This window comes from Chenopodium quinoa, unplaced genomic scaffold (assembly GCF_001683475.1).
Source record: "Chenopodium quinoa cultivar QQ74 unplaced genomic scaffold, ASM168347v1, whole genome shotgun sequence".
Taxonomy (NCBI): Eukaryota; Viridiplantae; Streptophyta; class Magnoliopsida; order Caryophyllales; family Amaranthaceae; genus Chenopodium; species Chenopodium quinoa.
Window position 1 is genome coordinate 4593840 of NW_018742651.1, and position 72089 is coordinate 4665928.

Consider the following 72089-nt stretch of genomic DNA (forward strand, 5'->3'; position numbering starts at 1 on the left):
GGCTAAAATACCTTGCAAGAAAGGTTCAAGAGTTACTAGCTCCTTAACATTAGGGAGACAATATCTAGTTACAAGGTGAGCTACAGTATTGCCCACTCTTTTAACATGCTGCAAGTAAAGAACTAAACGACAAAGAAATATCTAAAATGCGATTAAGGAAAAGACAAACATAGCTAGCCCCTTAATCTTGCCTCTGACTTTCTACATAGCCCCAGAGCATCTCTCTCTAACAGCACCTTCTCATAGCCCAATCTTCTAGCATCTTCAACCCAAAAGCACATAACTACAGTTTTAACAACCTAGGATCCCACTGCCTCAATTTCCTTCTTACATCAATAGCAAGTAGTTTCCTAGAGGAGTCCCTAATCATGACCTACAAGCCCATCAGTATTAATTTTCATAGTGCCCATACGAGGTTTTATCCACCTTGTTGCTGACTGTACAACACTACTACTCCCACCAAAAACACTCATGTCATACACTTTGTAATCAGACACATACTTAGCAAAGCCAACAACAAGTAATCTTGTATCATGTGAGTTAGGCTCGTGGATAGCCTTATTCCTGCTAGTCCAGAAAGCCCAAAGTTGCAAAATGAGAAAAATCCTCTTTAGAAAGCTTCCTTGACATCCACTTTATGTGGTACTTAAAGGAAGTAAAAGAAGCCTCCATGAGAATTCCAACAAAAGGGCTTGCATTCCAAACATGAGAAGAGAGTGTGCAATCAAAAGGAGCATGAATAATAGTTTCTTGGTCACAATCGCAAAGCATACAAACACCATCCTCCCTAATGTGTCTTGCACGCAGCACCTCATTAACGACAAGAGAGTTGTGACAAGTTCTCCAAAAGAAATTCTATAACTTCGGAGGTCTAGCCACATTCCACACAACTTTCCAAGTTTATTCATTAACAACAACATGAAACTCTCTTACCCCAAGCACCCCTAACCAGTAAGGAGACTTCACTGTGAAGAGTCCATTTGAACAAGGCCACCAAAATCTTTTGTCAGCAACTATGGGCAGCAATAACGGAATCTCTAAAATGTGGTTCACATCTTCATTTATGAAGTGTAAAGCAATAGCATTCGGGCCTCATTGAGAAACACTCTCTACCATTAAATAAGAAACCAAGAGATAAGGTTCATGTAGGCCATTAGGTGGAGGCACTATTCTCCCATTCGAGGCATCTTCCAGCAACCATATATCATCCCAGACCGAAATCTTACTACCATCCCCCACCCTCCATTTCAAACTTTCCATCAGCAACGCTTTAGCCCCCTAAATACTACACCAACTTAAGATCGGGTTAAAACCGCATCTTGCATCATTGAACTTGAATTATTAAAGTATTTCACCTTAAGAACCCGATGAAGCAAGGTGTCGCCTTCATGCAAAAGTCTCCAACATTGGTTAGCCAGTAATGCTTGGTTGAAGACTTTCATGTTTCGAAAGCCCATTCCACCTTTTAACTTTGGAACGCAGAGAGAATCCCAACTTTTCTAATGCATCTTATTCTCCCCACCAATTCCCCACCAAGATCGAGCTAAAATAGAATGAATCTCATCAAGAAGCCCGTTGGGAATTTTCAAAACACTCATATCATAAGATAAGTCAAGATAGCTTGTGCAACCATCTTGGTCAAAACTTCTTTCTCCGTTTTAGAAAGGAGTTTTTCCTTCCAACCTTGAAGCTTATTCCAAATTCTTTCATTGAGACCCTCAAAAGTAGCTTTCTTAGACTTACCGATGATTGTTGGAATCCCGAGATATTTTTCATTCTTGTCCACCTCCCTAATCCCAAGAGTGTCACAATGGACCACCCTTCTCTCAACCGAAACTATCTTGCTAAAAGTTGCCTCACCCTTGTTGAAATTAATTTTTTTCCCCGAAGCACACTCATAAATACCATACGCAGTTTTCACACATTCTTAGGCGGTGGTTTTGACAAGCAAAATGCTACTGTTCGCAAAGAAGAGATGGGAAATACGAGGGGCACCATTACAAACTCTAGCACCATGGATGTTTTTCGATCTCCCTAACCGCCTTTGATATAAGCCTTGAGAAAGTCTCAGCCACCAAAGGAAAAAGATATGAAGATATTGGGTCCCCTTACCGCAAGCCACATTGAGAAATAACATTACCAATAATATCACCATTCACCTACACCAAGAAAGACACACTAGAAATGCAAGACATGATTGTTTGAGTCCAATCATTAAAAAAACCCAAGCTTATGCATAATCTGCTCTAAAAAATTCCATTTGATATGGTCATAAGCTTTCATCATATCGAGCTTTAAGGTTATCGTACCATTCCTCCCCCCTCCTCTTCTCAGTGGCGGACCCAGGAATTTCCGACTGGTGAGTCACAATCGATAATCAAATATGTAAAATAAAATTTCACAATGACATGTAAGGAGACATTTACTTCCTAAACTTGAAAATAAACAACACGATTGGAGACCAAATTAACTACAACGGATGTAGCCTAAATACATATCAGTCTGCAACATGTTTTACAGGATGATCAATAATTTTGAAGCAATGCCTCAAGGCGTAAAAGCAATCCTTTTTTGGCACTTCAATATGATTCAAGCATATGATCAGGAATAAACACGAATAACAATTGATTCACAATACAAGTATACAATATTCCCAGCATGAAATAGACTCAAGAATTACAGAAATTGCCCAAATTAAAACCAAAATTACAGAGACTCACCCATATCCAGGCAAATTAACAATATACCAACTCTTGTTGATTAGAAAATGATTGATAAGCTGAGTCTTCCCTGCATATAAATTAAACAACCTAATCAAACACAAAGTTAACAAAACAAATGAAATCACAAGTATGAATCATATGCAAATAACCCCAACAGCGAATTACCCCTATTCATAATTGGTTGGACGGTTCATATTCAACTAAATCAAGCAATATTCAACTAAATCAAGCAATATTCCCCAGAAACAAAAGCACAATTCCAGATAGCTAAGCGACATCATGAACTCATAAAGCCCGGTAAGAAGTATATACAAAAAAAAGTACATGCCAGAAACAAAAGAGATACCTTCACAGATCTCCTAACCCCAACAGAACAAGCAACTTTGCAACAGCAGACCCACAAGCAATGCAATCAGCAAGCCTGTAACCCGGAAAAAACACAAATTTAAACCGGGGACAAATAAACTCCAAAAACAGTGGAAATAGAAGCTGTTCTCTTAAAATACAATTAGGCAAAGCATACAGCTAATATGTAACAGATCAATTTAGAACAAATAATCAATAAGCTCTTGGAATCTATACGCCATAATCAAAGCAGAGGCAAAACAGCTATCACCCACACAAACAATCTAGATCAAATTACGGGTAAACTGTCTAAATTTATTAATAATAATTTCATAAATTCAAAGTCCTATTTGTCAGGGATTCAAAATTTGTAGTCCAAATTACATCTGCGAGATCATAAAGAAACCAAAATGTAATGAAACCACCTCTCAAAAGAATACCTATGCACAGGCAACTCAGATAGCTCAAATATCCGGTCACAACTTCAGTTTCTAGAGGAAAAATTCCCAAATCGGCTAATTAAAACCAATCTTCAGTTTCTAATCGGCTAATCATATTAAAATAAATCATTTGGGACTTAAAAATTATAATGAAGACAATTAGACAAAACTATAACTAAACACAGTCAAAAGACTCAAAACCAATCTTCAATTTCTACTTTTTTAGACGAAATTGTTTAGTTTAAGCAAACAAAATGATTATACAGATAGCTCATAGCAAGTACTTTATTTGAGCACAAATTCCACATAAATTAAGCTAATTAAACTTCAAAACAATCCTTATTCACACAAAAATCAGCTAATCCTGACTACCCATTAGTAGATAACAAAACCCCTTCAACTTTCCGAGCAAAAACTGGCATAAAACACAAATTTAAACAAAAATGACATAATTAAATCAAATACAGAAAACCTACATAAAAAATCCCCAAATCGTAAATTAAATTAGGCAATTAGCAAATGAAAAACACACATGAAGCCAAACACATTCAAAATTCTAGCTACTTTGCATATCTATATGCACAAATCGAACCTCACCATCGCTGCTCTCCACCACCACCAACAGTTACAAATCGAAACCCTAGAAATCGAAAAAAAATCAAAGATTTGAACTAGTAATTATGCAAAGAAACCTTAAATTTGAAATTTAAAGGGGAAAGTTTAAAGAAGCTCATACCATGAACACCAAAAAAAATCCTAGAAATCAAACCACACAGTCGTTATCTCTCACGACCACCATGACCATTAGTGAATGAGGAGGGAGAATGAAAGGGGAACGCGAAATGTTGTTGCAGCTGCGGCGAGGAGAAGGTGAAAGGGGAACAGGCTGAAGTTAGAATTTTTTATTTTTTTTTTATTTTTTTTTAAAAAAAAAAAAGAAAACTTAGAATTTTTTTTGGGCCCTGGTGGGTCACTTGACCCACCAGGCACAAGCCCAGGTCCGCCACTGCCTCTTCTTTTCATTGCATGAAACACCTCAAAAGCAACAAGAGCATTTTCGATAATTAACCGACCCGGAACAAAAGCACTATAATAAGGTGAGATAATTTGCTTCAACATTGGTTTCATTCGATTAGCAAGAGTTTTAGATATGATCTTATACATCACATTGCATAGGCTTATGGGACGAAACACAGTAATCTTCCGAAAGGGAATCACATTTTGGAATTAATACAATGCAAGTATTACTTATCTCTAGAATGTCAATATCCCCCTTCCACCGGTTCAAGACAAAAGCAGAAAAATCACCACAAATAATATGCCAAAAGAAAAGAGCGTTTATACCATCAACTCGATGTTCATATTCTCTAAAACAAGGTGCTTAACTCCACATAACGCTTCATCAAAACCTGTAGGACCCTCTAATGTGAACCACTTTTTGAAATAGTTAACCACAATCTTTTCAATTCCCTTAGGCTCATCAATCCATTCACCAGCCGCATCCTCCAAACCATCAATAGTGTTGCGCTTTTTACGATGGCTCGCCTTATGGTGAAAGTAAGATGTATTTTGATCCCCATCTCGCAATTTATTTGTTCTAGCCCAAGCATACCAATAAGACTCATCTCTTCAAGCATATGCAATTCATCAAGTTTATTCCCGATCGTCCTACATTGTTCCTCAACATTATAATCCATCACACATTGGTGTACCTTCTTAAACCTTTCTTCATCAGACTTTATTTTCTTTTTTATTGCACCAAAAGTGGTGGCTGCCTGCTTACTCAACTCATTGGCACAAACAACTACTTTGACATGAGCAAGTTCCACTACTAAAAATTAAGCTTTTTGCGACCGCCACAAACGGTCGCTAACATAATTGCGACTGTTAACGATCGTATAGCGGTGGTCGCTATTTGCATGGTCGCAAAAAAACAATATTACGACCGGTTGACTGTCGCAAAATAATTGCGACCGTTTTTTTTTAAGGACTAGTAGTAAGACGGTCGCAAATATAAATAATTGCGACCGGTAGAGCAGCGGTCACAAAAACTGACATTTGCGACGGCTATAGGCGGTCGCTAAAATATTATAAAAAAATAAATAACATAAACAAACTACCAAAACCCTGCATCACATCGTACCCACCACAACCTCCCACCCAAAACCACCTCTACCCACGCACCACCACTGCCAACCTCCCACCCAAAACCACCTCTACCCACGCACCACCACCGTCAATCTTAACCCAAAAAACTAGAATTCAAAACTTAAATCAAAATTAACAGTAAAACCCCATAAAATTACCCACCAAAAACAAACCACAAAATCAAAACGAAAATAAAACTCAAATTAAACAAAAATAAAACTCAAAAACTAACAAAAAAATTAAAACGAAATTAAACCCAAAATAAACATAAATAAAAAAAATATTATCAACATTCGAACATGAAAACTCATAAAATAGATCTAAAAAACCTAAAAAAAAAACCCACAAAATACAGATCTAAAAAAAACCCACAACCCTACAAAATTCTAACAAAGTTAATGAGAACTCAAAACCAAACCCAAAAACAAAGAAATTTGAACAAAATATGTATAAATTTCATGAAAACTCGAACAAAATCAATGAAAACTTAATATCAAACCCAAAATTAACAAATTTGAACCAAAACTCAAACAAAATAGAAAAAAAATCGTACAAAACCAAACTAACATGATACCTCTTCCTCTTTAGATTTACATGGTTAAATTCGACCACAAAAACTTCAGATCTAGAATTTTATTGGTCGAGTTTGACCATGAACACCAAACTTCGTTTGTTGACGAAAGTCTCTAGACCACTATTCGTTTAATGACGAAAATTTAAGAAAAAGAAATAATGAAGAAGTGGAGAACATAAAGAAAGACAAAGGAAATAGAAGGAGAACGAAAAGAGAAGGAGATGGGGGCATGAGAAAAGAAAGAGAAGGAGTTGAAATGAGGAAAGAGAAAGAGATGAGAAAAGAAGTGGAGAAACATGAGAAGAAAGAGAAAGGAAAGAGGAGAAAGGAGTGGCGCTTCAAGAAACTAGGTTAGGGTGCACCCGTTTTATTCTTTTCGCCGTCGCAAAATACTACCGTCATTGAAACGGTCACAGTTTTCAAAATTTGCGACCTTATAAGCTGTCATAAAAGAATTAATTTAATTTTGAATTATTTTTCACATGTATTTAATTTTTAAAAAAAATTAAATATATTTGCGACCGTTTAATACCCAAAAACGATCGCAAATCTGTGCTGTTCTAAAAACAGTCGCAATTTTGCGATCGCATTAAAACCGGTCGCAGATTTCAAATTTTGCGACTGTTTTAGTGATGGTAGTAGAAAAACGGTCGCAATTTGACCGAATTTTAGTAGTGTTCATGCCCATAACCCCTCCATGCATCCTTAATAACCTTCTCACATTCCGACTTTCATAGCCAAAGAGCCTTAAACTTAAGTATGCACTTATTCTTCCTATTCTCACTTTTGGGATTAAAGTATAATAGGCACGTGGTCCAGCCTATTAACGTTGATCGAGAAATGTCTAACCTCGTGCCAAGGAAACAAATTACACCATTTACCACAAGCAATAAATCAATCAAGCCTTTCACGAATCACAATATCTTCCGAAAGACCATGTTGCCAAGTGTAAATGCTTCCTCTATATCCCAAGTCACTAACCAATATACCATCCATAGCCTCATGGAAGTCATCCATACATCTCTCCCTTCTTGGAACCCCACCATCATTTTCACCATCACTAGTAATTTTATTGAAAAAAAATTGGACACATAATATCCCCTTTTATCGATTTCAAAAGGCTCTAAGTTTTATACTGGTATTTATTTTCTTTCTTTGGTCCACTGTACACCCTAACAACCCTCTATGACACCACATTATGCCTACTTAAGCAAGTGCTTGTAAAAATAATAATTATAAAAAAATCAGGTTGGTACTCGCTAGACCACCGCTATTACGATTACGTGAATAGATGAATCTACTTCTCATATTGGTCGGAGGTTGTTGACAAAAACGATTTGTCTAAGTCACTTCGGTTCTTTTTGACCAAGCTGCTTTTCTTTTTGTCCAAGTTGTTTCTTTTTTTGTCTAATTTCGTGAATATCTCTATTTAGTCCAAGATCTGCATTTATGAATTGAAAGGCCCAAATGATCAACTCTACAATCCGTTTGTAGAATCAATAGGTCTTCAAACTATTCATTTGAAAAAAAAAATGAAGCCTTTTTATTGGATGATCATGATACTTTTCGAAAATCAAAATTCTTGATCAATGGAAGAATAATAACATCATTTTTCTACAAAGTCTTTTTTTTTTAATATCATTGTTACCATAATTTTTTGAAAAAAAAAAAACACTTCTTAATCCCAACTATTGCCGATTTACTTCTAATAATCTCAACTAAGGTTTATTTTTATAATTATTTAACTATGCCCTGAGTTTGCCTCTAATAGTCCCTTTCGGTCAACACCAAGTCAATGACTTGCTATAACAGGTAACCGATACACATTTTAGCACATGAATGATCTAAATTAAAAAAGTAAAGAAAAAAAGAATAAATCACAGCCACCACCCCCTCCTCTTACGCCACCGCAAACACTAGGGCCAACCCCTAGCTCGTCGGGGAATGGATGGTCGTCTCCCTTAACCCTAGAAGTGGTCGGCCGACCCTTCCTAACCACAAAAACCACTTTAGCCAGCCCATTCCCCCCCCTAAAACCATCGAATTCAACCGTTGAAAACTCCCACTCCCAAATCACCGAATTTGATCGTCGAAGACTATCTTCCCACCATCGAAAACGACCCTCCTCTCTTCCCTAATCCAATTCAGCCTCCAGGGCGATTTCAAGGGTGTAGGAAGGGATGAGGAGCGGCATTGATCGATTTTTTTTTCGGCGAAGGGGGAGCGATGGGAGGAGAGTGGTTTAGGGGTCGGTGTTGATCGAGGTGGATCGACTGTGTGTTTTTTGGGGGTTGAGGTGGATTGGATGTGTGCTTTTTGGGGGTTGGGAGGGTCGACCGGCCATTTTCGGGGGATTAGGGAGGTGGCGGCCGGTAGCTGGTGGTTTTGGGGGTTGGCGTAGGGTTTCATAGTGGGTGAAGAGAGGAAGAGGTAGCTGGGTTGGTTTTTGTTTTTTTTTTTTTAATTATTTTTTCTTTCGTTTTTTAAATTGTAAATCGCAACATGGATAGATCATTGTAAATTGCAAATTGCAGCCCAAAAGTTGTTATTTACTGTAAATTGCAGTCTAATTCAAATTTTTCATCGATTTGCGTGTCAAAAATGTCGTTCAAAGTTCTAGGGGTCATTTTAGGTTTTAAGGGACTGAAATGAGCTCAGAATTGGCAAAATAATAACGTAAGTGTCTCATTTTGCGTAACAAAAATGTATCGATTTGTGGGCAACTATTTTATCCTTGTAAAAAAAGGCAATTATGTTAATTTTTTGCCAATTTCAAGCTCAATTTGAGCTCTTAAGGTCTAAAATGGCTGCTAAAACCTTAATCAAACATTTTTCGACACGCAAATTGATGAAAAAATTGAGTTGAGTTGTAATTTACAATTTTTAATAATTTTTGGGCTGCAATTTGTAATTTTTTTTAAATGAGTGCAATTTGCAAAATTTCCCTGAGATTATGAGTTCAGATTATCTCCTCTCATTATTTTATAGATCGTACATTTATTTATGTACCACTTTATTAACTCACTTTTACTATTTAAAAAGTTAAAATAATGGTTTATCTTAGAGATGAACTTAAAATTTCCCTTTCTTATGTTACAATTAGTTTTGCGCCCGTGCGATGCCCGGGTTGTTTGTTGAATTTTAAGATAAACCCTTCTATCTAAAATATGTGTGAAGTAGTTTGTTTGAATTTTCTACTCATAGATAAAAAATTACTTGACAGACATACTTGTAAATAAAAAAATAGTAATACCACTCATAAAGATATGTGGGTGGTTTTAAGAAAGAGTTTAGGTTGGTAGTTGTTGAAAGTGGCACAAGTATCATGGTAAGAGCAATTAGAAGAAATCAATTTGGACTTGTACCTATTTTCATATTGTTGGATGAAATTTCTAAAATAAGTTGTGATTTAAATGTCTTTAATTTTAGCTAGAAGAGAGATCAATATGAATTTAGTCTTCAAATTTTGGCGGATCTTAATTTAATTTTTCAAATTCAATCTTCAAAATAAATGGATTTATTTTGAAGTAACGAATATTATGATAATAGAATTATAAATTTATAAGACAATTATGGAACCACTTGTCTTATGTGTGTCATTGATCCTTATAACACTAATCGAGTAATCCCTATAACATTGACGAAATAACCGACCAAGTAATCCCTATAACACTAAATAATCCTTGTAACATTGACCGAGTAACCCCTATAACACTGACGAAATAACCCCTATAATGCTAACCAAGTAAACCAATAACATTGACCGATTAAGATTATTCCCTCCGTGTTTTTTGTAGTGTTACAATTTGACCGATACATAGTTTTAGACAATTTAATTGACTTAAATAGAATAAGAGATAAGTGGGGAAGTTGGAACATTAAAAAATTGTAAAAGAAAGATGGTGGGGTTAATAGTTTATTGAAAAGTAATGAATATGAGGGGAGAGAAATAATATAAAAAGTAGTAGTGGGTTTGGGTGGGGACCATGAGAGGAGAGAGATATAATATTTTAATGTAGCTTTTTGCCAAAAAAAAGAAAGTGTAATACTTTTTAAAACACGACCAGATTTGGTAAGTGTCACACTTAAAAAAACACGGACGGAGTATTACTTTTTTAATAAAATTATAAGCACTTAGTAATTTAAAGAAAGCAAATATTGAAGATTTAGTGGAATGTTAATACTTAAGAGAACGGTTATATGTACTAATAGATCTCTTTGACTTTGTTTACCTTTTAATTTGTATAAAAATTGAGCTCTTTCCCACAATAATGTTGGGAAAACTCCAATTCCCTAAATACAGTCCCTTTTTTTGTTATTCCCACATTACCGTCCACGCAAGCAAGTTCAAGCAGACCGATTTTTTTTTTTACCGGTTCAGTGACAAACCGCTACTTGAAGTAGCGGTTTTTAATAAAGAAAACCGCCACTTGAAGTAGCGGTTTTTAATTAAGTAAACCGCCACTTGAACTAGCGGTTTTTAATAAAGTAAACCGCTACTTGAAGTAGCGGTTTTGGAAGTAAAACCGCTACTTCAAGTGGCGGTTTTCTTTATTAAAAACCGCCACTTCAAGTGGCGGTTTCTACTGAATACATTTTAAAAATGAAGTCTGTAATTGCATAATACACTATAATAAATTATCAACAAGCATTGTTTGATCTAAAATCCAATCATAATTCAAGTAACTTTACAAGCAAAGTCCATTAACCAAATTCCAATCAATCAACATTTGCAAAATATGTATAATAATGTTAGCAAAACAATCTCAATATTTACACCTAACTTGTACGTTGCTTCTTCCCAAGAGGTGATGATGAAGATGGCAAAGTAGACCCGTCCTCTGGAATGTCATGTAGAGAAACTCCACCCCGAGAGTAAGTATTACCTCGGCGTCGAACTCTGTCATAATGGCGATGCACTAGTGGAGGAGATGTGACAATAGTATGTTGTGGTGTAGAATGAAGTGGTTGATGTAGGTGTTATAAGGGGTGGCGGAGGGGAAGGGGGATGAATAGAAGGAGGAGGAGTACGTGAGGGAGGACGCATAAGAGGAGAAGGAGTACGAAGTGTAGGTCTCACAGTAGGAACTGGAGTACGTAAGGGAGGCCGCACAATAGGAGGGGTGCACGAAAGGCACGTGAAGTTTGACCACTTGATGAGGTGGTGGTCTGATCGGTTGAGTGTGCATAGAAGAAGATGACACTTGAGGTTGCTCAATAAGGCGTGAATGTCCAACCCTAGATAAGCTCTGGCCATAAAATGTAGTAAGACTTTGTATGGTCTCTATGGCAAAAGGTAAAGCCTTGTCTGCTGGCAAATCAGAAATGGTCTTTGTAGCTCTACATAGCCTCGCGTGCATTTCAGCAACAGCATGAGCCTACATTAAACATCCAATGTCAGTACAATGAATTAAACAACTAAACAATTACATTGGAATAAAAATGAAATGAAGTTCATACGAGTAAGAGGTCGGAGGTGGATGGCTGGTAATGATTCGGTGGACGAGACTGTGAAGGCGGAGTAATAATAAGCCTGGTGATACGACGATACCAAGCTAGGTACTCTGTCATAACTGGTGACGAAGATTAGGTAAACGGATTACCCTGAACAACCAATGCCTCTCGTCGGCTCCATTCCTGCACATGTGTGGAATGTCGAGACTCCCAGTTACTCTGTCCCCTCCGATCCTTCTTGTGTAGAGTATCACCTGTGTCAACTCCCTATGGGATAAATTTCTCTAACTTGAACTGACACATGACTCTGTCTGGTACATGTAACTCAACGACATCAAAGCAAATTAATGGGGATCGTGTACGCCAAATATGAGTGTCAGAGCGACAAATATCTGGTAGTCGCTCCATCACAGCCTCGGTGCATGGCTGCCAAACCATCTGTTTCACAACACATGATTGTTATTAGTAATAAATTGGCATATCTATAATACGTGAATTTTAACAAATAAGGAGATATTGAACAACTTATTGTACCTGGTCCTCACGCTGATGGTCAAAAGCATCTCGATAATATGAAATTCTAGATGATGTATGTGCACACGAAAGGTGTACATGAAGCCAACTTTAAATTACATAATTAAATTACTTATTTATTAAATTCCATCTTTTAAGAAAAAGTCAAACAATACACTACCTGCACGCAAGGGAGTCAACACCTCGCACATGTTGTGTCCCTAAAATGTCTCCCTCCTCCTGAAGGTCCTCATGAGGTGGGTCACGAGCCCCCCGTACGTAGGGTCGACCAATGCAAATGTGCTCCCATGACCACAACTGCACGAGGATGAGTGCACCTCCAATCTGACATGCTCCTCTATGACATGCTCGACACAACTGACGATACAAAAAAGCAAGAGTTGCACTCCCCCAACTGTAGGTCGAAGTTGTCTCCCAATCTCTGAGTAATGGGAGATAGTAGAGTGACACAGCGTCGCCACTCTTATCGGAGAAGAGGATGGAACCCATGAGAGCTAAAATGTAAGCTCGACTATATTGCTGAATCACCATGTCATCCGCTCCTTGTGGTACCACCGAGAAATGTCGTCTCAGTCACATTAACTTCAAAGTAGATCCTTCTAAATAAGGCTTCCCCTTCTCATCAAGACCGGGTCGAACTCCAAGTAACTCCTCAAAGATATCATGCCAACTCTCACGTGGAGGTGGACCAGTGACCGGTGGACCATGGACTCTCAAGCCTAGCAAAACTGCAACATCCTGTAAAGTAATAGTGGCCTCTCCTACCACAAGATGAAAAGTATGTGTCTCATGTCTACATCTCTCAACCAACGCCGTAATTAGAGAACGGTCCAATAAAATCCCACCACCAGCTAGCCTGTGCACACCATAGAATCCAACACGCTTCACATAATCTAATACCTCACCATCTACCTTCCAATCACGTGCTAAGCCGAATACATGCTCTCTAACCGACAAAACTTTATCTTCTATGCTACTCCAAACATCGTGACTCCTATGGGAAGTTTGCAACCTTAACACTGATGGATCAATTGGTCCTTGTCGAATCACCAGCTCCATGAGAACTGCAAATAAATACAACATTTAATTATGTTAGCATGTGTGAGGAAAAAAAAAATAATATGACATGAATAAATAATAAAATCATAAAAGTAATAAGCATGTATAACACAATTCAACAATAACTAGGCAACATTACCCAGATGATCCAACACTACTAGTAATTGTGGGACATGTCTTTTTGTTATGTCCTTGTCTTCGACAAATACTACATGCCTTCTTGACAATATAGGGACGCTCATCCATTTCATTACGAATTCTAGTTGAACGTCGACCTAGGCCTCTTTTTAGATCCGGATTAGCTAAAACTATTGGTCCATTATATGGGGTCCAATGACAAGGATCAGGAACAGGAAAGAAACATTTCAAGTATGAAAGTCTTTATTTGGTCGTCTTGAAAGAAGAGTTAACAAACTCAAAATGTGAAAGGCTTCGTTGTCGACAAGCTGCTAGTACATGAGAGCATGGCAACTTGTATATTTTCAACTTTTCACAAGTACAAGTTTTCCGAAACAAATTCACAATATGAGTTTTCCCTCCTTTACCCGCCTTTCTACTCCCACGACCAGTAGTAACTTGATACAACCCTACGTCAAAATCATAACCTTCAACCCGATGATGCATAACTTTCTCCATGTTGGCCTCTATTGTCTTTGTTGCCTTCTAAGAAAACTCATGGCCTTCATCAAGCCTCTTTTTACCCCTACTACGTCTAGTTGCGAAGTAGGAGTTAACTCGATGGAAGGTCATTTGTACTAAGGCGGTTATCGGTAGACATCGAGCCCCTTTTAAGACCCCGTTAAAACTTCTGACATGTTAGTAGTTTTCACGCCAAATCTAAAACTACCATCATGGTGGATGGACCACTTATGGTATGGAATCTCCATCAAGTAACGACAAGCCTCAACATTCAAGCACCGATTCTACCCATAAAGTAATCAAACTTATGTTTCTGTCTTGCATCGGCCGCTTTCCCAAAAAGGTTCTTCACAACAACACTTTTAAATTTGTTGTTCACATTGGAAGCTAAGTGTCGGGTGCAATATTTGTGGTACGCATAAGGCTGCTCCTAACCGCTACCAACCTCTTCCATTGCTGCTAAGATCCCAGCATGCCAATCAGATATGACACAAAGCCCTTCCCTATCAGTACCCTAGCTCTAATACAAGCCATGAACCAAGACCAACTATCATTGTTTTCTCCTTCGACAACAGAAAAATGCAACGGGGAATAGTTGAAAATTGGCATTAGTTCCCATAGAAATTAGTAGAGATCCTTTAAATTTTCCATATAAACGAGTCCCATCGATGTTGATGAGGGGCCTACAATGACGAAATCCTTCAATCGATGGCCTGAGCGCCCAAAAAACTCGTTGGAAAAAATACATCGATTGATTTGTAGTCGGTATTAGCTTCCACTCTACCACGGTCCCAGGCTTTGATTCCCTCAATGCTTGCATGAACTTAGGCAACTCTTGATATGAACTCTCCCAATCCCCATAAATGACTTTTATTGCCTTTTCCTTTGCAAGCCATGCTATCTTGTATGTTATCGAAAACTAAAACTTCTCTTTCAAAAGTTGCACTATTGTCTTGATTTTCAATGAAGGGTCAACACGAATGACATCTAAAAGAGAATTGCAAACAAAGTCAAAAGTGAGTAGTTTATGATCCACCGAGTAAATGTCACCAACACAATTACTTGCATGAGGGTTGTTGTATCGAACAATTTTGAAAGTGGGAAGTGTTGGATCTTTTACTCCTCGAAGCCTCCACGAGCAACTACATTGTGCTTTCATCTTACACTCAACAACATATTTCTCTGGCTCTGACTCAACAACTCGAATTGTTTGATTTCTAGCTATTGAGTACGACTTCACATCATCCTTCAATTGTTGCAATGAGTCAAACTGTTGTTCAACCTCAAATTCTCCCTCGGTATTGTATGTCTCATTTCTCACCCAAATCATCAAAGAGTTATTCAAAAGTGTATCAACTTGTGACACTTCATTGAAATCTTGCATGGGAGCACTTTCTTTGATCGCTTTATCACGAGATTCTATTATATCTTCATCATCATCTTCGTCACTATCATTCATCTCAACGTCCCCAAAAACATCAACATTGTTTGGGTCAAGAGAATCAAGAATGCATTGTTGTTGTGTGCTTGTTGAGGCTCCAACGGTTGGTGATGATGTTGGAGACCTAATCTCCGAAAGATGTTCAGTGACATATTGATCGTCAACAAGCATTCTTGTGAATGACCCCATCCCCCCACTTTGATAAGTAAGGGGAATAAGTTGCTCCATGCTACAAGAGGAATCCATTTCAAGAAAGGAACCAATATCAGTTTGCACAACTGATTGCTTTGGAACTTGTTCAATGTACAATTGCATTGCAACAGAAGATGTCTGAGTCATAGCAATCCACATAGCTTTAATAGCATTATCGTCATTCAAAGGAATTGCGACATATGCCCCACTCATAGGATACCTCATAACCACCTTCAACTCCACAAATCTAGGATCAATACTCAACTCCTCATATACCTTGGTCAAAACTTGTGAATATGTCATCTCCGGATTAACAAAAATAAAATTTTGATTTCCTCCCCTATAAGCTACATCACCTTCTTTCTGAATAATTTCCCCACCCTAATAGCAATAAAGAGGATAGTTTTTTGGTACCTCCATATTTTGTTCTAGATAACAACGGAATTATTCAAAGGCATTAGTTTTGCAATGTAATATTTGATAACAACATAATTAGTACAATTATTCTAAATAGAAATAATAAACACTTTAAGGAATTATATCTACTAGAGCATTATGTATCCCTTTCATGAATTAGTTCATAAAACATTGCTTTAAGCCTTTAACCTTCTTTGCTCCATGTCTATTTTGTTCTGACATAAACTCCATCCAGACTATAAGCTTAGCATACACTTTAGAATTAACAAGCCACAAAACTAACTCTGCTCAAATCAACAACTATTTTTTTTTTAGAGAAAAGGAGACTTATATTAATACTAAATCATCCACCACAAGTTTGATAGTGCTGCTATAGCAGCTACAACAAAACCAAATAACTAGTTCACCAAGGAAAAACACATAGTCCAAATCAACAACTACAAGTTACAGATTTGTTTTCTTTTTCCATAAAGTGACTCAAATCAAGAATAGAATATGATACAATTAAAAGTCAATGGTCCCAACAAATTAAAAGAATATGATATTATATAGGTACAAAAGTATGTATTTAAGTAGTATGCATATGGTCCCATGTTGTAATTGATAGAGGTTGCTAGTATACATACTCTAACAATGATTAATTTTAAATTAACAACACTAATCTACAAATAAGAACACCCAACCCAAGACTAATTCAAACTATTATTCCCCATTATTCAGAATACCCATTGCGTTTTTCTAACATCAACAATACTTCAATTGAAAAAGAAAACAATAGCAGCAAAAAAGTTCAATAATTTCTAACTTCAACACTAAAACTACCCAAAGTAATCACAAATTGTCAAACAGTATGAATATAGCATAGATTAACAATAAAACAACAAATAAATTTGATAATTGAATTAAAATAAAATTAGGGCATTCAAAGTAATTCAACTGCTTAAATACATACCAAAATTCAAAAACAATTGAGCGTCGTACACTTGAAGACAATTCTCTGAAACTCGGCGTCGGCGATTTGTGGTGGTGGGTACGGAGACAGCGGTGAGCGGCTGGGGGTCCCTCGCAACTTCGCAGATGGTTGTTCAAACTTTTTTTTTTTTAATTTTTCGTGACTTGTTTACTAGAGGAAGTAAAAAGTAATTTTGTTTAACAAAACTTACTTTATACAAAACCGCTACTTCAAGTAGCGGTTTATTGATAAAATAACTGCTACTTCAAGTAGCGGTTTTAAATTAGAAACCGCTACTTGAAGTAGCGGTTTTCTAATAAACCTGTAAAAAAATTAATTTCTCTGAACCGGTGACGTGGACGGTACGGTGGGAATATAATATAAAGGGACTGTATTTAGGGAATTGGAGTTTTCCCCAACATTATTTTGGGAAAGAGCTCATAAAAATTCTACACCAAAAGTTTTTTTTGGAAATAAAACTCTAAAATAACTTTTTTTAATCTTATTAAATCTATTTAAATTTTATTGAAAATAAAACTTTAAATTACTTTCTTATCCTAGGTAATAAATCTATCCAATTTTTTTTTTAAATTTTTTTTATCTTGTTAAAAAATATTCAAATAAATCATACCTGTCATATTTTTAATTAATTGTCGCCTATATGACGCGACACTTGGCGGTTGACAGTTGGCGAAAAGTTGAAACCGCCAAGTGTTGTTGTCTTGTGATCTGACTAAAATTATAGTTGTATATTCCGTGTGAGTTACTCCCTACGTTTTTAAATACTTGCTCCACTTTTTTTTTTTTTACCCTTTAAAATACTTGTTCCATTTCAAGTTTTTTTTATTAATTCCCCTATCCCACTGCCTATTAAATTATTACTCTGTAATTATTTTTTTTAAAAAAACCACACCCTCTCTCTGCCATGATCAGCCCTGCTTTACCCTGCCGGCAGCCCCGCCGGCGACCATACTCCATCCCTCCCCTTTCCCTGAAACGACCCCTTTCCCTTCCCTTCCCCACCCGAAACCTGAAAACCCTCACCGAATGTCCGAAACCACCCAAACCCTAACGGAATTACTTTCTCGTGGGGATTTGGGTTTGTGGGGGCGCGGCTCGAGATGGGAGAAGGGAGGGGCTCGTTTTGGGGTGGGGGAAGGGGAGAAGGGCCGATTCAAGGATGTCCGGCGCCGGCGGAAAAGGTGTGCTTAACGCCGGCGGGGAGGGGGGACTGCCGAACTGGCAGTGGAGTTTGATTTGATTTAATTTGTAGTGAATGTTGAAATCTCTCTGCAGGTCCTTTGAGTTTTAATACTTCGGCTTGCAATTGGCACTCAAAAGCACCAATTTTTCAGTTGAATCCGTCCTCTTGGACAAAGGTACAACAATTTATCTGTTTATTTCTTGTTAATTTTCATAATGAATAAAATAGCACTCACAAATTTATCTATGTTAATTTTGATAATGAAATCAAATATCTGTAGCTCCATTTGTCAAATATATGAATTGTGACTAATACATTGTGTTTGATCTGCAGATAGCTAATATAATATTTTTGGATTCACCTGTTGGCACGGGATTTTCTCATGCAACAAATCCAGAAGGTTATTACAGCGATGATATTACATCATCAAGGCACATTTATCAGTTCTTGAGAAAGGTAAGGAGCTTGCCTTTTTTGTTTTCTTTTCAGAAAACTCTTTTGTTTTGCTGTTTATGGAATTAAGTTCGGTATGAATAATCACTAAGTTTATAAACCTATTTGTATATAACATCTATCTGACAACTATTTTTTTATGTTCCATTTGCTCTAAAATTCCAACAGCCTCACACTAATGCCAACTTCAGAAATTCAGACATAAAAATTCACTTCCTTTTTTTTAACAAGAGAAAGATTAATTATACAGACAAACAGAAAATTTTCCGCAAGTAAAATGCTGGAAATAGTTAGGGCCTGTTCTCATTGACTGGACTCACCTGGACCTGAGCTGAGTTGATCTGAACTGAACTGAAATGAATATTTTATAAGAGAAGGAAATTAGGAGCTGAACTGAGATGACCTGGACCTGGCACATTTATCCGGCGCTTCCCCTACTGTTACCCCTAAACCACCATAGCAAACACCCCTGCTTAAAACTCAAATAGCCATTGATTTTGGTGAAGTTTTAGAAGATACTTTTCAAGGGTTTGGTTCTGATTTAGAGGAGGAAGATTGTTAATGGTTAATGGGCTTCTTAATGTTGATGGTTATGGTGATGATTTTGAGTATAATTTCGAGTTCGTTGATGATGATTTCGTGGGAGGAAAAGGGGATTTCGTGGTGGGGTTGCGGTGGTTAAGTGGCGAAGCAGGCGGTAAGGGAGGGGAAGCTCCGACGAGGGTAATCGGTGGGTCTGGGCTAGACGGGGGTGGGGGTGGGGGTGGGGGCGGAGGGCTCGGTTTGCTGGTGGTGGTGGTTTTTTTTCATTATTTTTAAATAATTTGTTAAATTTACTTAGTTAAGTGATGTTTAGTAACTAATAATAGTTAATTAGTATTATTGACCAATCACGTGGTGACATGTGTAAGTTAATTTTTTGTTAAAAAAAATTTACCCATTCAACCGGTTATAGGTCACCTGGGACCATTAGAAGAAAATTCACATTAAAGTTCGGATTATTTAAAAATAATCTAAAGTTGGGATTATTTTGGGCGAATCGAGCATAGTTGGGATTATTTTTGTCAATTTTTCCTAAATAAAACTACCTGATAGACTTGTATTTTTTATTTTAATACAACTCCTTTTAAACCCAAATCCTCAAAATCTACAAACTTTATTTTTAATTTTTTTTTTCTTTTTCACAGAAATCCTACCCATGCCACTAACTTCCTAACAACTATTTAAAGTCTGGAGATAACGGGCAACTCATCTTGTAGAGTCAATTCATTATCTGTTTGTACTCGGGAATGGGGATTCCATTAGCTTTCCCCCCTACTCTCAAGTGTTACCTATCGAATTAAGTTGACTTATCTATAAGAGGAAGAGTTGTCGATACAGTACAGTTGTGCACTCTGCTTCTGCTGAACAAAAAAATCTAATCTTTGTATCCTGTGGTATTGCATGGGTACATTCTCGTTCATGAATAAATCATTTTCATTTCCCCATCTTTTAAACATGGATCATTGTTGCTTCAAAATTTTAATTCGTATGTTATTTGTTTCTCTTAGTTTTGTTGATAGAATTAGCTATACAAAGCCCATTTTATCTCTTTCCCATTTCTTTTTTCTTGCTACAGTGGCTTAAGGACCATGATGGATTCCAAAATAATCCTCTTTTCATTTCTGGGGATTCCTATAGTGGCAAGATTGTTCCTATCGTTGTCCAAGAGATTTCTAATGGTAATTTACATCAATCATGGCATGATTTTCATATGCTGTTTCTTTTCTGTAAAATCTGCCTTATTATTGAGGTCACAACTTCACTGCATATTAATGTAGGAAAATAGGTTCTTAACAACAAAAGTTGAAATAAAAAATGAAGAAAATAAATTCTAAGCTAAGATAATATTATTCTTAAATGATTATGAGATAATTATTCATTGAATTAACGTTTTTTTTAAAAAAACTGATTACAATACATATTACTCTATTTACATAACAATTAATGGCATTCATTGTGTTCATATTCTTCATTTAATTTGCATTCATTTGCTAATTGCTTTCCTTGTTTGTCTCTCTTTCTTTTGTATTTCTAAAAATTCATTTTATTTTACTAATTTTAAGGTAGAGAAATTATATGACTTTACTATAATATTCTCCCATATTAAGTCATATTTTCTTATTCCCATGTTGCATACATACTTACTAAATCAGTAGAGGATCCATAGCATATGAGGATAGATCGGTTTGGTCAAAGCATCTGCTAGGTTATCTTTCGTGTGTATGTTTATTATTAACACATCTTTCTTCCATCAGTTCATGAGCAAAGTGATATATATTGAACTAATATGTGTTTTGTCTTCAAGTGAAATGCTGGATTCTTTTGCTTAGTGCAAACCACTCTGACTATCATAAAACAAATCAGTATTCTCTTGTTTGTGTTCAAGCTCCATCAATAACATGGTTTCTTTGCTAGCTTGTTTAGTTGCAATGTATTCAGCGTCGTTGTTAAAGTAGCCACAATGGATTGTAGTTTTGACTTTTCTAGCAAGAGTAAACACATAGCATGCGATACATTTAATTTTGTGAATCAACATATCCGTTAACTCTAAACTTTGATCCTCCATAGCATAATGCAGCATTTTAGGATCAATACAACTCTCCAATGTTTTTACCAAGTTTCAACATGTATCGACTTATACTTTAAGCTACCAAATCTTGATACATACAATGCTTAAGACATTTCCATCCTCTCCGCACACAAGATTTTATTAAAGTAGTTTTTAAGAGAAAGCCAAATCTTCCTCTTATTAGTGTCTCAGTGAATTTGCATCCCTAAAATCTTGTTTTTGGCCCAAAATCCTTCATGTAGCCCAAATTGAGCCTTTAGTTTGATAATATGATCATTGTTGGGCCCTGCTATCAAGAGTATCAATTTGCCGTCAGCATCTTATAGTAGAGTAATGAAAATTCAACATACTAGGTCTATTTTATATAAGGCTCTTGATAAAGAAATCAAATCCCTTCTATTAACATCTAGGTTCCTGACATTGTACAGAGATTTTTGTAAATTGCTAACCAACTTCTAGTTTTTTATCTTCCTTTTTTCTTTTAATTTCGAATATAGGAAATGAAATCTTTTTACCTTTTCAAAGTGTGAAGGATTTGCTGATTTCAAACTGAAAAGCATTGGACCATATAGATTTCTTTTTAAAGGTTTTCATGAAAAGATGCAGTTTTCGTATCATCTAATTAATCGAGTACAAATAAAATGTAGCACAAATTGAGATCTGAGAATACAACTTAAACTATTGTAAGTCTTATAAGAAAATTTCTCGTTTAAGTCAATGCCTTCTTATGGAGTAAATCCTTTCACCATTAACCTAGCAAAATATCTCTCCACTTGGTCGTTGCTATCTAATTACTTCTATTTTTAAGGAAAGCTTACATCTCTTCTTGTGTTGCTATCATCCACAAAGAAGCTTCATGTCTTTTTGTAGCCTTATGGAAACTTATATGGCTCTCTACCTCTATTAATAGATAACCTTTCCCTCCATATCATAGCATTTACACGTTGTTCTTGTGCTACCAATTGGTATGTTTTATCAAGGCTTGGAAGGGGATATTGTGATAGAATATTGATAAGGGAAGCATGAAAATCGGGATTTAGTCCCATAAAAAAAATCATGTAGTTTTGCTTGTGCTCGCCATTCTTCATGTAATTTCCAAGCCAAACAAGAAGCACAATGTTGTACACAGAGAAAAAGATATCAAAGGCTTGCGATTGTCCAATGTAGTACATAGAAAAAAAATCTTAATCGGTGAATTTGAGGTCCGTTGGTTTAAGCTAATCACGGCTTTAGATGATCCCAAAAAGGATTAGCTTCTCTTAATTTTGATAGAGAAGACCTTAATTCAGGATCTATAGTTCTCGAAATCCACGATATGAGCATTGCTTTATCGTCGTCCAATCGGACTTCGTAAAAGGAGGTGATGGTGTCGTCCAAGAAATCGAACTTTCGTCGGGCACGCTGTTGAATATTAGCCGCCTAATCTTTACGGAGAATTGGGTTCTATCTTCGGCGGCGGCGGTGGTAGTGTGTATCACAACAACTAAGGGTGAGCAAAAATTTAGGGTACTCTGATGTGGAATCGGAACCTGCTCGGAACCGGAACCCGTAGACCCGGAACCTTTAGGGTATCTTGTTAGTACAGGTTCCTTGTAGGGTACACGAAACCGGAACCTATCATTTAAGCCTAAATATATAAAAGCCCTATATCAAAATCGAAACCGGAACCTATCATTTAAGCCTAAATATATAAAAGCCCTATATCAAAATTGTATAAAAGCCATCACCTACCTCTCTCCCTACTCATTCATTTTTCATATTACTCTTAAAGGTTTGATTAACGGTATTAATATAAGTATTAATTTTGTATGAAATATTTTGGACATTCAGTGTTGGTTTGCTATATTTGTTGTGCTGTATTTAAGTTGTAAGCTTTTATTGTGAACATCCATTTTTAATTTTTTTTTTGGTAACAATTTATCAAGTGATTATTAAGCCTACTTTAAAAGATAGGATACCCTATTTTAGAACCGGAACCTGCCGGTTTCCAATTTTTAGGAACCTGTAGAACAAGTTCCGGTTTCGGTTCCTATTTTTTTAAAACTAGTTGTAGGGATTCCTTGCTACGCTAACCCCTAACCACAACCATTGTAATTTCCCTTTAAAAAAGGCAAATTTGGCTAAAATAGCACAATCTATTTCTTGGGTGCGCTCAATAGCACAAATTTTAAGTCGAGCAATAAATAGCATAAATGGTGCAGTAAATGACAAACTATTTATAGTAATAAAATTATAAATTTAACACCCTACACCCTCTTACGTGACTTCTATGCGAGACATAACTCTCGACCATTGTTTGATTTAGAATATTAATTATATAGGATACAAACACGGAAAAAGACATATTAGGGTTTTGTAAGATTAATTTTGATTGAGTTATGGGTAAATTTTGCATTTGGTGTGATTAATTTTGGCTAATTTTAAATTGGAATTTTTTTAATTAATTTTTTTTAATAATTTTTAAGGGTAAATTTTGGGTTTTTGTGTAATTAATATTGATTGATTTAGGGGTAAAATTGAGATTTGCTGAATTATTATTGATATAGCAAGAATTTAATTAGGAATTTTTGGGGCTACATGCATGTATGCAGAAAACATGTGAAATTTTATTAGCAAAAAACAAGTGACATTTGTGTGCTTTAAGGCCTATCACTGTGGCTACTCTCTATAATTAATGTTACTATTTATTATCACATTATTTTTACATAACATGTTATAATGTTTATAAATGATATACTCATATGCATGTTATAATGTTTATAAATGATATACTCATATGCATAATAAATTGCATAAGTTACATAATGTAACATATTATATAATAGTAAGGAAAAAATTGATTGCACAAATCCCTATTACAAATATTATAGTAGTCACGTGAGACGGGGATAATTTGATTAAAAAAAAAAAACTGGAATCCGATAGAATCTTTGGAACCGAAAATAGTTTATGTCATTTTCCGCACCCAACCTCCAAAGTTTGTGCTATTTATTGCTCCACTTAATTTTCGTGCTATTGCTGTTCTAGCCAATTTTTCCTTTAAAAAAATCGGTCTTTTGCTGTAATATCATTTCAACTCAACCAAAAACTTAAGTTGGTAGTTGAAGTCCAAGATTGATTCATGTACTTTATCAGTTTCCTCTCAAACTTGTAGAGCTGCAGACATAGGTTTACTTTGTCTTTTGTGGTGCTGATCTTTAGTTTGAATTTACACCTTTGTTTTCTCTTTTAAATTGCCTTGTTCTTTTTCTTGTTTTTATCTTCTAGAATCCTCACTATATATATTTATTTTTGCCGACACAGGTGAAGGAAATTGTGTTATTTTTCCCCCTTCTATTCTCTCTCTTCGTCTTCTGCTCTTTTCCATTCATTCATTTTCTACTTTTCTTAATAACATAAAGATTTATATTTTATTTATTATATTTTCAGTTTTTTTTTCATTAATAAAATAACAAAAGCCTGCTCTCCTTCCGAGAGTCAATCACGTGACCAGTCTTTTTTTTTTTTTTAAGGAAAACGTGACTAGTCTCTCTGACCACCTTTCCTCTTTTTATTTCCCTATTGCAACATTTCCCTCTTTACACATGTTATCTAACCTTCTCTCTCCTCATCACATGGGCCCATGTTTTTTTTCCCTCTATCTTTTTCATCTTCTTAAAATCTATGTCCCCCACCCTTTTGCAATATTAAGGGAATAGAGGAAGTATAAAACATAACATATTCGTGTTAGGTTTTGTTTTGATATGTAATTAAAGATATTCATGGTCAAAGTATCACGTTAGCAAACATGTACAGTCAAAGTAAGATCATTATGAAATGTAGGGAGTACCTTGTATCCATCTATTCTCTTAATCATTTACAATTAATTTCTAAAGTAAGGTATAAGAAATTAATGACTTTTTATCCACCTTGTTAAAATGTGTTTCTCATTTGCCCTCCCTTTTGGCATTTGTGGGCCCTTGTACCTCAACAATTAATGTTCTTATCTTCATAGTTTTAGTTTTTTCACTAACTTAATGTGAAATTTATGATATGTAGGGAATAAAGTTGGATTCCAGCCTATTATGAATCTTCAGGTGTGTTTTACTATTCTGTTTAAGTTTAATATATGAAAGTGTTAGTATACTTTAGATGTACATTAAACCTAAGGTATAAGACTAAATAAAAACTTTTAAATTCTTATCTTTCTAAATGAGGCTGGATACATAAATTAAATATAAATAATTGTTAAAAATTTCTATAAATGAATTTTTATCTTAACATCTCTCATATATACATAATGTTCATATTATTAATTATAAGAGAAATTACTATTTTGAGCTAGGGAAAATGTAAGAAATGGTTAAGTTGGTGGGGAACTCACCTTGTGAATTTGAGGTCACGAGTTCGAGCCCTACTAACTATAAAATGCTTGGGAGTAGGGAGATTCTCTTACCTTCCCTCTTTACTCTCAAGCGATGATCATCGCAAGCTGCTGGCTATGGCTAAACCTGTGAGAGGTGATAGTTCAGTAGAGTCCTTAATCTTATCTTTTAAAAAACCTCTACTGGTTGTAGTTAGGGATTTCCTTGCAATTTTCAACTATTGGAGCTTAAAAATACAATTTGCTTGAGAAAAAAGTTTCCAAATTAAAGCTAATTGAAAAAGTCAAACTTATTAATTAATAAGCTAGTAACTAACCATTGGGGCTCAAAATAACTACAAAGAAAGTTAACTTGAAATCATATGTGGCATCACAAGTTAATTGAACAATTAGCTTAGCATTGGAGATGCTCTAACAATGTGCTTTCTTTGTTTTAAAATGGTATACCTACTTTCTATTGTGAGGGTTTTAAAATGATCAACCTACTTTATATTTTAATCCCTCAAATGTCCTCTTTATTTTCCCATATTGCCCTCATTTTAAAGGTCTCAATAAAATAAAGGAGGATTCTAATATTCCAAAAAAGAAGAGTCTTGATGTATATTAATGGCCTTAATGTACTTTATTCCAAAAATCACTTTTTTTTTTCTTAATTATATAAAAAGATTCCAAATGGATAGAACACATAAAACGGAGGGAGTAAAATGTTACAAACTAGCGTCAATTTCCAAAAGGAATAATTGTCACAAACTACTTGCTTAACAAGTCAATTTGTTAACAATTACTCGCTAAAAATTTTTATATAAAAAACTACCTCCTAAATTTAAAAAGTTTGAGTAGCACCACCTTTTTTCGTTTTCCAGCAATTAATTCCGGCGAATAGGGCCTATTTGTTATTTTCCCTCTAATAATACATCCTTGTCAAAAATACATCCTTGCCAAAAATACATCCTTGCCCTCGTATATATTAATTAACCCTCTTATTCTCTTGCAAAATCTCACCCAAAAAACCAAAAACTTTGTGAAAACCAAATTGTTTTTCCTTCTTTAATTGGCAATTTTCACAAAGATTTGGTTTTTTGGATTGAGTTTTTTCAAAGAAGAGGATGGTTGGTTAATATACACGAGAGTGACGATGTTTTATTGGAGGGAGAATAATAAATGGACCCCACTCATCGAAATTAGTTGCCGAAAAATGGAAAAGGCTAGTGCTACCGAAAGTTTATAAATTTGAAGGGTAGTTTTTTTGATAAAATATTTTAACGAGTAGCTGTTAACAAATTGACCTATTAAATTCCACTCATTGAGCATAATTAAAGCTCTTACTGAATTCCAAAGATAGGGAGTTACCATTTGTCTTAATGTACATTATTCCAAAAATCACTTTTGAAACGGAGGGATTACCATGGTACAAACAAGCCTCGATTTCCAAAATTCCACTCGTAATTTATAATTAAAGAAAACCTTACTAAATTTCGAAGAAAAGGAGTTACAATTTGTCCAATTCTTTTACCACGTGCTCTCGTCCCAAATTGTTTGCTAACATGTGATATGCAAATTTGCGTGTCCCTAACTTTAGTAGATGGAAAACAATTTGTGATGTCCTATACTACATATAAAGTACGTAAATAATGTCAAAAACCAAAACATGTCAGCTAAAATCAATATAGGGAACATTTTATGTAGGAAGCTCACATATCTCAAGTTATTTGTACTTATTTGTACCTATTTAATAGGGTCTTGGTCATTTAGTTCCTATGGAGGATACAAAGATAACGTTTTCAGTAGCAAATTTGTGATCCCTAGGTTTTTGTGCCAACTCAATAAAAAAGAATTAAAATTTAAAAAATAATGAAGAAATAAAAACTGGCATATTCTTGGTTAACTCACGCCGTAAGGGAGCAAGGAAAAAAGTAAAACGAAGGGAAGGTTTGAAGGAAAGATAGGACATGAAAGAAGAATAATTATGGCCACGTAAGAAGACAACAAAAGTTCGAGATGTAAGCTTCATCTTCTGTGATACTATGTTTTCTCAACCTTAGCCTATGAGACTTTGAGCAAGCAACCCATGAAATTCGTGATAAAATTTTGGCGGCTTCGGCTTCACCGATGAATCTATAGAAAAACCCTATGAAAAATATGAAGATTAAGGGAATTGTTACCCTTATAGGGGTAGATAATTGTTGTATAGGAAGACCTTAAACAATAGAGGAGAGAGAATTCATGTAGGAAGCTTCAACAATGGAGGACAGAGAAACGAATGGTTGTTTTCTAAAATCCATGTCGTTAATTCATGAGTTAACACCTCACCCAGCACTCGCATTTACCGACATACCTCTACCCATCCACTTAATAGTACATTTATTATCCTTAATAAACATTTCAAGTTTATCAATGTTATAAGCATGGATTTCCTTGTTCTTATGTTTTTTTTTTTAAGTTCAATTTCCCATGAATTCCCACTTTTTTTATTTTATACTCTCTGTGTTCTTAAATACTTGCCCCATTTCTCCATACGCAGAGTTTTAGGAAAAATTGGAGAAAGTAATAAAATTTGGAAGTAGTGGGGTTGGTGGAAGAATAAAAAATTGTAAAAAGCAAAAGTAGTGAGAGAATTGGAGGAGAGAGATGAAATTAATAAAATATGATTTATCTTGGGTCCACAAATTGAGAAGATAAATAAATTAATTATTGTTAAAACTTTTGAAATAAGGAAATAGAGCAAGTATTTACAAACGACCAGAAATGGAATGTGGAGTAAGTATTTTAAAATGGGAGGGCTAATGTTTTTTTTGTAAAACCAAAAATTCAAAGTCATCAATCCCCATGAAACTCCACTTCATCAATATTCTTTTTGTTGTAACAAGCATTTAATAATAAACCATTTAGACTTTTTTACATGTAGGGAATTGGGTGCTTGGCTGGACTTAAAAAGTGTTAATCCGTGCTAAACTGAACTTGAAAAAATGTTTGCTTGGTGATGAACTCGACTTAAAAACGCGTTCTCACTAAGCTTGATCATGTCTTGCTCATGCCTATTAATGTTTCGAATTGAGTTGTTATGGTCATTAAATTTTTTGTCTTTCTAGAATTTAATAACTTTTTTTAATTGTGAATAATTTACTTTTATTAATTGTCAAGTTTCTCCGAAAAAAGGTGCGGAGTAATGTTTATATAACAAAAAAAAATATGGTGTTATTCATGACCTTGTTGAACTCATGCTCATAGTTAGATTCAATTTTGATTTGTATGACCTTGAGTTTTGACTTTTCTTTTATTGATGTGAGTTTGGGTTGCTGGTTTAATATGATTAGCACTCATACATGTGTTTCCCTTTGGTGTATATTTTATATAAATATATGATAAGTTATTTTGTTATTTATAAGGGATATACTCTTGGAAATCCACTTACAAGTGATAAGGATATGAGCCAATCAAAATATGATTATGCTCATCGTGTCTCACTCTTACCCGATGAGCTCTATGAGGTATAGGCCTAACTTTAATTCATGTAGTTATTGGAAAGTACAAACCTATATTCTTTCTCATTTTGACTTTATTCATAAAATTTTCTTTGATCGTGTTTTTATGATTTATACATATTAATATTGCAACAATGATGAAATTACGCATTCCAAAATATATATTGTATGTTGAATATCTATAACTAAATAAGTGTAAAAATTACAAAAAGTTTACATTGTGAAAGTGTTTTACAAAACGAATTTAATAATATCCCACATGACTTTATTACACTTAACGTATAAATTATAATATGTGGTCAAACAAACATGATGAATAGTGTAAAAATTCAGTTGTTGCAATATTATTAGAACAGAAGAAGTAAGGTTTTCATTTTGACTTTATTCACAAAATTTCCTTTGATCGTGTTTTTATGATTTATACATAAGGAAAAATCTAGTCATGTTGTATCTTTTAGATTCATCTCGATGAACAATTATTGTTTGAAAATAATTAAATTTTTTACTCCCTGCTTTTTTTAAGTGTTACAATATATTTTTGCGATAATATCTTTTCGATTTTTTACAATATATCCCTGATTTTAACTTTATTCACCATGTACCATTGAAAAATTTCAAATTCACTATATACCCTCGAGCTACACAAAAGTATCACTAAATGTCCTTAAAGACTAAAGGCGGTTAACATCGTTAGCCAAAAGCGTTAATTATGCCATGTGGTGTAGGGGTGATAATGAGACTGAGCTATTCGTGAACTGTTCGAGCTCGGTTCGGCCAAAGCTTGGTTTGATGAGGCTCTGACTCCAGTTCGAGTTTCGAGTTCGGCTCATAACCTTAACGAGTCGAGCAAGTTTCCATAGCTCGTCGAGCTTCGAGCAGAGCCCCCTTTATGACAAGCGAGCTCGAGCCAAGCCTGCCATTGTTCGGGTTCGGCTCGAAGGTTTAGCACCCCTAATGTGGTGACATCTAATCAATCAATCAATCAAAGACAAGAGGAGTCGGCTACATGAACCAAATTTAATTATTCCGTGCAATCATGGACAAAGATCCTCCTCCTCTATCTCTTACAATCCAATACTTTATCATCATGCAAATCCATACGCTTTATATCTTTCCTAACTCATTCCAACCAGTTCATTTTTGGTCCCTCCATGGTCCCACTTTTCCACTCTTCGTACCCGTGCACCCAAGTCTCTGTTTTACATGCCTAAACCAATGAAGGTGATTTACCCTTAGTTTCTCATTTTTTTTTTAATTATGAGAGAGTTAAGCACATCCACCTTAACATTTGCATTTCCGTAACCTCCATCTTTTTAATGTGCTCCTTCTTAAAAGACCAACATTCTGTAACATAGAGCAATACTGGTCTTATGGCAGTCCCGTAGAATTTTCCTTTCACCAGTAAGGGAATACTTCAGTCACATAACACTCTCATGGCCGCTCTCCACTTAAGCCACCTCAACTTAAACTTGTGGGTCACGTCTCGATCAATGTCACCATTCTTCCGGATGATTGACCCTAAATAATTAGGGGGCGTTTAGTTCGCAGAGTGATATGAGTTTGGAATCAGGAATGAGGTTAAGGTGGTATCAGGTAGGAACTTGATACTCAATTTCACGTGTTTGATTCAATTCTGAAATGAAATCTCTTTCCCTCATTTTATTTGATACCTAAGGCAATAGAATGGGCCAAACCCACCTTCCCTCCTAGGTTTCTAAATCCCATATCTCATGGGTTTGAGGTATGGGTTTAAAATTCATACTTTTGATAACCAAACATATGGTATGGGTTTTAGTCATTTTAAACCCATACCTCATACCTATATTACACAAACCCAAACGCCCCTTTAAAGTATTCGTTCATGGTCAAGTCCTTTCCATCCAAACTCACAACCTCATTGCTTGTCCCCCATTGAGTACCAAAACGACATACTAAATATTCAGTCTTATTCCGACTTAGCTTAAACCCTCTAGATTCCAATCTTTGCCTCCATTACTCCAACTTGGCATTAACCCAATATGTAGTTTCATCAACCAAAACGATATCTTCCGCAAACAACATACACCACGGGACTTCATCTTGAATTGGTCTAGTTACTTCATCTAGAAGCGTTACCAAAAAGAAATGGCTTAGTGCATATGCAATCCAATTATAATAGGGAAATCTTCGTCAATCCCTCCACATGTTCTCACAAATGTTGACACATCCTGATATATATTCTTAACCAGGTCCACGTACCTTCGTGAAATACCTTTCTTCAACATTGCCCACCAAAGAAAACTTAAAAAGAAAAAAGAAAAACCCACCACTCCTCCACCCACAGCCGAGGTACCTAGCCTTCCCCTTGCGCGATCATGCCGGCATCCATCCCAAATCCCCTTCCTAACTGATCGCCGACGATCCCAACCCTCCCTTTTCCTTGATCCATGAGACGCCGAAAATGATGGAACTTGGCAGTGATGGTGGTGAGAAGATGCTAGCGGCGAGCATTGAAGTTGTGTGTGGCGGTGCTAATGGAGTGTCGTTCGGGGGCACTGATAGGGTTTTTGCGGGCTAGGTGATGTGTTGTGGGCAAACTAGTTTTTGTGGTGTGTTTGGGTAATTGTGGTGGAGGTGGCTGCGGTTAGGTGGTGGGTGGTGTTTTGGGTTAGTGAGGCGATTTGTGAGAGAGGTTGTGTGAGGAAGCGGCAGCAAAGGGGAAGGAAGGGAAGTGTAGGGGAGCGGGAAGGGTGGTGGGTTTTTTAAAAAAAATTATTTAAATATTATTAATAATAACCAATAAAAAATGGCCATGTGGGCTGTGGCACAATTAACCTTAATGATTAATAGAGTTAACGACATTAGTCATTAAGGGTATGTTGTGATATTTTTGTGAAACCGAGTGTTATATTGTAAATTTAAAAATTTTCGATGGTATATGGGTAAATAAAGTTAAAACTCAAGGGTATATGGTAAAAAACTGTTTTTTTTTTTTTTTTTTTTTCACGTTACTTCTTTTATGAAGAAGAAAATAAAGTAGATAATGATTGGTAGAGCATATGAAATATGAATAAAGACGAAACATGAAGGAGATAGTACATCTTTTCTGTATTCATGTGATTGTGCACTGCCCATGTGATTAGGATGTTAGAAATAAAAAAGTACCAAAAACATAATTTTTAAAACATTTGTACTACCTCCGTTAATTGTTATCTGCAACTTTAGGGTATTATTTGAGAGATATAAAATATTCCAAAGTTGCAGATAACAATTAACGGAGGTAGTATAAATTTTTAGGTGGAAAGTGGGGTATTTGTGTAACATAAATTGTAAAGTATGGACAAAAGGTTAAAAATAAGTACAACAAAAAATAGGAAGATCATAAATGTAACTAATAAAAGGGAACACTTTAAACTGAATACGTAAATAATAAAAAAAAACCCAATTTCTCTCTCTCTCTCTTCCTTTTCTCACTTTCCCTATTCAAGTGCTTTCAATTTCTTACCTTCATCCATTAAAATTGCTGAAATTTTCATGTCTCTCCTCTCATTTTTCTTTCAAATCTCTCCTCCCATTAAAATTGCTGAAATTCTCACTTTCATCCTTTACTTTCTTTCGCATCTGGGTAGTTGAAGAAGAGGTAGCATTTACACTTATGGAAGACATTTCCTTCTCCAATTCACAACCAGCAGCATCAATATTAGTTCTAATTGAATCCAAAAATCCCAACTAATTTTTCACTAACATGAACCCCAATTTTTAAAATCTGAAATTGGGGCTCAATTTATAAGTCATATCAACAATTCCAATGATACATAACTATTGGAACATAATCACGACAGGAATTGCGAAATTATACCTAATAATTCATGGTATTTGCGAATTAAGTGAAATAAGTATCTTCTTTTAATTTCCCTAACTTTGTTAAACGACCATAAATTTGGGACAATTGGATGCTAAGATTGTTAGAGTAGAACAAATTTGAGGATTTGGGAAGAAATTTTCAAAGTTTAAGCTCAATTTAACGATCTTTTTGGAGAAATGAATAAGATGGGTTTAAATAAAAAAGGAAATCGAGAGAAATTGGGGGGGGGAACTAGTCGTTTTTGTGGGCCCCAAATCCTATTTTTGTCACTGGAGCTAGGTTTTGGTGGGAAAAACTAATTTTTTTTTATTTTTATTTTTTTTTTTTTTTTTTTATGTGATGGTAAATTAAAACTTGAAATTATGTAGGTAGTAAAAGCAAATAAGTCGTTTTTTTTGGAGGTGGTAAAAGTCAAATTTTCATTATTATTATTGTTGTTGTTGTTGTTGTTATTATTGTTATTATTATTGTCATTGTTGTTATTATTATTGTTATTTTGTTATCATCATTATTTCACTGTCGTATTTACAATTAATTATATCCCCACTAACTATATTTTATATTATAGAATTCCCTTTTTTGGACCCTACCCAATAATTTTACTAAAACTTTGTGCCATCCTGCGATTGCTGCCACCTTGCTATTGCGATTATTACAAAATAGAGCATCTCTTTTTTCTCATGGTCACCACTTAAAGCTGTTATTACTAGTTTATCATTTTTTTCCATCTCATATCTCTTACTTTTTAATAAAATATTAGTTATACTATCTTCTTTTATAATACACCAACTAACCTCTTTATATTTTAGTTAATTAATTTGCATAAAACTATACGACGAGCAATCTAGCTATCCTTAATTTAAAATACTATCTTGACAATCAAAGTGTAACACTTAAAAAAAAACGGATTGACTAATTTATTTAAGAAAACCTTACATATTAGATTGACTTTATGATACTCCATTTTAAAATAAATGCTCCAATTTGATTTATACACTTACCAATATTAGTGTTTTAGCTATACGAATAGATATAGTCATTGGGGTACTAGTTAGAGTCATCTTGATGTACTGTTTTAGAACGTCATTTGTTATAATTTATATTTATTGATAATTAAGGATATCATTGGTCAAAATTTTACTTTAACATATGCAAGTAAATTGGGCTATACATTTTTTCATAAAGGGAGTAAAAGGGTTTAGACTTGGTTTTCATTCAGTTTACAAACATAATTCAAAATTTAAAATTTGCACGATATTACCCCCTTGTTTTTTACTATAATTAGGATAGTACTTGTGGAATTGTTACAGTTTTAAAAGTCCAATTAATAAAACTTACAAAGTTCAAACTATAGTCAACTTAATGTACAATAGTGAAAGGCCATACAACAATTGATATTTTTTTTTGAAACAGTATATTAATCACAATAACGTGTACCCATTAAACACCAAAAAAAAAAAAAAAAAAAAATAACGTGTACCCATTTATCACACTACTAATTATCATTTTTTTTTCACATTACCCATTTATCACATTACTCATTATCACAATATTAATGCCTTAGTTTGTCTCGTCACACCTACTTTCTTGAGGATAACCTATTTCTGATTTTATCTCTTAGAGTGTTCTCACACATCTACCTTAACTTGTGCATTTCTTTAACCTCCATCTTTTTAATGTGCTTCTTCTTAGAAGCCCAACATTCTGTACTATAGAGCAACACTGGTCTTATAGTCTTGTAGAATTTTCCCTTCAATTTTAAGGGAATGCTTCCTATTTCTTGATGATTGACCCAAGATTTTTAATACATTCACTCATGGTCAAGTCCTTTCCATCCAAACTCACCACATCATTGCTTGTCCTCCTCGGAGTACCAAAGCGGCATGCCAAATATTCAATCCTACTTCGACTTAACTTAAACCTTCTACATTCCAACCTTTGTCTCCATTAATCCAACTTGGTATTAACCCCATCTTTAGTTTCATCCACAAAAACGATATCATCCGCAAACAACATACACGATAGAACTTCATCTTGAATTGATCTAGTTACTTTAGTCAAAACATTTTGTATATCTTTTAAATTTATGTTGTTGATACTATGTAATTATTAATCCCGAGTGAAAGGAGACTTACTTTTTTTGTTGTTATTTTAACTTGCTTATTACTACTATGAGTCTCAACGTATTTTTTTCTTCTCTTTTCACAGTCAGCCAAACTAAATTGTAATGGCAGTTATGAAAATGTGGATGTGGATATAACAAATGTCAAGTGTGCACGTAATCTTCGAGCAATAAAAAATGTAAGTTTCAATAGTATATGTTTTGAATTTGTGAAGAATAACATACTCATTCATGAACAAAAGTAACTAGTCAAGACATAAATTACGTAATGTAATACTATACCATGTGCTTAAATTTACTCGATCCAAGTCTAAAGAATTTTTAAAACATTTATCGTACCAGAACATTCGTTATATCTTGTCGCAGGAGTTTCATGCTGAATTATTTTATTTCCCAAAATCATACATGCTGCGTTTTAGATGGCATTGTTATGGGCTAAGTAATCGTTCTTATGAAAATAGAGTGTTATCTATCGAGAGCTTTCCTTTGATTGTACTTTCTCATCTATTTTTTTTTACTTGCAACACAAACTTTTAGACATGTACTATTGGAAGGTGATTACGGATGTTAAATGAATGATTTTATCAAAATAATTCTAACACCAGGAATAGGGATGGGTAAGATACCATGTGTAAAAATTATTTTAATTGATTTGTTCGTTCATACTATATAATCTCGACCTCACAGTAAGTGATTTAAGGATGTGTTGCAAGTAAATAAATAGTGGAAGTATAATTTACTATGAATTAATTTTGATTTATGCAGAATTTTGACCCCTTGTTTACCCCTCATGTCTTAAGACCTAAATGTGTATCACATCAAACATGGTGCCAGGTATGTATCGCTTATACATGATTATCATGTTTGGTCCTTAACAATTTTTATAGTAGCCTATGGTGATCAATTTTTTTATGTTTGGATTTGCTGAGTGATCCTAATGCCTTAAATTATTGTATCTTATTAATCCAATGTTTTATGTTTGATATTTAGGATACCATGTGATAATTTCAACGTTTGATCAATGTCAAAGCTCATACACCATTCATTCACCGTGATAACTAACTTTAAATTTTGATGCAAGACATTTAAAGTCATATCAAATAGCAAAAATCAGTGTGTATTTGTAGAGAGGGCTATTTTCGGTGCATGTATAAGAGGAACTGATGTGAATATATATGTTAAAGAGTAGCTAGTTATGATGCAATGTGTTGTTCGAAGGATTTCAGGGCAGCTTTCTGTCACTTGCGGACTAACTCCCCTAGTCTTGTGTACGTACGCCCACTAACTCCCCCCCCCCCCCCTAAGGCTGTTAGTCAAGGCAACGAAGGCAACGAAGGCCTAAGTGAGTAAGTAAGAGAAAGCACAAGAGAGTAAGTTAAGAGAACTTTGATGGCTTGATATTGTGAGTGTTTACAAATGCTTCGATGATGCAAAAAAGAAGGGGCATGCCCCTATTTATAGTGCTCCCAATGGCCTAGAGATCCTTTTAACCTTCTTAAATGGAAGGTCCTAGAAGCTTAACTTTCTAGAGTTTTCTATATAACTTCTGGTTATAACTCATATGTACATTATTCCGGAGTGTTCTACAATACTCTAGGACTACAATAATCTATAAGAATATCCTAGAAAGTTCGAGAAGCTCCTGGACGAATCCCGAGACTCCTAGCGTATTTTGGAATGTTTTGGACCTCGCCTCAAAAATCTGACCGCACATAGTGTTCCTTGGGTCAAAAAACGGTGGACTTCCAAGTTTGGGCCCATTTGGGCTTCATTTGGGCCCCCAAATGACCCATTATTGTGTTACTGTCAATTGGGTGTTCACTAGGTAAACAGTCTGGGTGCCAAAAAAACTCTTTAAGGGGAAGGTGCTTCCTAGCACCCATGGGCATCTCCCTTGGCCCGATCTGTTGCCTAGTGCCCATTTGACGATGCTGTTGCCTTTGTGGGCGTGGGGATATGAGTGGTGACATATCGCTATGTAGACTTGAACTCTCCAGTAAATCATTGAACTAAGATGCAAGGCATTATAAGCAGTGGCGGATTCAGGATTTAGAGAATGGGGGTACGGAATTAAGTTAAAATTTTTTTTACAAAATGTGGAGCGTAATAATTTTGCTTACTGTAATAGTATTTGCGTACACTATACAACAAGGCTTATAATTGAGTAACTAAATGTGTTTGGAGTATTTCCTTAAAAAAAAAATTTAGTAAAAAAAAGAGATTATCTAAGAGAACTGTTATTTGTAACAATAGGTCACTTTGACCAAAATTACTAATTTATGGCGGAAAAAATAAACAGTATCACCTAAGAGACCTGTTATTTGTACCATTAGGTCTATATGATCAAAAGTAGTATTTTGGCGTCAAAAATAATAAAACCCACCTAAGAGACCCCCTTTTCAAAAGGTGTAAGAGACCGCCTATTTTTACAAGCGGTCTCTTTTATTATCAGTTGGTTTTTTTTTTTTTGCAGAATGGGGGTACAGCTGTTACTCTATGTACCCCCTGGATCCGCCACTGATTATTGGGACAGTGCTAAGATATAAAGTCACATGAACACTGATTTATTTTTTCATTTTTCTTTTCTTTCTATATATTATTAGGATTGATTTCTTTGAACTAACGCTGATTTAATCGTATTTAATTAAAATTGGATTTTGGGTCTTCAAGTTGTTTGAATTTGATACTCGTGTCTGGCAGTCTGTGCAGGTTTCATTGTTTGTATAGTTCTAAATGCATGGATATTTGCATTGTTTGTTTCGTTAGGTGCTCTACATGTGCTGTTTCTGTTTCTTTCTCTTTCAATTTTAAATTTTTATTATTGTTTCAAAAGGAAGGCTATTATCAGTTGTGTAATGGTCAATGCTCTGCAAAATCTAGTAAAAAAATCTACATTAAGTTTTTTGTTTAATACTCAGTAGATGGTAATATCGCAACATAACGAAGATCCTATGACCTGTTTAATGTCAAAACACCAAGCTGACCTCGTATACTCTTTTGGCTACAAGCCCAATCAGCATGTTTGCTAATAACTAGTCATGAGTTGATTTGTGTTAAAAATTTACCAAGAGCATCTGTCAATTATGTAGGAGAGTATGTACTATCTCTTGGAAAATTGGGCTAATGACATACAAGTTCGAGCAGCTCTTCACATTCAAGAGGTATATGAACTCGATCTTTTTCGAAGTGGAAACTATCACATGTACTCCCTCCGTCCCATAATATAATTCTTGTTTTCCTATTTTGAAGAACGAAAATATTAGGAAATTTTGTGTAGAACTACCCTAAAGATAGGGTCATTTGTGAACAACTACCCATTTTTTTTTTATTTGTTTAGAACTCCCCACAAGTTTGAAAACATTTGAATAGCACTACCGATTAACATTTTTAGTCCAATTAAGACGTTATCGGAGCTCACTTTTGCCACCCAATTAACTCTCCCAATTTGTATAAAGGTTTTAATTACCTTAATTAACCTAATTAAGGTTTTAATCATAATTTATTTTAGGGTTCATGAGTGTAGTATTATTTGGGGATTTTAATTTCTTAGGTTCGGGGGTTTAATTGAATTGGGGTTTTTGCTTATTTTAGCATTAATTGACCATTGTAATTGAAAAAAGTAAAAAATTGGGCCAAAATAACGTTTTAATGAGACGAAAAACGTTAGTAGGTAGTGTTACCCAAACTTTTCCAAACTTACGGATAGTTCTAAACAAATAAAAAAAAATGGGTAGTTGTTCACAAATGACCCTATCTTTAGGACAGCATGTAATGACCATTATACCCTTACTTTTTTTAACTTTATTCATTGTTCCTAATTTACCCTTGAATTTTACACATGTCTTGTACTTTTTCATTTTCTCTCTCTAACTTTTGTCTATGATTGTACTTTTCACTTTTATTAATGTACTTTGTCCACTTTCTCCTCCTTTTTTTAAATACCATGAAAAAACACAAACAAGAACTATATTATGGGACAAATGGAGTATTTTGTTACTGTAGGATGAAAATCATGTTCGATTCGTATCCAAATGTTAAAGTATTAGAATTAAAGAATGGAAGGAATTTTTATAGGAATATACTTGTATTAATTAGCCCTTACTTCTCATTCTTTGCTAAGGCCTAGAAATTTTTTTGGAGAAATAAAAAAAGATGAATAACTGATACCAAATTAGAAATCTCAAGTAGGCGCCATAAAAATTTGCACCAATGTGGACAACCATTGCTCATGTGGCAAAAACTTCATTTGAGTTGTACTTTTGCTGAATATTTGGGTAAAAGTCAAGCCATTATATCGAATCTCATTGTATCTTTGTAGCTGATTTCTTCGGCTGATTGTTTTGCTTATCGTCATGTACTTTTCTTTCATGAATAGGGTACTATTAGCTCTTGGATCAGATGTAATAAAACTCTTGCATATGAGTACAATGTTGAGAGCACCTTTGGTTACCATCAAAAATTGACACAAGACTATATCCGTGCACTAATCTACGGGTAATATTATATTCATGTCACTGCTTTTACTCTTTGTTAAGTATGTTGTTTTTATGTTATCATTTGTTTATTGTAATTGAAGAGTCATCTAGAGTGCTTAATATAAGGTGTACTAGCTTCTGACAATATATGTGCCTTATCAATCAAATGTTGAAATTTTGGGGAGAGGAGAAAGAGGAACATGCATGCTTTCAATCCAATTCATAAGTGACTACAATTAGCCTTAAATAGCGATAGTAAATTAACTTATTGAAAAATAAAATACAAATAATTGTAAGCAACTATCACAACTAACGTGGGATGTATAGTTCTATTTAGTTAATGCAAATTGGTATCGTAAAATAAAGAAGTATTATCGTTCACTAACAACCATTATATTTGAAGCTATACATCCAAGTATCCAACAAACTCCCTTGCTTCAAATTTCCTCACATTTACGTTTGACCTCGACCATCAATTGTACAATGAAAGAGGTTTCTCTCCATTCATAATAGAAGTACATTCATAATAGAAGTTAAATCAATTACTTCTTGAGTGTGTTATTTAGGTAAAATCAACACCCTTTTTGTTACTTATCTATCTTATCTATAACTTATGTGAACTTATTTTAGTTATATATTGAACTTGGGTAGCCCTTATTAACCCTTATCACTAACTGAACTTATTTTTCTTAAACTTATCTTAACTTATTAACCAACTGAATTTATTTGAACTTATTTTTCCTGAAATAAGTTAAATAATTCAAATAAGGTGAACATAACAGGGCCTAAATCCATAGACAATAACTAGGTTAGGATTTATTCATATCATAACATAGCAAATGTTTAATCAATACCTTACAAAGTCACATCCGTTCAACAAAAGGTTTCAATCCCATTCCTTCCTATTGATGATTCAATTACCATTCTCTTGCATAGACCCTTCATAAAAGGATAAGTTAGGTTTTTCTTCACAATAAACCGTCTCATTGACTTCTGCCTAACATGTATGTGCCGCTTCTTTCCATTGTAGACACTATTCTTATCTTGTGAATCACAATGCATAGAGACCGGTGGTGTTAGTTTCCCCCACAATGGCAACTAGTCAAACTGGCTTTTTGGTAGCAAGATCCAAAGCTATGAACTCTGCTTTCATTGTCCACCCGACAATACATTTGCAGACTTCCATGATGTATTACTACCACAAAGAGTAAAAACATACCCACTGGTAGAGTTCACTTCATCACTGGAACTTACCCAATTAGCATCACAATACCCTTCTAGAACTAAAGGACGACCAACAAAATCTAAACCCCAACTCATGATTCCTTGAAGATATCTAAGTGCACGTCTTAAAGCTCCCAATGTCACTTGGGTTATGAGTGAACCTACTAAACCTGCTCAATTAAGAACTTCAAGCTCCCTATTACCTTGGTATACTCTTCCTGAGATTCTTCTTGAGAGCTATTCTACTTTCTATGTACTTTTCAAAGGCACAACATCGAAGCAATCAAACTTTTTCAACACTTTCTCTACATAACGAGACTAATTCAGAAAATAGCATTTCTTTGTCTTTTAGACCTTAACCCTAAGGATCACATCTACTTCTCCTAAATCTTTCTTCTCAAACTTAGAGGAAAGTAATTTCTTAGTTTTAGTTATAACACTCAAATTAGCACTAAACAACAAGTCGTCCACATAAAGGCATATGATCACACGATGATAATCAAACATTTTAGAGTAAGCACATGCATCAGTAGCATTGACAACAAAACTGAAACTTAGAATGGTACTATGAATTTTTTCATACCACTGCTTTGGTGTTTACTTTAGTCCATACAAGGACTTCTTGAGTCTACAAACCTTATTCTCCATTCCAATAAATTTCCTCTTATAAATCACCATTCAAGAAAGTTGTCTTGGCATCCATCTAATGCACAAACAAATTGAATGATGAAGATAAGGCAAATAAAGTAGGAATAGTAATTTGGGGTATATAAATCCCAACTAGTTCTATGGAATTTGTTTTTGCTATAACCATAATCTCATTTCTTCCCTTTTATTGTCATATTTCTGGTTAAATTTTAGAACTTTTTTTATATGCACAATGCCATATTATCATCATCAATACCATATTTTCGGAGCACTTCAACTTACACAATCGCACTTTTTTTTAATTATTATTTTGACTTATCTAGCATTTCTCTTCATGGTACACATAATCATCACATATCTGTTTTCCATTTTTGACATGGTGGTTTGCTCTCCAATTATTTCACACATAAAATGTAGGATGGCTTTCTTCTTTTACTCTCTCTCTCTCTCTAACTCAACTCTAATACTTGAAATTATAATAAAGATGAGAGAGGAGAAAGAAGAGCATTCTGCATTCAATTCATTTCATAAAGCAATTACTGCTAGCCTTAAATAGAGATAGTAAACCAACTTAATGAAGATAATTTTCCTATAAATAAGCAACTACTACTAGCTTGAGGTATATAACTCATTAACTCCCCACTAGTTCATTACCGCACTAACTTAATAACTACAAAATCAGTAATTGAAATTACGGAAGTATTATTTTCCACTCGTAAATAGTAACCATAATTTTGAGGCATTACATCCAAGTTTAAAGTGTGCCAATGCCTTTACATTTTCACCTAAAAAGGAGTTGTAATAAAATTTATATGGTAGCCACTCTTCTCTACGACTTCCTTTCTTTCTCCTATAAATTCCCTCCCCCCCCCCCCTCCAAAAGTGAAACCCTAGGAACTTGTCACGATTTCCCCTATAAAGTGAAACTTCTCTTCCTTCTCCTATATGTTGTTGAATAGTTCTATTTTAATTTTAGGAACTATAGATCTTAGGCTAATTTCATCTTCATTGAGGGTGGAGGATTTAGTTTAGTAGTGTAAATTACCGGTGGTGGTGGAGGATTTAGTTCTATAATGGAAATTACTAAATAATAGCGGTGGTATTTCTTCGGTTCATCTATCTTATATAAGTGTAGAAGCGAGAGGGGGGTGAAAAGTTGGTGTCCAAAATTTGAACTACCAACAATCTCTAAATTATGTTTTTCATCTAATTTTTAGAACATTTTTTTTTTTAAATGTATACGCATGCCAAATTTTTTCAAAAAAATATTTAAAATCAGAAGTGTAGACAGGATTTTAAATCTACTGAGGCCTACTAGCTTATAGTTTACTCACATACACATACAAGGTAATTGTCATCAAATCTCATTGTTAAACCTTACTTACTGTCCAACTATATATTATATCTAGAATTACTCGAAAATAGAAAATTTGTTATGTAAGCATTTAAGCATAAATGCATAATAAAAAAAAAAGAAAAAAAAAAAAAGAAAGAAAGAAATCATTGAAAAGGAAAAGTCATGAATCAAACAAGGGAAAATTTATTAAAAAAAACTCACATACATCATTCTAAAACACTTAATTATGAATGAAACTAGTTAAATTAAAGTTTGAATAAAAGAAAACATACCAATGCAATCAAGGTGAATATCGAGGGTTGAGATTTTTATCCTATTGAGAATTGGTTTTGAATTTAGAAAATTGAATTTTGATATCATGTAGATGATGATTCAAGAAAGTGAAAAGAGTAGAAGAGAATTGAAAAAAGGTTTAAGCAAATTTGTGGGGTAAAAAATTTAAAAAGATAAGATGAATTAACATTGACAAAGTCTCTGGAAGGTGAAAGTTTAGAGTTTTTAGATTTATTTTGTTTATTTATTTTTAATGTTTTCAATTAAATAAAAAAGATCACCTTTTAGCCCATATGCATCCTCAAACCCTCTACCCCTTGGGTAAAATTTACACCCACTTACCATTGAACCAAGAGAATAATAATACTATACAAGAGAGTTCATCGGTATATATCATTAAACTTTACAGGGGTCATATTACAAAAATATGGGCCGCGAGATTGGGCCACGGGGGACCGGCCCCCTACCAGCCCCTTATGTGGCTACGCCTCTGTTAAAAAATTAACACATGCATATGGGACTTGTTTCTTCATGTTGAAAGGGTACTTGCTAGTATGTGCTGGGTGTAAGGAGTTGTATATGGAATATTGTTTGTGGATTCTTTCAGTTTTTTCGATCGGCATGCTCTGCTTAGTCCTCATTTAAAGGTTATTAATGGCAAAGAAAATCATTGTTTTGTAAGATTAATACCCAAAGATTGCTCTCTAAATGAAATTTTTGGGGCTTTATAGCATGTTCAGTTTAGTCTTTCCCCTCTAGGAGAGACAAATGCTCTCCACATTTGAGGGACTACCAAGTCACATGAAAAGGTGACTCTTGTTATGCTAATAGGCCTTGATTGTAGTTCTAGACCAAAGGTTTGGAAAGATAAATTGTTTAGGTTTTTGTCTTGCCCGTCGCCTTTTTACCCTCACCCTCCAATCACATCCCAAGTTCTTTGGATCTTAAAATTTAAAGTTTAATTTTGTTATTTCAAGAAGCATGTTCAAGGGCACAAGTTTTTGTTTCAAAACACAAACGCCAAGATAGAGATTTTAAGTTTAAACTAGCTTGTTGTATTCTACTCCATATTTGATATAATATTAGCTTGTGGTGATACATATATAATAAATTCTCATTAACAACAATTTCATATTTATAGGTAGAATTTGAATAGATTTTAATTTGGAATAATATATTACCGACATTTGTTACATTGAGATGTTTGTCATTTGTCGATCACTGGACATATTTAGCATCAAAGTTTGGCTTTGGTACACTGCTAAATTGTTTTAGAGGAGTCAAAAGAAACCCATATTCAATATTCCAACTCCAGTCTCCAGCATCTTTTTGTTATTAGTGAGTATAGAAGCTCAATCTATGATTTATTTTTAATTTCAAATTTTTTGCATTATTTGCTGCTAATTATATGAAAACAATCCGCTTCTTTAATGTCTTGACTGCATTATATATTTAATGACAGTGGTGACCAAGACATGATTATATCATTTGTTGGAACATTGGAATGGATAAACATGTTAAATGTCTCAATTTCTGATGATTGGAGGCCATGGTTTGTCCATGGTCAAGTTGCCGGGTAAGCAACTAATTAACTACATGAAATCAACCAAATACTGCGTCAGTTTCCTTTATTTTTTTTTCCCTGGTCTATGTAAGAAAACTTTCTCAGCCTTTCAATTTTGGAATTGAACGTGCAGGTATACTACAAAGTTCTCAAATGATAAATATCATGTAACATATGCTACCGTGAAGGTACAAAGGTGACTCTCATTTTAAAAACATAATTTGATAGAGTATCATAATTATGTATACATTGTTTACTTGCAGGGAGCAGGACATACCGCTCCTGAGTATAAGCCTTTTGAATGCTTCAACATGTTCTTGAAATGGCTTGCAATGCTTCCTCTCTAGTATGAGAGTGCTAAAGACTCACGGGGCCATTATTTACGGTTTATATTATACAAAGTGTGTCAATACTCTTTCAAAAAAAAAGAAAAAGAAAAAAAAGCATGTCAATAGTCATATATTTATTTGATGTTTAATTGGTTTTTGATACACTGATGACCACCAGAAGAAAATGCTTAATGTCTGACAAAGGCCATTATTTACGGTATTCAAGCCTCTTTCTATAGAAAGATGTGTAGATAGAGGCACAATAAAGATAAATCTTTTCTCATCTTCCTTCCCATGGCTCTCCGGCTCTCCCTGTGCTTCTCTCTCAAAACCAAGCACCTTCGCAATTCAAAGGTTTTCTTAAATTCCCCCTTTCCTTCTTTTTATTGCTTTTTTCCATTGTTTTATAATACTTCTTATGAATTTTGTGGATCGTTGTATCTTTCTGAAACCTAAGTGTAAATTTTCTGAGTTCATAATTAATTAATTTATTTAATATCTTACTCCGAGTACTAAGGATTTTGTTATTACATCAGATATGAGCTCCACATCAGATATTGAACTTTTTAAATTTGTTTTTATGTGTTGCTGTTTATCCAATTCTATGGGGCAGATTATACTCATATCAGTCTATGGCCTTTTACTAAATAATAGTACGAAGTGACATACAAAGTAGAATTTACAACAAGTCTTTCCTGGTTTATTGCGTTTGCTTCTTGACTTTGTTGATTGCTTATCAGTCATTACCTCATTGTATATTTCTTGGAACTAGTTGCCCTATCGCGCGCAGGCGCGCGCGATAGTTCAATATAGAAAATATCGTATCGTACTTCTTGATTTAGGGTTTGTTCTCTTACGTTGAAATTCAATTCAGTTCAATTCAGATCAGCTCAGTTCAGCTCAGCTCCTAATTTCCTTCTCTTATAAAATATTCATTTCAGTTCAGTTCAGCTCAGCTCAGTTCACCTCAATTCAGTTCAGTTTAGCTGAGTTCAGTCAATGAGAACAGACCCTTAAGCTTTATTTCGGTATTGTAAAGTTGAGTTGAATAGAAACATGTTTGTTTTTAGTTGCAAATGTTAAAATATTATTTTTTGTGAGTGGGTGAATGAAATCTTTTATTGCATTCCTATGGTTTGAGTTGAAGGTGCAATTTTATTGAGGGATTTTGAGTGATTAATGAGAAGGATATTGATGCTGAAATTGTTATTCGTGAGTTGAGATACATTGTTCAATTGATTTGTAAGGGTTATAGTTAAAGAGTCAATTGATTTGTAATTGTTCAATTGATTTGTTCAATTGTTATTCGTTATTTGAGATACATTGCTATGTATAGGCATATGTTTGGTCAATTGATTTGTAAGGGTTATAGTCAAAGAGTCAATATCGGTGAATGTATGAGGAATAATGCGTTTTAAAATATTTTGTAACTATCAATGTATATGTGAATTGTAATGTTTCCTTAATGAAATTATTTAAGGTTGCGTTTGGATACTCATATTCATTTGAAATTGTTGATTTCAATTCCATAATTTCAATTTCTAGAATTCAATTCCAAGTTTCATGTTTGGCAAACTTAAGAATTTCAAATTTGGAATTTCAAACTCTAAAAACTTGTTTGGGGAAATAAATAATTTCAATAATGGATTTCAAACTAAGGTAAAATTAAGTATTTTAATTAAGTATCTACAATATAAAATTCAACAAAAATATAACCTAGCAAAATCTAACTAGTAAGGTCCATCGCAGCAGCGTATTCATCGTGTTGCTCCATCACCTGTCGTTCTATCGAAAGCAAACAGAGTGCATATGTCGTCTTCTCAATGCACTTGCTCTAATATGCAGAGGCTTGGGGAACTTCCTGCAAGTTAAATTACTTCCCTTTTATACTCAAATTACTATATAAATAGCTACAATCATAATCCTAATATCAACAAAACAGTTTATTTCAAAAGAAATGACCAAAACAAAAAAATAATCCCTAATTAATCAATGTAACACACGAAAGAGCATGCTATGCATCAAATCGAAAATTCAATCAATTACACATATTTTAGATCAAAAGATAAATTCAATTCCAAAAATTTCAATTATGTACATAAATTAAAAAATTTAATCAATTACATCAAATCGAAAATTTAATCGATTACACATATTGTAGATTAGAAGACAAAATCAATTCCAAAAAATTTAATCAATTACATAAAATCGAAAATTCAATCAATTATATGAAATCAAAATTCAACAATAACTTAGCAAATTCATGGTAAAAAAAAATTAAGAAATAAGAAACTAACCTTAGAAATATAATTTAACAGTAGAGGAGGAGAGAGAAAAAACTTGAGGAGAGAGAAAGCTTGCATGAGAGAACTTGAGGAGAAAGAAAGCTTGCATGAGAGAGATTGAGGAAAGAGAATCTTGTATGAGAGAGCAGCAGAGAGTATGAAGAAGAGAGAGAGAGCATTCTTGGTTTTCAAATGATGGGGTTTTGGATTGGATTTCAAATGATGATATATGGACTAATGTTTTAATTGGGTTGGAATTGGGCCAATTCTAAATTCAAATGTTAGGTTGAGTCAAACAAGTTTCAAAATACTCCCAAGGCAATATATAAACATAATCAAGCAATTTCATGGCATAAAATTTGACAAACAAAGCAAATTGAGCAATATAAGTTTCGAATTTTCAAGAAATTCGTGAACAAACATGTGCAATATTCATCAAAATTCGAGTGAGTTTGGAAAAAACTTACATAGACCAGGAAACTAGATGAACAAAGCTTTGATTTGCAACAAATTTAAGCGAATTTGGTTGAGAAACGAGCAAGAACAAGCAATTCGAAGTTTTTCGCGGCGGAACTCGAAGAAATGAAACAGTAGCAGCAACACGGGGAAGAAAGGGGATTTATACAAAAATCCCGAATGCAGAGTCGAACGACAGCTCTATTGCCGGGAAACAGAGTGCAGCGTCTGGCGACAGAGCGAAATCCCGGCGCCAGAGATGTTGCAGCGGCGACAGAGCTCGAAGCCTCTCAAAGTGGTTATTTTGACCTCGTACAACAATTTTGGGTTCCTTGGTAAGCCAGTTAGCCTTTATAAGCAATTTGACATGATTTAGTAATCGGCTCGGTTACAATCGCATTAAGTGATCAGCTTGATAAATGATCGTCTTACTTAACTTAAAACGCCTAAACATTGGCTCACTACAAAGGTACAAACATACTGGTTCACAATTCAGAAGCACCGACATACTGGTTCACAAGCAGCAAAAGCGCCGACGCACTGGCATAGCAAAAGCAAAGTTCAAGCGAACTTTAAAGGATCGACAGGCTTTTGGTCTTAGGTGATACTCATCAGAGTATTATCGCAACAAATGAGGATAGCTTCAGGCGAAGCAATCTTCGATCATGTTCCCTAGCTTGTGGAAGATGGTCACAAAGCGCTAGAAGGTCGTTTCAGGCGAAGTAATCTTCGATAGGGTTCTCTAGCTTGCAGAAGTCTATCACGGCGGAATTGGAGGTAGTTACATGCGTAGCAGTCTTCAGGCGGTATCCTCTAGCTTGAGGAAGATCGTCAAAACAACAGCAGGATGGCGTTCCCTAGCTTGTGGAAGGTTGTCGCACCGGCAAATGCAACACAAATCAGTAACCTCCAGAGACGTGTGCTCGACGGTGAAAGATACGCGTTTCTTAACTCTCTTATCTGTTTTAAACTAATGCTAGTTTGCAGGTATCGGCGTTACAAGAATGATTTAGGGTCGCAGAACGATCTGAATCATTCTCCGTCCCTATTGATACTTTGACTTTTGTTTTCGAAACTTGCGTTTCTCCAAACTCAGTCAAAGTGGAGGCTTCTGTAGACACCCATTTGTGTCTCCCCAAAACCAAACCCACTGTTGAGTACCTTTCACGTCGAATCACAATCGAATGAAGTGAAAATGTGGAAAGTCTAGTGTTACGATTAATTTTTAATTCTTTTCTTTCTCTCTGTTTTTGAAAATCTATTTTATGGATTGCCAATCCAGTTTATTTTTGCCCATGGAAAGGGTTTAATAATAGTGTAGTTGGATTGGGTTCGAAAAGAGCTTTCCAACGATATATTATAAGCCCAATTCCGATGAATAGTGAGGAAGTTATGGCCAAATTACTAAACTGGGCCAGGTTTGATTTTTATATGCGGCCCAATGATCTAGGGGAGGGCCTATTATGATTTATTATTCCTATTTCAATTAGGATTGATTATAGTCTTCTAGAATCTTCTAGAAGGTTCTTTTGAATCCTAATTTGATTAACATTGATAAAATGAGTTTTAAGAGTTTTACTTAGAATAAAAGATGTGTTTTTAAGGAAATTACAGTTTTACCCCCTCGTACGCTTAAATTTTATCAAAATAAGAAAACGCGTGGAAAAACTGATTGCAGCGCCGCACTACAAGACTGTCGCCTGGCGTCGCGGCGACACGTATGTCGCCTGGCGACAACCTTGTCGTTTGGCGACAACGTCGTGTTTTGTTCTTTTCAAAACTCTAATTCTTTTTTATCATATCTGGCTGATTTTCTTTATATATAGCCTCTTAAACCTTCGTTTTCAATCACCAAATCTCATCAAGAAATTCTTGATACTCTCTCTCTCTTTTCTAAACTAGCCTTCTCTTGCGTGTATAAAGATGTACCCGATCGCTCTCCATTCAACCCCTTTATGTGAACAATGCCCTCCCAACTCACACTCTTGCGTGTATAAAACAATGAATGCTCAATCCTACTAGTCGACTCGAAATATGTCAAATCATAACCTGCATTAATAAACAACACTTTTACATTCATACAATTCTATGCACAAAGGTCGGAAGGTCTTTAAAGCTTGTAATGTAAGGCTAGGGAAAAGGGTAGGAATCATTTGGGAACAAGTGAGAGAAAAGCTATGCTTAAGGGAGAAAATCCTAATAAAACCCATGATCAAAATAAATAATGATCAACATCTCCTACATAACCAACTCTAACAAAAATCCACCAAACATACTCCAATCATAATAAACAATCCCAACACCTACAATTTCACTCATAAAAATATAATAATGAAGAAGTGGAGTGAATAAACAAACTTTATTTCCAAACTTGAATTTTTCATTGAAGTACTTATATTTTTTTTCTTTTGAATCAACCTCCAACTAGAACAATTGAACACTTTTTTTCCTTTTCTTTTGAATTTTCTATTGAACTTCACTTATTTTTTCCACATTTTTTTTTCTTGAACTTCTCTTTTTTTTTCATAGCATCATGCTTTATTTTTTCAAGAAAATATAACTCTCAAACTCATCAAAAATAAACATGATCAAAAACAAAACAACTTCTCAAAAACCCACCCAGATTGTGCAAATGATAAGCACACTACAAACTCCCTCACCTCACTCACTAATAGCTCCCCCAAGCCAAGCTTGGGACTAGTAACCATGGGGAAAAATAGGCTTGTAATGTGGCTAATAAAACAACAAAAAGTCAAGGCAACAACATGGGTAGAAAGAAGGGAACAAATGTATCTACAATCATCTGGAGGCTACCTAAAAGAATGAACGCCTTCGTCCTCCTCAATGTGCATAATAATGAATCATATAAACATTACTAATAGTTGCAAACCAATACTCAAATTCATTGACATACCAGGAACTAACACACATTCCTAATCAAATCAACTAGTCAAGCACTATATTCACAAGTAGTTGGACAAAATTGACGCATGTTAAGGTTCCAAGGCAATCAAACATCAAATCATGATCAACTAATCCACAATGCTTATCATCATATACCAAGAATCAAAACAATTTTCTCAAGTAAGGGGTACAGGGAAGCATGATTTACAATTCATTGGAACGTATTTTTGGATTTTTTTATTTTTCAATTTTTTTTTTGTATTTTTCATATATAAGAAAGCAGTAAAACTAACCTAGAAAGAAATAAATCTAACCTAAGAAACTCATCAAACATAAAAGAAAAGAGAAAAAGAAAAATACCAAATCCAAAATCTCCCCCAAGCCAGAATCAGACAATGTCCTCATTTGCTCGGAAACTAGCCCAGCATAGCTAGTCCAGATCATCCTCATCCATCGAGCCGAACCCTGCACCTCCACTGCCACCTGCACCACCTGCACTAGAAGAGCTACCACCTAAATAATCAGCATGAAAACTCCCCCCCGCCGGTCCCCCAAAAGGAATGTCCTGGCCGTACCCATGGAAGGCAGAATAGTCAGTGTAAATACCATGGGCAGTGGGATTCCTATCGTATCCCTGGGGTGGAGGTTGAAACTAGTCAGGGTGAATAGCGTCGTCGGGAATGTTGCCCCGACGAAAATAATCATCGTACATAGGGTATAGAGCTCTACCCTGGTTCCTCTCTAGGTACCCTAACCTCTGGTCTATAGAGCCTACCATCCCCCTAAGGTCAGTATGGGAATGCTCGATACGTCCTAAGACCTGACCTATACTCTGAAGGTCCCAAACTGGGTCAGAGTCAACATGAGGGACGGAGTGAGACATGCGAGGTGGAGAGAATGCCACCTCAGGCTGAGGCTGAGGCTGGGGTGGTGGAACTGGTGGTGGTGGTGCTTTCCCCCTAGAGTTGGCAACTAAAACATCATATGTGTAAGATGGTTGCCCTGGGGGAAAGGCGGTCAAGTCAGGACGGGGTAGGGGAAAGATGGGCAAAGGTTGCTCGCTCCCAGTCCTAATACACCAAAAGGGTGTCTGCTCGCTATCCGGTCGTACCCACCCCAACTCCTCAAAATACCTAGCATTCATATAGGTATCTGGTCCACAGTTGGTCAGTTGGTGGGGTCCATCCACTACAAAACCGGCCTTTTTCCCTGCTATTCGAGTGATAAGGCCTCCTAAACGGATGGGAGTTTTTGATGTGGTGCTGGCCGTGGCATGCCTACTCAGATGGTGAATAATAAACCTACCTATGTTCAATTTCCCGAACCCATACACATAGTGTCCTATGACAGCTAGTTCGTTAGTTTGGGCATTATGGGGCTCGTTCCTACCTAAAAAAACACAAACCCGCAAATCTTTGCCAGATTTTTGGGACAGGGTGATGAATAGGTTTGGTACTAGCATGTTGGGGGTCAGGAGTAGGCAAACCAGTCAAAGCATGATATATGTCACCCATTTTATAATCCGCATGCCATTGGTGGGGTAATTCACAATTTAATTCAAATAATTTACAAAATTCTACATAAGTTAAACTAATATTCCTATTGTTCAACCTAAAAATTAAATTCGGCCCATTTCTACTACTTACAACTTGTAAGGAAGAAAAAAATTCACAAGTTAGTTCTCGGAATGTAGGATAGTGCATATCAACAAATTTTCTCATGCCAATGTCATTTAAAAACCGTTTTACAAAATCATACAAACCAAACGATTCTAAAGTAGGGCGGTGTAACCACCGAGAAGGAATTACCTCACGCCCGATTAAGTGTTCTAGCCGCTCCTTTTGCTCTCGGCTAGCGATACGGATCGTCGGCCAATACGGGAGTTGCAAATCCGGGTCGTATTCCTCCCTCGAACTGGAGCTCCTACCGAAAATAGACCGAGCCCTCTTCGAAGCCATGGTAGAAATGGGTATAAAAATTTTTTGAATAAAATCTGAAAATTTTTATATGGAAATGTAGAGGATGAAGAGGGGATTAAAGATATGTAAAAAGTTTTGAATTTGATTGAGGAATGGAGGAGAAATCTTAGAGAGAAGGTAGAGAGAATTTGAGTTTTAGAGAGAGAAAGTTATGGAGAATTAAGAGTGAAATGAAAAAAGGGACGAAGAAAGAAGAGGAAAAGACGTCGGGTCCGTCGCGCCCGGTTGGGCGGGGGCTCGCCCGGTCGGGCGATCTAATTTGTGAAAGATGTTCATCTCTCGCGCCCGGTCGGGCGCAATTCACCCGATCGGGCGATTTGAATACTAGATTCGCGTCAATTCTCGCGCCCGGTCGGGCGGCCTTCGTCCGGTCGGGCGATCTAACGCTCGAATCTTCACCTCCTCTCGCGCTCGGTCGGACAACAGTCGCCCGATCGGGCGGACAAATCTATCCGTATATGACGAGTTTCGCGCCCGGTCGGGCAAAATTACTTGATTTTGAAGCCTTGCTCTCGCGCCCGGTCGGGCCCGAGGCTAAATTGTCGAATTTTGTATTTTCTTCTTTGCTTCAAATTTGGCTTACTCTTTTCCTTCAAAAATGTACAAAAAAAACTCATAGAAACTCATTAAACTCCCTCTTCTCTCCCCTCATAAGAAGAAGAAAGAAAAACTAGTCTAAAAAGCATGGTAAAAATACGGGTTGCCTCCCGCAAAGCGCTGGTTTATCTAGGTCCCACACGACCTTCTTACCAAGTATAATAACTAGGACCCTTGGCCTAACGCTTGATCGGGTGGTTTCTCACCCGGTCTAGCGGTGTTTAGGCTACGACGCGGCTTCCTGACATACCCTGTGGGACACCAATTCACTTTGTCTGGTGGATCCTCCTTGACTTGGACTGGGAGGTCTTCAATGCTGCGCACCAAAGGTCCCTCTTTGATCGAGGATTGCTTCAAATTGTTATTGCATTCAACACTTGCAACTCGATCTGGCGTAACACTTACCGTAGGCTCAAATCGCACAACTTGCTTGGTTGATTCCACCTTTTCGTCCTCAAAACCAAGACCAACAATGTAGAGTGCTCTTTTTATTGCATCAACTTCCTTCCGCCATTTGTCTATCTCATCTGAAAAGGATGCAACACAAGATACCGCCTCCAAGGGATCTTTTTCAAGAGCTTGGGGCTTGTTAGAATAATTCTCAACCACATTAGCACTAAAACATTTCTCCTCAGTCATGGGGATTTTAGGGGTATTATTAAGATTGAAAACAATTTTATCATCCTTTGCTGATAGTGTTAACTTACCACTTCTCACATCTATGATTGCTCCTGCGGTGTTAAGGAATGGTCTACCCAAAATAATTGGGGTTTTCATATCCTCAGCCATATCAAGAACAACAAAATCAACAGGTATATTAAATTTACCTACTCTAACAGGGACATCCTCTAAAACGCCTAAGGGGTATTTGAAAGAACGGTCGGCCATTTGTAGAGTTATATTGGTAGCTTTTAATTTACCCATATTCAACTTGGAACACACAGATAATGGCATGACACTAACGCTAGCACACAAATCACACAATGCATTATCAATCATTAGATTGCCTATATGACAAGGAATAGAAAAACTACCTGGATCTTTTAATTTAGGTGGAGACTTATTTTGAAGTACGACACTACACTCTGCAGTGAAAGCTACTGCCTCTACGTCACTAATAGACCTTTTCCTTGTCAATATTTCTTTCATAAATTTTTCATATGAAGGAATTTGTGTGATTAATTCAGTGAAGGGAACTGTTACCTTCAAATCTTTTACCACCTCCAGGAACTTACCAAACTGCTTATCCAAATTTGTCTTCAAGTGACAATTGAGGAATGGGAGTTTGATAATTGGCTTAGGAGTATTTTTGCTCTTGTCTGGAGTAGCCACCTTCTCTGGAGTCGTATCCTGCAATGTAGAATTAGATATGTTAGTATTATCCTTTAGCCCTGCAGGGCTATTAACTACATTGTTTGGTTTAACGGAATCAAGATTAGCATTATTTAATAAATCGGGTTCATTAACTCTGGGCATAGAGGGCCCTTCATAGTTTGAACCACTCCTTAGAGTAATTGCATAGGCTTGATCCGTAGGCCTGGTCGGCTGTGCCGGCAGAGCTCCCTGTTGGCGGGCTTGTAGAGTAGCGGAAAGTTGCGCAATTTGATTATCTACAATTTTATTGTGCGCTAGAATTGAACCAATTGTCGCATCTCTACTCTCCATGTGCTTTTTCATATTAACCAACATTGCTCTAATTTCCACCAAAGAAGGGTCGGAAGATGAGGAGGGTTGTTGTGGTTGGTTCTTCTGGCCACCATTGGGATGATAATATTTCTTCTGTTGTTGCTGTGGCGCCTGTGGTTCTTGTGGTGGTGGATTTTGAACATTAGTACTCCGGTAGGAAAGGTACGGATGATTCCGATACCCAGGATTGTAGGTGTTGGAGTATGGGTTATTCTGCCTATAGGCTTGGAAGGCATTAACTTTCTCCACGGGACTCCTGCAATCTTGTTCCCAATGACCTATAATACCACAATTTTCACAGAAAGCCTCATAAGAATTATTATTAATTGCATAAACATTAGCTACATTAGCAGAGCTAATATTATCTAATTTTTGGCATATAGAGGTCAGTTGAGCTTGCAAAAAGGATACAGAGTCAACACTATGCTTCCCCTTGTTAGTAAATCCTCTAGGATTCCCATATTGGGAATTATGTATCACCATATCTTCAATAACCTGACCTGCATCATCAACATTAAGATTCATAAATCTCCCACTAGCTGCAGAATATAAAATTATTCTAGAAGAATGTCCAATGCCATTGTAAAAGGCTTGGATTAACTGTCATTGTGCTAAATTATGGTGGGGGCATTCTCTTTGTAAGTCCTTGAACCTCTCCCAAGCCTCATATAAGGATTCATCGGCTTCTTGGGCAAAAATTTGAATCGCACTCCATAGTACGGCTGTTCTCTCTGCAGGATAATACTTGTTATAAAAATTCAAAACCAGAGTTTCCCAGTCAGTTATACCAAGTGCAGTTCTATTTAAGCCATTAAACCACAATTTAGCTTTTCCCGTTAAAGAGAAGGGAAAGAGAATCTCCCTGATTCGGTCTTGTGTAACCCCGGCTTGCCTGGTGGTATTACAATATTGACAATAGTCGGCAATGTGAAGATTCAGGTCTTCACCCTTAGCTCCACTGAATTGCTTCTTCTCTATCATCGTTATAAATTGAGGTTTAATTTCAAATTGTACCCCATCAAGAGCCGGAGTGGGGGTGAGATGTGGAAAATCTGTAAGCTTGGGTTGTGAGTAATCACTAAGCTTCTTTGGAACCTCCATCTCTGATTCTGCGTCTGATGATACCTCTGAATCGCTAAAACCAGTTGGAGGATCGCGGTTGTTTTGGGGTTTTTTGTACGTACCCGAATGGAGGGTATGTACGTCCCTCGGGAGATAGATCCGCAATGCAACACTCGAACGGCCCGATCACCTGTAAAACAACGGACCCCGGGGGGCCGGAGGTCCGCCTCCGACGATCAAGTTAGTGATCGATGTAATGTATTTTTAGAGAATAAAATAGAGAGAAGGGAGAGTGATTGTGGGGGGCATGGCCCTTAGAGAATGAATTCACCTCCTTGAACTGATATGAAGATCGGTATTTATAGAGCATTGGGATGTGTGCCTTGTAGGTCATTTAACCTAAAAGGCTCTAGGTTTATGGGCTTAGAGCCCTTTATCACTCTTCTATCATTGAGTGACACGTGTCATGCTCTAATTGGCTCATAGAGAGCTGAGCTTGCGGACACGTGTCTCGGTGGCATCGGCCCACATATAAGAGGGTAATTTTACCCCAAACATTAGCCCCTCGGAAGGGGTAATTTCTCTTTCAAGAGGAATTGCTCCTTTCGAAATCAAGGCTTTGCAGCTTGTTCAAAAGCTCTTTGGTCGGCATGTGTCTAGGTCAATAAAAGAGAGATTTGATTAACTTGGAAAATTTGATACCTTATATGGTATGACATTTTCTAAGTTAATCAATCATAATAATGATTGCCGCTTGAACTAGACAGATGACGACTTTCATTTCTTTATGCCCCACTATGGTAGGATATTTTCGAGACGTTTGATATCTCATAAGGCAGGAGGCGAATGGCCGCCTGACAAGACAGGAGGCAAATGGCCACCTGGAAAGTTTTGTAATTATACTTTCAATGTCCTTTTACCCCATTGGGAGGACTTGTATAGTTTCTGAAGGTAATCTAGGTAAGAACTTCGGCCGGTCACCTACTGATGTCTTTTAGACATTCGGTTCCCAAAAACTTAGTCGTTCTTTAGATTACCCAGGTCAGGCGACTATGAGTTGACCAATTAGGTCGTTCAATCTTTACCGTCTGCATGTGTTCGTAGAGCAATGTGCTACCCAAATGGGAGATGCTTCTCCTCGACGAATTCGCCCCAATGGACGTCGCCGGTTATCTGACTCATGTTGGAGCAGACGGCCTTACTCATGTTGGAGCAGACAAATTTATAGAAAACAGATAACCATCCGGCCATTAGCCTTATGTCTTTTTAAGACGGTTTGTATAGCCACTAAGTTTTTAGCATAGTTTATTATCCGACCATTGGCCTCGATAGCCTCTAATCATGAAACAGTAGTCGTTTTCCATTTGTACTAGAACAGTTGGAAAACTCTATGCTTTTTAGATTTCACTTTAGATTAAATCAAACAACTGCGAGTGCTGCCTTAGCATTCGGTAGGGCTGCTTGATGTTTTAGTAGAGCAATGTGCCACCCAAATGGGAGATGCTTCTCCTCGACGAATTCGCCCGAATGGACGTCGCCGGTTATCTGACTCATGTTGGAGCAGACGGTCATACTCATGTTGGAGCAGACTGTGGCCGTCGGCCTCTAATAATAATAATATCCGACCATTGGCCTCACGTCACCTGGACGTTAGTTTAGCTGCTAAGTTTTAAACTTAGTTTATCATTTGGCCATTGGCCTCACGTCACTTGGACGTTTGTTTAGCTACTAAGTTTTAAACTTAGTTTATCATCCGGCCATTGGCCTCACGTCACTTGGACGTTTGTTTAGCTACTAAGTTTTAAACTTAGTTTATCATCCGGCCATTGGCCTCACGTCACTTGGACGTTAGTTTAGCTACTAAGTTTTTAACTTAGTTTATTTAATTAATGAATCAATATTCAATAATAATATTCAAATAAGCTTTAACCGTCTTACTTGAAGGACCATGAAAGGCCGGTTGCCGAGCTTAACCGAATACGAAGGTTGCTTGACATTTATGCCGCTTGACCATAATACTCCCAAAGAGTCGATCCCACAAATATACATGCGGCTTCTTACATATACATGCGGCTTCTCATGCTCTCATCGGTGAGAGTAAGATACATACTCTTGAGGTGATGTTGCTCCACTTATATGAGAGAGCAACTTCACATATAAACATACGGCTCCACACCACTTAAGTTAACTTGCAGCTCATAATAATGCTGCTAGCCCACTGGACTCCTTAAGGTGAGTCGACGTATTTTCTGCCTGGAGCATATGCAATCACAGCCGGATTTGGAGTTGCTTTAAATGCTTAAAAATCGGAGTCGGAGATATTTCAGCTCCTTGCTAGAGTGCCATGCGGCATCTGTCGCTTGCTTTCAATTTAGTTTGCCTCCTATGCTAACTCATACAAGATAGGACGCAAGTTCTCGAAATTCGGCTGCTCTTTCCCATTTGCGGCTACTTGGGTAAGCTTGCAAAGTGCCGAGTGTAACAAAATACCACAATGGCTTCATGTTTTAGTGTTACAAACGGGCTAGAGCTGCTGTCAGACGGTAGTAGCCAGATGCTCTGCTTCTTTGACATGTATTCCTTGATAGCACTAATTTATATAAAAGGAAGCCCCTGCTATAGGTAATGGGAGCTAAGCAGCCCCTGCTCACACAGACGAACACATCCAACTTGGCATTAAAGCTGCTTGTGTATAGCCGAGATTCAATACCGTCTGACCCTTGTATAATATATTCTCAAGTAATAAGCTACCCATGTATAATATATACTTAAGTAGTGCCGCATGCTTCTTTTTTTTTAATCATAATAATGATAATTATTGATTCGCATAATACTCATGCGGTGTTTCAACCAAGTAGTTGTCCAGCCATGTCACACATGTTTGAGCAAACTCTTGGCATCACACTCGGCTCCATGGTCGGGTGCCTTGCACAACGTATCGACCTCTCGGCTTTCAAGCTAAGAGATGACTATGTATGTATGTTGCTGCTCGGATACAAGAGATTGAGGTTTCCCTCACATTAAGGGGAGCTTGCTCATTTCACTCGGCTCTTATGCCGCTTGTATTTGAGTTTAGCATGGCACTTAGTTGCCGCTTGACAATCATGTCACTGACTTTGCAACTTATTTGGCTTAGTAGCCGTTAGACTAAGCTCACAATGATGATAATGATGATCAGAGCATCCGGATGTGTAGGGGAACAAAGCAGCCCCAATCATCGAGCTCGATGAGCCAATGAAACATCCGGTCTTTATGAAGAACAAAGCAACCCCTACGGCTGTACTTATTTGATGAGCGAAGCATCCATGCAGCCGGCTTGACCATGCACGAAGCAACCCTTGCAGCCGGCTTTGAGGGTGATTAAAGCAACCACTTATATGAAAAACATAGCAGCCACGCGGCCGGCTTTGATAAAATAACAGAGCAGCCCTTACGGCTGGGCTTGGTTAGGCGCAAAGTAACCCTACAGCCGGACTTAGCTGAAGTAGGATGCAGCCCCACATTCGGCGTAATCGGGAACAAAGCAGCCCTGCAGCCGCCTTGATTGTGATTACCAACCGTCACCTTTTATAGTGATAACTGGTTGCTTTAATTCGAGTCGGCATTTTTGCCACTTGGATTGGAGCAGAGCAGCCCTTACGGCTGGCTGTGTGCTTCAATTGAGAATAGTACAAGGGGTAGCAATATATATATACGGCATTTTTGCCACACACCCCTTGCCGCTTGTACCGCCTTCTTACATGAGTACATGTTTGAAAGATAATTGCATTATTGGTGTTTATGATAGTATTGATCATAATGCCACCATTCTCATTATGCTATCAGGTTGAATTTGAGTCGGCATATTGCCGCTTGATTGATCGGTGCAAAGGCCGGTAATGAATACCACCTGATCACCATCTTTGCTATATGGAGATGAAGCTCCACTTTGCATGAATGAGCGGCTCTCGCTCTTTCCCACAAATGCCATATGCATGCGGCTCTTCATATATCAATATGAATTCCGTTGCAAATGGAAGAGGAATAAAATAATACTTGTACATGCGGCATTCCCATCATTCATGGAGAATTGATGCTTAAGTTTGGCCGCATGTCCCCCACTAATTCCAAGAGTTTATTCTTGACAAAACAATTTGTATAATACAATTATTAACATATATATATATATATGTGAATATATGTGATATTGATAGTATCAAATTATCAATCAAAATGATTGGCCGCATGCCGCTTGCTTTTTGCATCGGATGCCGCTTGTTCTATCTTCAAGCAAACAGCTTGGATAGGCTTGAATTAATTTTGCTAGATGTCATGGTCTCATGGTGGAGTATGAATGTTGCATCTAGCTGGCTCAGTAAATGAGCAATGATTAAAATAGCATGCGGCTATCGCTTATATGCATCCGGCTGGTTGAGGTGGCCTGAGCATGCGGCCGACTCATAAAATGAGTCAGATTAAAATAGTGGAGTTGGCCAATTTAGTCGTCTCACCCCTAATGTACCATCCTCCAACTTAGATCAAATGGCATTGCCTTTTAACCTTACATTGAGAGAATAAAATATGCATGACTTAGTCTGACAGGCCTTCTTAACCGTCTGACTCTTGGCATTCGGCCTCATGACACCTGATGTACTCAGCCTCCAGCCTTAGGACGCCTGGCGCCTCCTAAAGGAGGCTCCCCCTATTAAGTCGGTGATCCACCGTTGTGCCATTACAGATGTGCCTCCCCACAGACGGCGTCAAATGTTTTGGGGTTTTTTGTACGTACCCGAATGGAGGGTATGACGTCCCTCGGGAGATAGATCCGCAATGCAACACTCGAACGGCCCGATCACCTGCAAAACATAGGACCCCGGGGGGCCGGAGGTCCGCCTCCGACGATCAAGTTAGTGATCGATGTAATGTATTTTTAGAGAATAAAATAGAGAGAAGGGAGAGTGATTGTGGGGGGCATGGCCCTTGGAGAATGAATTCACCTCCTTGAACTGATATGAAGATCAGTATTTATAGAGCATTGGGATGTGTGCCTTGTAGGTCATTTAACCTAAAAGGCTCTAGGTTTATGGGCTTAGAGCCCTTTATCACTCTTCTATCATTGAGTGACACGTGTCATGCTCTAATTGGCTCATAGAGAGCTGAGCTTGCGGACACGTGTCGCGGTGGCATCGGCCCACATATAAGAGGGTAATTTTACCCCAAACAACGGTGATTATTATTATTATCATCACCAGAATCCGCCAGGATTTGCTTGTAGAGATTTTTCTGTCTATGAAAAGATCGTTCGATCTCAGGATCGAATGGGATGTACCCTGATCTGGAACACCTGGGCATAAACAAAAAAAACTAACAGCAAATAAGAGATTTGCCTCAAAGAACTAACGTTCTCTGAGACAAAAAAAAAAAAAAAAAAAAAAAAAAAAAAAAAAAACAAAGAGAGAAAATAACCTAGACTACAAAAATAATTAGAAATAAAAATAAAACCGTTTCCCCAGCAACGACGCCAAATTTTTACAGGGTAAAGTTGTATCCCCTAATCAAAAATAATTACCTAAGTCCTCTAACTAAAGTAGATAGGGAAGTAGGGTCGAACTCCACAGGGAAACAAGTCTTTCTACTCCTAATTAATTATTTTAATCTAAATTATCTAAGTAACCAATATTTATAATTGAATAATAAATTAAACTACGGAGATCAAGAATAAGGAGAAAATAATATATAAAAGGATCTAGGGCATAGGTTCATCAATAAATAATATTCTAGGGTAGAATATAATAATCATTCGTCAATGCATATATTAATCAGATTATAAAGGGATTTCGCTACGTATTATAATCACACAGTTAATTTACCGGTATTAAATCTCATCTTTCGAATCTCGATCTAACCATTTATAAATTAACCTGCCTATTGAAACTAGACCTAAACATCAATTCTCATCTGTCGAATCTCGAATCAATATTGTCAAACTCATGCATAAAAGATCAGGCCTAATCTAGTCACAGAGCATTAAATCAATCAATAGGAAATTAATCTTGCATTGATAATTAACAACAATAAATTACCCCTTCATATTATTTATGGATCCCCATAAACCCTAGAAATAGAACTACTCACACATAATAGAAACTAAACTAATCAAAGCAATAAAGTAAGACATGATTAAAGGAATAAAATAAATAACTAAGATTAAGAGAAGAGAAATCGTTACCAAAATAAATCTGGAATTAAGAGTAGATTAAGAACAAAGGTTTAAGAGAAAGAAAATCTAAGAGAACAATTAAGAGAGTAAAGAAAGATTAAAAGAGAGAGAGAGAGAGAGATCGATCCTAAAATCGTATTACGGAGGAGTATTTATACTCCGTACAAATCCTAAACTAAAACAAACTAAAACGACACTAATCGTCTCCTAACAATTACATGCGCCCGATCGGGTGCACCTTTTTGCTCTTCAGGTTGAATCTCGCGCCCGGCCGGGCGCGTCACCGAGCGCCGACCTTAGCTTCTCCCGCCCGGCCGGGCGCGCCTCCGGGCGCCAGCATCTTTGGCCGGGCGGCTCTCTTGGGCCACTAATTGGACTACGATTGTGCTCCAATTCTTCGGGCCAATATGGGTTTCCTCCTTGGGTCTTGATTACTCGGTCCAAATGCCCCGGTATCACCTATACCGAGCCCTTAATCACTGGTTCGATTGCTCTAACCGGCCCTGGGCTATAAAGTCTGGTCGTGCTTCTCCAATGTTCGTGATTGCTCCAAAATATCTCGGGATAATACTCCAAAAGTGTAAATTCCTGCAAAAGTCAACCAAATCTACGAAAACACTAGAAAACACCAATTAGTAATAAAAGTGGCTCTAAAGAGCCAAAAACACTACTAATTATGACCAAGGGACGGGGGTAAAATACTATATAAAATAGACACATCAGTCACTAAACAATAAAGATCAAAGATTTAGCCCTAACATGATACTAACATGCTATTAGGAAAGAAAATAGGAAGCATCATAGAAATCATAATTGATATAAGAAACTTAATCATTACCCTAAACATGATACTAGGAATCTATCAAAACATCCTAACATGATACTAGGAATCAAAATAATAATCTAAGCATGATTTCTATATCATAATATCAATCAAACAATTAAAGTACTTACTTGGATGCCTCGTACCTCTTTCTAATAACAAAATATACACGTTAGTAACTTCAATTAAAATAATAAAATTAAAGATTTAAATTAATTAATTGAAATAGAAATTTGGGACCCAACCCTCAGAAATATCAAACCTTTCACGTCTAGGGCAAAGGCATCTTCGAACTTGGCTAGGTGTGTCTAGTGCTAATGATGAGAAATTGTGTTTGTAAAAGGCTAGGCTAGAAAGAGGGAGAGAGAGAATAAGCTTTAAATTAGAGAGAGAAGAGAATTAGAGAATTCTAGTTTTTTTAAAACGGAGGTCCAGGGACCCTATTTATAAGAAAATAGTCCGGAATCAATAGAAACAAATCAGAGTTCGATAAGGAATAAAACATGCTTCTGTCGCCAACGACAGGGCTTGTCGCCAGGCGATGAAACTGTCGTTTGGCGATGCAGAAGGTTTTCCACGTATTTTCAACGCGGAATTCACTTTTTGATAAAATCAAGTCGTAAAATCCGTACGAAGGGTAAAATCGTAATTTCATTTAAAACACTTCTTTTATTCCAAATAAAACTCATAAAACATAATTATCAATCCTAATCCCATTAGGATTTAAAAGAACTTTCTAGAAGATTCTAGAAGACTATAATCAATCCTAATTGTATTAGGAATGATAATTCATAATAGACCCTCCTCTAGATCATTGAACCGCATATAAGAACCAAACCGGGCTCAGTTTAGTATTTTGGCCATAACTTCCTCATTATTCATCGGAATTGGGCTTATAATATATCGTTGGAAAGCTCTCTTCGAACCCCGTCCAACTACACTATTTTGGACCCTTGTCATGGACCAAACTAAACTGAATTGGCTATTTTTATAAAATAGAGCAGGTTTTCGAAAACAGAAAGAAATATTTTTATAATAACTAAGCACAACATTAGACTTTCCACACTTTCACTTCATTTGATTATGATTCGATGCGAAAGTTATTCATCACCGGTTTTGGTTTTGGGGAGACACAAATAGGTGTCTACAAGTACTGATTGCATTGTACATATATTAAATAAGGTTATTGTTGTTGTGTTTAAGATAAACATTCACCGATACAATGTCAGTTGTGTATGTTGATGCTACTAATCATTTTACAAATATAGTGCAAAAATGTACCTTCTTTGCCTATAGTTGTTACGGGTTTTTCATCTGTTGGATTGAAGTCTGCCTTGATTCTGTGTTGCTCATTAATTAGCATAATTTAATGTTTCTTTTCCCTATTTATTGTTTAAGAAAAAGAAAATGTCAGAAGTTGAAGGTTTTGTTAATAAATTTGTACACAACATTGAATAGAATCTAAACTATTTCAAACTCTTATCAATAGACCAATTTAACTAATAAATCATCAAATTGTGCTTTGCTCTAACAATAGAAATTATAATTTATGTTTCTTTCAATTCCTTGAATTTATATTCGATACATTGTTATGCTGGAACCTATTGGTCTTCCACGTTTCTGACGTGGTTTAGACTCATTAGAAAATTTATTTTGTCCTTCCGGGACATCTATTTTCTAAACGTTTCTGACGTGGTTTAGACTGAATTGGCTATTTTGTCCTTCCGGGACATCTATTTTCTAACTAATAGTTGGATTATGTGACTTGGTCACTCTTTTTGGGTTAGCAAACGAGTCTGGCAATTGATTTGCTAAACTTTGTAAATGAATTATCTTTTGAACTTCCAGTTCACATTGTTTAGTTCGAGGATCAAGATGGGATAATGATAATTCATTCCATTTTCCTTTTCCATCTCTCTTTTTTTTCTCCCCCTAATGTTGGGAAAAGTGACTCGTTAAAATGACAATCTGCAAAACGAGCCGTAAATAAATCCCCTATTGTAGGCTCAAGATATTAAATTATTGACGGGGATTCAAACCCAACATAAATCCCCAACCTCCTTTGAGGACCCATCTTAGAGCGGTGTGGTGGAGTTATTGGAACATAAACCGCACATCCAAAAATTCTTAGATGGGAAATATTTGGTTCCTGACCATAAACCAATTGTAATGGGGAGAACTTGCGATAACTTGTTTGCCTAATGCGAACCAGTGCTGCTTGTAGACACCCATTTGTGTCTCCCCAAAACCAAACCCGGTGATGAGTACCTTTCACGTCGAATCATAATCGAATGAAGTGAAAGTGTGGAAAAACTAGTGTTACGGATAGTTTTTATTTCTTTTCTCTTCTCTCTGTTTTTGAAAACTTATTTTAAGAAAACAGCCAATCCATTTTGTTTTGTTCATGATATGGGTCCAATAATAGTGTAGTTGGATGGGGCTTGCCAAGAGCTTTCCAACGATATATTATAAGCCCAATTCCGATGAATATTGAGGAAGTTATGGCCAATTTACCAAACTGGGCCCGGTTTGAGCCTTATGTACGGCCCAATGATCTAGGGGAGGGCCTAATATGATTTATCATTCCTAATGCAATTAGGAATGGTTTTAGTCTTCTAGATTCTTCTAGAAGGTTCCTTTCATTCCTAATTCAATTAGCATTGCTAAATTGACTTTTGTTGACTTTTCAGAGTTTTAATCAAAATCAAATAGGATTTTCGAGGAAATTATACGATTTTATCCTCCAGTACGGCAAACTTATCTGATTTTCGAAAACGCGTTAAAACCAGGCTTGGCGCCTGACTCCATGCATTGGCGCCTGGAACCAGGCCTGGCGCCTAGCGCTAGCCATTGGCGCCTGGCGCTAGTGTTGGTGCCTGGTGCCAGTTAGCCAAGGCTTGCGCCAGCTCTGTTTTTTGTGTGTCAGACTCTGTTTTGATATTTTATCTTTTTGGCTGATTTTCTCTATAAATAACGTATTAAAAACTCCATTTTCATTCACCAATTCTCACGAATTCTGACCTACAATCAGTTTTCATTCGCAATCATTAATTCTCTAATTCTCTCTTAATCATTCACCAATTCTCATCAAGTTTTCTTGATTATTTTCTCTCTCTCTTTTTCTAAACTAGCTTTTCAAATACAAAATTCCGCATTCATTAGATCTAGAAACACCTAGCCATATTCGAAGTTGTCTTTGCCCTAGACGTGAAAGGTTTAATTTTTGAGGGTTTGGTCCCAAATCTCTCTTTCAATTATTTAATTTAATTGTTTTGATTATTATTTTCCTTGAAGTTACTAACGTGTGTATTTTGTTATTAGAACGAAGTACGAGGCATCAAAGTAAGTACTTTAATTGATTAATTGATATTATGATGTAGAAATCATGTTTATATTGTTATTATGATATTCCTAGTATCATGTTTAGGGAAAAGGTTATAATATCAAATATATTTATTATGATTCCTACGATGCTTCTTATTTTCTTCCTAATATTTATTCATGTTAGTATCATGTTAGGGTTAAAGATTTGATTTTTATTGCTTAGTGACATGCTAGGGTTTGTTATTAATCTTGTTAGTATCATGCTTAGGATCTTGCTACTATTATGTTTTAATATTAACATGAACATGATTATGATTATAATTGTTATAATTTGTGATGATTATGAATATTATTATTATTATTGTGATGATGATTATTTTTATTGTTATTATAATTATAATTATTGTTATGATTTTATTTATTATGTTGCTTGATATTTATTGTTATTGCTTGATCACCTTTTATGCATGTTTAAAGGGAATTTGTACTTGTAATAATGCTTAATAAGATAATTAATAATCTTGTTTAGGGTTAATTGTGATTATAATTCAAGTGATCGCCAATAATAGAGTTATTTGTGCATTAATATTCAACCAACATAGATTAAACAGGTTTAGGGTTAATCCTATTGATTGCATGTTAGTCAGAAAACGCACATGAATACGATCAGAATAAAGTAGAGGCCTATTATTAGGGCAGGTTCAATCTTTTTTAAGTTGGATTTGTACCTTCATCCCCGAATCCTTATTTGGTTCTAGACCTTATGGAGTTGACGATCTCTTGGATCGTTAAGGGGTGTAACCTTCATCCTATGAACGGTTTACAAGTTCCTAAAACTTGTTGGCGACTCTTTTGCTCTATCTTCTTCCCTTTTGGACGCCACCGTACTTTAGTGTATGATCACAGTGGGGTTCAAGCTAGGGGTTAACGCTTGAATCTATTCTCTACACTGCTGCATGTAATATAGCATGTCCCCAAGCAGAAATTGGGAGATTGGATTTCATAAGCAATGGTCTAGCAATTAACTGAATACATTTAATTAATGACTCTGCAAGATCGTTTTGTGTATGAACATGAGCTACAGGATTTTCAACATTTATCCCAATGGACATGCAATAATCATTTAAAGCTTGAGACGTAAATTCACCAGCATTATCAAGCCGAAATGTCTTAATGGGAGTATCTGGAAATGTGCCTGTAACTTAATCAATTGGGCAAGTAATCTCGCAAACACCAGGTTACGAGTTGATAACAAAGACACATGTGATCATCTAGTTGATGCATCAATTAAAACCATAAAATATCTAAATGGTCCTGTTAGTTGAAATGAACACTACAAGAGGGGGGGTGAATTGTAGTTAAGTTCCTAGTGACTACTTTCGCAAATTTAAAACAGAATGTAAAAGGAACTTGACAGTGCACACACAATTTTACGAGGAAACCTTCCAGGGCTCAACTGGAAGAAAAACCTCGACCCTTCTAAGGGATTTCAACACAAAACCAATCCACTATAATAGGGCAATAGTAAAATTACAAACCTATTATAGTTCAGACCTTTATAAACAACTTCCAACTAGAACTTGTAGCACAGTAAGACTAAATCCTACCCAATTCAAATCCCCTGACTTGAACTCACTCGTACTCTCACAGTACAAATACAACCTTTTATCACAAGGTTGTTTCTCCTGTATGCAATTGTAAATTTCATACACTCACACCCAACAGTCCAATCAATTACAAAAATGCAATATATAGAATATGTTAGGCAAGCTATGCATAAAACCCGAAACTAATATGACAAAATAAAGCTTGGCAAAATTACGCTTTGATAGAGCTCACAAGATTTTCTTCACGCATAAACTTACAAAAACCTAAAGCAATTCTGTCTCTACTATTTATACAAGTGTAACTCATATAGCAAGTAGGTTTTCTAAAGATAAAGAAGTTAACTTTCCTTATCTCAAAATATGATTTTGGTAAGTCTTTTTATTGAATAAAATCCTTTCCGAAAAACACAAGAAGATATAGTTGAAAGAATAATATCGTTTTACTAATTTTTGGAAAATAAATTAAAACAAAATCTTTTTCCAAAATCTATCTTTTTATATTTTCCCAATTTTATCTATTTGCCAAATTATCTTGTCACGTCTCTAATAGATTTCATGCATATCTTATTAACATATTTAACAATAAATCTAGAAGATAGAATCTTAACTAAATTAATATTGCAATGCTGCGTTTCTGTAATCCTGAATAACTTGGGCTTCACGCAGACCAGGAACAAGTTCCCGCTGTCACTTGATCTCCAGTTCTCAACTGGAACTTCGCAGCCTAAGTTCCTTGTGGAACTTACTGTCTTCAGCTTACAACCTTCAAGTTCCTGTTAGGGAACATTCCTGTTAAGGAGTTTAGTTCTTGTTAGAGAACTCTTCTTCTATTGATTAACTTTTTACTAAGGTTTATTCAAGTCTTCATAATACGAGATACTCTTCCACCACCAAGGTCAACTTCTCCTGTACTAAACACTTGTAAACCTTTAGTTGAGTTTGTTTTAGTTTAAGTTCATCATCATCAAAACCTATAAGCTTCAATAGGTCCACATGGGGATGTATGGGCCCACAAATATCTCCTTGTATACACTCCAGAAAACTAATTGATTTAAAATTAATTTTAGCTGGTGATGGGCGAATAATCAACTTGCCATTTGAGCAAGCAGCACATGAAAAATTATTATGAAGAGTCTTCTGGCTCTTCAAAGAATGTCCACATGTATTCGTAATTCTTTTTCGCATCATTATTGAACCAAGATGGCCTAATCGGTCATGCCAAACAAAAAAATTATCAATAAACTTCTGGTTTACTATAGCATGAGCTTCAATATATAGCATTGATTTTTGTGTAGTACAAACCACTGGAGAATGTAGGTGGTTTCTCCAAAACATGTTTTGAGCCTTGAGTTATATTTGAGATTTGAAGGAATTCATTATTTTCTTCATTGATTGTCTCAATATGATAACCATTGTTGCGAATATCCTTAAAACTTAATAAATTTCTCTGAGACAATGGGGAGTATAAAGCATCAATTATTTTAATTTCAGTTCCCCACGACAATTTTATAGTGGCTCTACCGGAGCCCTCAATGAAATTTGTACTACCCGATATGGTACTCACATTAATCCTTTTCATCATCAAATGAGAGAAATATTTTTTATTTTTAAGTATTTTGTGAGTAGTTGCACTGTCAGCAAGACATAATTCTTCACCATTCATAGCAAATTGAACTTGAGTAATATCCATGTTCTTCATGAAATAAAATACATGTCAAAATATTAAGCATAAAAATAAAGATGATAAAATAAATAAATCAATAAAAACAGTTCATAAATTTATAAAGCAAAAGTCCTTATTACAACCAAAGAAATAAACTTAAGTAAATCACTAGAATAAGCAAACATAAGTCTAATACTTAAAACTGACACAAAACAATATAATTTTAATTATTCCCTTCTGGGGCAGTGAAGAAATCAGCAACTTCTAAATGGGTTGTACTGCCAAAATCAAAATTATTCCCTTCCGGGGAATTAAGGAAATCAGCAACATCAAATTGATTGGCATTGCCAAAATCAAAATCACCTTCACCATCTTCAAGAACAAGGTTTGCCTCGACTTTCTTTCCTTTCTTCAATGATTCTTGGTAAAGTTCAACAAGATGCTTTGGAGTTCTACAAACCCGAGATCAATGACTTTTTCCTCCACAACGGTAACATATATTGGTATCACTTTTCTCTTTATCATCCCTATGTTCCCACTTTTGGTGGGAATGTGAGTTTGTGAAATGACCTCCACGACCTTTACCATATCCACGTCCACGACCCTGGCCGCGCCATTGACCACGACCGCGACCTCTACCTCGACCACTACTGTTGGAATGGTCTCTGTTTTTAGTTTCTTTCCCGTTATGGGTTGTCACATTCGCTTCAGGGAATGGAGTAGAGCCAGTAAGACGTGATTCATGATTTTTCATTGACAGCTCGTTATTTTTCTCAGCCACAAGAAGACAAGATATTAATTCAGAATATTTTTTATAACCTTTTTCTCTATATTGTGTTTGCAGGACAATATTATTAGCACGGAAAGGGAGTATGCCTTTTCAAGAATTTCTGCATCAGTAATATTTTCTCCACATAATTTCAATTGAGAAGTTATTTTAAACATAGCTAATTTATATTCACTAACAAATTTTAAATCTTACAATCTCAAATTCAACCATTCATAACGAGCTCTAGAGAGTATCACTGTTTTTTGGTGGTCATATCTTTCCTTTAGATTACTCCAAAGGATTTGTGGGTCTTTCACAGTTAAATATTATTCATTTTTGAGCCCTTCATAGAGGTGATGACGAAGGAAAATCATGGCTTTAGCCTTATCTTGAGGTGTTGCCTTATTAGCCTCTTTGATTGTTTCACCAAGCCCTTTAGCATCTAGGTGTATTTTAGCATCTAACACCCATGATAAATGATTCTTTCCGGTAATATCAAGGGCCACAAATTCGAGGTTGGCAAGGTTCGACATTTTTCACTATACAAAATAATATTAAAAGATAAGTATATATAAATAGTATCCAAAATATGTACTAAAAGTTATAATCATGCATAAATAAACATGATAAAAGCCTACGGTACGATGATACATTATAATCATGCATAAATAAACCTGATACAACTCATGCATATATAAGGACGAAATAGAATATGAGAACGTTAGCATGGAGAAAAATAAGAATGAAACCTTAAATTATATGTCATGCTCTGTATTCGTTATATATGTTGATATTCCAATAAATAAGCATGCAAAAGTAGATAAATGTTAAATTATAATTGTTATGGGCTGCGATCATACTTACATGATAATAATAATATGCGATTCTAGATAAATGTTTGGTAATCCTACTCAATTGACTAGCAATGGTGCTAATAACATGTTAAATATGGAAGAGAAAATATAGAGAGATGAGTGAAGATTGGTACGTTATATTTCATATTCCATCTAGTACGGGATATATATACATATACGTTACCTAGGGTTCCATCAACGGATAAGACCAAATACCCAACTCTAGAGTATTCTAGATAGTACAAGGAATAATAGTCATCCACATTTTGATATTTTCTTAACAATATTTAGCTAATAATTTTTATTTAAGATTATGTTTTATTTTAGTAAACGTTTGACAGTTTAGTACACACTATTGTTGGATATCTTTTTGGACAACTTTTTTACACTAATTAAAAAAAGTGCTAAATTAATAAACTATCTCCTTTAATCGTGTTTTATGGTCTATACATACTTAAAAATCACAAAAATTTATTAAAATCCGATTTACAATAACGATATTGTAAATCGGCTTGCACCTTCTTCCTTTTTTTTTTTCATTTTCTGGATCCTTCTTTGAGTGCTTTCTTCTTTCAGTTTCTCTCTATACTCTTACTTTCCTTTTCTCTCCTTTTTTGCTGCAACTCATTTTCTTCCACGATTGAATCTTGTGATCTTGCTTCATACAAATCCTTGAATGGATGGAGAAGGACAAATTTAAGCATTCTGAGTGTGCATTGCATTTGAATATACTCTGTAAAGCTAAGAGTATTTGCGAAGCAGAGAAGTACTTTGATAGTGAAGTGAAAAAAGGCTTGGTATATGGAGCTCTTTTGAATTGTTACTGTATTAGAAAGATGACTGAAAGCATTGGCTCTTTCTGATAAGATGGATGAGTTGAATTATACCAATGATTTGGCATTTAGCAATATTTAGCAAACTTATAAATCTCTTTATGAAAGTAGATGAGCCAGAGAAAGTGTCGAAAAGGGTCACTTTAATTAAAAAAAATTCACTATTGTGAATAAAAAGGGT

The 72089-nt window shown here is 35.8% G+C and overlaps 3 protein-coding genes across 7 annotated transcripts; 2 read left to right on the plus strand and 1 right to left on the minus strand.

The window, feature by feature from the left end:
* Window positions 1-12791: 12791 nt before the first annotated feature.
* Window positions 12792-13913, minus strand: LOC110722191 (serine/threonine-protein phosphatase 7 long form homolog). Its single transcript, XM_021901458.1, has 2 exons — window positions 13823-13913; window positions 12792-13282 (listed from the first exon to the last, which is right to left on the minus strand). The coding sequence occupies exons 1-2, from the start codon at window positions 13911-13913 to the stop codon at window positions 12792-12794; spliced, it is 582 nt and encodes a 193-aa protein (XP_021757150.1).
* Window positions 13914-17587: 3674 nt separating this feature from the next.
* On the plus strand, window positions 17588-45155 carry LOC110722155 (serine carboxypeptidase-like 13). 5 transcript variants are annotated; one of them, XM_021901414.1, is made up of 12 exons: window positions 17590-18297; window positions 18456-18578; window positions 20194-20296; window positions 25225-25262; window positions 28936-29037; window positions 35084-35176; window positions 35763-35831; window positions 38087-38158; window positions 39373-39491; window positions 44437-44550; window positions 44672-44726; window positions 44802-45155. In XM_021901414.1, exons 4-12 carry the CDS (start codon window positions 25251-25253, stop codon window positions 44883-44885), a joined length of 720 nt encoding a protein of 239 aa, XP_021757106.1. In that variant the 5' UTR covers window positions 17590-18297; window positions 18456-18578; window positions 20194-20296; window positions 25225-25250; the 3' UTR covers window positions 44886-45155. The 5 variants fall into 5 exon arrangements, with proteins under 5 accessions (XP_021757108.1, XP_021757106.1, XP_021757109.1 ...); XM_021901416.1 differs by lacking the exon at window positions 35763-35831 and having other exon boundaries at window positions 17588-18297; XM_021901417.1 differs by lacking the exon at window positions 28936-29037.
* On the plus strand, window positions 18099-20403 carry LOC110722192 (serine carboxypeptidase-like 16). Its single transcript, XM_021901459.1, has 4 exons — window positions 18099-18120; window positions 18215-18297; window positions 18456-18578; window positions 20194-20403. Exons 1-4 carry the CDS (start codon window positions 18099-18101, stop codon window positions 20401-20403), a joined length of 438 nt encoding a protein of 145 aa, XP_021757151.1.
* Window positions 45156-72089: the final 26934 nt, after the last annotated feature.

Excerpts from the sequence above, each read along its gene's own strand:
- LOC110722192 (XM_021901459.1), top strand. The coding sequence starts at position 18,099 with ATGTCCGGCGCCGGCGGAAAAG. Across the intron at positions 18,121-18,214 it reads GTCCGGCGCCGGCGGAAAAG|GTCCTTTGAGTTTTAATACT; the intron begins GTGTGCTTAACG and ends ATCTCTCTGCAG. Across the intron at positions 18,298-18,455 it reads ATCCGTCCTCTTGGACAAAG|ATAGCTAATATAATATTTTT; the intron begins GTACAACAATTT and ends TTTGATCTGCAG.
- LOC110722191 (XM_021901458.1), bottom strand. The coding sequence starts at position 13,913 with ATGGAGAAAGTTATGCATCATCGGGTTGAAGGTTATGATTTTGACGTA. Across the intron at positions 13,283-13,822 it reads TCGTGGGAGTAGAAAGGCGG|TTCTCATGGAGCTGGTGATT; the intron begins GTAAAGGAGGGA and ends ATTTATTTGCAG.
- LOC110722155 (XM_021901414.1), top strand. Across the intron at positions 29,038-35,083 it reads TACCCGATGAGCTCTATGAG|TCAGCCAAACTAAATTGTAA; the intron begins GTATAGGCCTAA and ends CTCTTTTCACAG. Across the intron at positions 39,492-44,436 it reads ATCCGTGCACTAATCTACGG|TGGTGACCAAGACATGATTA; the intron begins GTAATATTATAT and ends ATTTAATGACAG.